The 70,855-nt window shown below is 52.0% G+C and overlaps 1 long non-coding RNA gene across 1 annotated transcript; it reads right to left on the minus strand.

Annotated features, from left to right (window-relative positions):
- Positions 1–24,249: 24,249 nt before the first annotated feature.
- On the minus strand, positions 24,250–42,528 carry LOC133246767 (uncharacterized). Its single transcript, XR_009736167.1, has 3 exons — positions 42,263–42,528; positions 28,897–29,029; positions 24,250–24,270 (listed from the first exon to the last, which is right to left on the minus strand). It is a non-coding gene; the product is annotated as an uncharacterized LOC133246767 (long non-coding RNA).
- Positions 42,529–70,855: the final 28,327 nt, after the last annotated feature.

Here is a 70,855-nt window from a genome sequence, read left to right on the forward strand (position 1 = left end):
GGGGCACTGACACCCCCGTGCATCGTCCAGAAAAACCCATAGGTTCCAAATACAGCTCAACAAGTGGGCTGTCACCCCGTGAACACCTCGAGTGGCAAGCGGGGTTCCATGCCTCAACACAAGCCCAGACCTGCCTCTCTGTCTCAACTCTGCAGGGACCCTGCGATCACAGTCAGAAATGGAGAGGAACCCTGAGGTTCCTGCCTCAACTCGGGACAAGGCCTTTTTCCATTGCACCAAACACCGTGGAGTCCCGAGAGGCCCCTCCCAACTCCGCAGTATCCCTGACTTCACAGAGGCACCCTGAGAAGCTCCCTGAGGTCACAGGCACAAGTCGAGGGAACCCAGGGTTTCCAACCGCAACCCGAGAAAGACCTCGAGAGTCCTTCTTCAATGCATCTTGAGGCCCGATGCCCCTACCATGACTCGAGAGCAATGATGCACTCCCCCTCGCCAATCGCATGGGAGCCCTGACTTCCCTGGCGCCACAGGAGAGGCTCCTTGAGCTCCCCGTTGTACCTCGTGGGAAACCCAACATTGGGGCCGCAGCTCGAGGAAAACCGCGAGGAGCCCCTGTCATCGGGAGATGAGGGCCTTTGTTTCCTGCATGGGCTGGAGAGCCATCCCAAGTCTTCTCTCCAAAATCCACAGGAGGCTTGGCTCCCTTTCGGCCACTCCGTGGGTTCCAAGAGATACCCATCGCGACTCGAGACCAGAGCGGAGTTCTTTGCTTCCACTCGAGAGGAAGCCTGACTCCCCGGGTGAGTCTGGAATGCAACCCCGAGATCCCAGTCTCCCCTGGAGAGGAATATTAGTTTCTGGGCACAAGCCTAGATGAGGTCTATTTGCCCTGCAGTGACTCGGGAGCAATTCCCAGCTCTTCCTCGAAACTCCAATGGAAGATTGGACTTCCCTGGGCCAACACAAGAGGCATCCCCAATTCCCCGTCATAACTCGAGAATCCTACCGCAACTCGAGAAAAACCACGTGGTTCCCCCGCCATCGCAAGATGATGGGCTTTCCCGCGACGGCATCTCAAGTGAAGTCCCAGGTTCCGTCTTGAAGTTCAAAACGGTACTTGGCAGCCTTGATGCGACCCACAAAGTTCCCTGACATACCGGTCTCCCTCGAGAGGAACACCGAGGTTTCCCATCACCACTTCCTCTGAGCCCCTCTCCCCTCCTGATCTCGACAGGAGGGTCGATTCCCCTTATTTGTCTGGAAGGGGTTCCCGACTTTCCCGTCACCCCTTAGGATGAGTCCGGTCTCACGAAGAAATTCGAGACGTGGCCTCGTGGGTGGTGCCACATTCTGAAGGACCCCGATTTCCCGGTCCACTCTTGATAAGAACCCGATGCCGGGACACCTCTTCGAATGCAACCCTGTCGATGAAGTCGCAACACGAAGGGGCTCTGATACCCCCGTGCATCGTCTGGAAAAACCCACAGGTTCCAAATACAGCTCAACAAGTGGCCTGTCACCCCGTGAACAACTCGAGTGGCAAGCGGAGTTCCATCCCTCAACACAAGACGAGGCCTGCCTCTCCTGTCCAAACTCTGCAGGGACCCTGTGATCAGAGTCAGAAATGGAGAGGAAACCTGAGGTTCCTGCCTCAACTTGGGATGAGGCCCTCTTCCAATGCACCAATCCCAGTGGAGTCCCGAGAGGCCCCTCCCAACTCCACAGTAACAGTTACTTCTCAGAGGCACCCTTAGAAGCTCCCTGAGGTCACCAACACAAGTCGAGGGAACCCAGGGTTTCCTGCCACAACCTAAGAGTCCAATCTTTCATTGGAGTTGCGAGGGAGACCTGGGGGTTGCTCTCGAGTCACTGCAGGGCAAATAGACCTCATCTAGCCTTGTGTCCAGAAACTAATGTTCCTCTCCAGGGGCGACAGGGATCTTGGGTTTGCAATACAGACTCACCCGGGTAGTCAGGCCTCATCTCGAGTGAAAGCAAAGAACTCCGCTCTCCTCTCGAGTCGAGACGGGTATCTCTTGGAGCCCACTGAGTGGCCGAAAGGGAGTCAAGCCTCCTGTGGAGTTTGGAGAGAAGATTCGGGATGGCTCTCCAGGCCATGAAGGAAAGGAAGGCCCTCATTTCACGATGACGGGGGCGTCTCGTGGTTTTCCTCGAGCTGCGGCACCAGTGTGGGGTTTCCCACGAAGTACGATGGGGAGCTCAAGGAGCCTCTCGTGTGGCGCAAAGATAGTCAGGTCTCCCATGCGAGTGGTTAGGGGGAACGAGTCATTGCTCTGGAGTCACGGTAGGGGCATCGGCCATCAAGACGGGTTGAAGAAAGACTCTCGAGGTCTTTCTCGGGTTGCGGCAGGAAACTCTGGGTTCCCTCGACTCGACCGTGACCTCAGGGAGCTTCTCAGGGTGCCTCTGAGAAGTCAGCGATACTGCGGAGTTGGGAGGGGCCTCTTGGGACTCCACTGGGTTTGTTGCAATGGATGAGGGCCTGGTCCCGAGTTGAGGCAGGAACCTAGGGTTTCCTCTCCATTTCTGACTCGGATTGCAGGGTCCCTGCATGGAAATCCGCTTACCACTCGAGTTGTTAACTGGGTGACAGGCCATTTGCCGAGCTGTATTTGGAACCTGCGGGTTTTTCCAGACGATGCACGGAAGTGTCAGTGCCCCTCTGTTTGCGACTTCATCCACAGGGTTGCATTCGAAAAGGTGTCCGGGAATGGGGTTCTTATCAAGAGCAGACTGGGAAATCGGTGTCCTTTGGAATGTGGCACCACCCACGAGGCCAGGTCTCGAATTTCGTCGTGAGACCGGCCTCATCCAGAGGGGCGACGGGAAGTTCGGGAACCCCTTTCAGACAAAGCAGGGGAATCGACCCTCCTGTCGAGATCAGGAGGGTAGAAGGGGCTCAGAGGAAGTGGTGCTGGAAACCTCGGTGTTCCTGTCGAGGGAGACCTGTATGTCGGGGAACTTTTTAGGTCGCATCAAGGCTGCCAAGTACTGTTTCCAACTTTAAGACGGCAGGTGAGACTTTTCTTGAGACGTCCTTGCCGGAAAGGGCTTCATCTTGCGATGACGGGGGAACCACGTGGTTTTTCTCGAGTTGCGGCGGGATTCTCGAGTTATGACGGGGAATTAAGGATGCCTCTTGTGTTAGCCCAGGGAAGTCCAATCTTCCATTCGAGTTGCGAGGGAGAGCTGGGGATTGCTCTTGAGTCACAGCAGGGTAAATAGTCCTCCTCTAGGCTTGTGTCCAGAAACTAATATTCCTCTACAGGGGCGACAGGTATCTCGGGGTAGCATTCCAGACTCACTCGGGGAGTCAGGCCTCATCTCGAGTGGAAGCAAAGAACTCCAGTCTCCTCTCCAGTAGCGACGGGTATTTCTTGGAGCCCACAGAGTGGCCTAAAGGGAGACACTCCTCCTGTGGAGTTTGGAGAGAGGATGCGGGATTGCTCTCTAGGCAATGCAGGAAACGAAGGCCCTAATCTCCCTCTGAGGTGGGACTCTCGGGGTTTTTCTTGAGCGGCTGCGCCTGTGTAGGGTTTCTCACGAGGTACGACGGCAAGCTCAGGGAGCCTCTCGTGCGGCGCCAGGGAAGTCGGGTCTCCATGCGAGGGGCGAGGGGGAGCGCATCATTGCTCTCGAGTCATGGTAAGTGAATCGGGCCAAAAGACGCATTGAAGAAGTACTCTCGAGGTCTTTCTCGGGTTGCAGCAGGAAACCCTGCATTCCCTCCACTTGTGCCGGTGACCTCATGGAGCGTCTCAGGGTGCCTTTGAAATGTCAGGGATACTGTGGAGTTGGGAGTGGCCTCTCGGGACTCCACTGGATTTGGTGTAATGGAAGTAGGCCTCATCTCCAGTTGAGGCAGGAACCTCAGGGTTCCGCTCCATTTCTGACTCCGATCTCAGTGTCCTTCCAGAGTTGGGACAGGAGAGGCAGGCCTCGGCTTTTGTTGAGGAATGGAACTCTGCTTGCCTCTGGAGTTGTTCACGGGGTGACAGGCCACTGGTCGAGCTGTATTTGGAACCTGCGCTTTCTTGCAGATGATGCATGGGGGTGTCATTGCCCCTTCGTGTTGTGACTTCATTCACAGGGTTGCATTCAAAGAAGGGTCGGGACCTCGGGTTCTTCTCAAGAGCGGACTGGGAAATCAGGGTCTTTTGGAATGTGGCACAACCCACGAGGCTACGTCTGGAATTCCCTCTTGAGACCGGCCTCATCCTGAGGTGCGAAGGGAAGGTCGGGTACCCATTGCAGACAAAGCAGGGAAATCGATACTCCTGTCTAGATCAGGAGGAGAGAATGGGATCAGATGAAATGGTGCCGGGAACCTTGGGGTTCCTCTCCAGTGAGACCGGTATGTTGGGGAACTTTTTTGGGTCGCATCAATGGTGCCAAGTACCATTACGACCTTCAAGACGGAACGTGGGACGTCTCTTGAGACTCTTTAGTGGGAAAGGGCTTCGTCGTGCGATGACGGGGGAACCACGTGGTTTTTCTCGAATTTCAGTGGGATTCTCGATCTACGACAGGGAATTCAGGACGCCTCTTGTGTTGGCCCAGGGAAGTCCAATCTTCCATTTGAGTTGCCCAAGAAAGCTGGGGATTACTCTCGAGTCACTGCCGGGCAAATATACCTCATCTAGGCTTGTGTCCAGAAGCTAATGTTCCTCTCCAGGGGCGACAGGGATCTCGGGGTTGCATTCCTGACTCACCCGGGGAGTCAAGCCTCGTCTGCAGTGGAAGAAAAGAGCTCTGCTCTCCTCACGACTAGCGATGGGTATCTCTTGGATTCCACTGAGTGGCCTAAAGGGAGTCACGCCTACTGTGGAGTTTGGAGAGAGGACTCGGAATTTCTCTCTAGGTCACGCAGGAAATGAAGGCTCTCATCTCGCGATGACGGGGGAGTCTCGGGGTTTTTCTCGAGTGGCGGCACCAGTGTGGGGTTTCTCACGAGGTATGATGGGGAGCTCAGGGAGCCTCTCGAGTGGCGCCAGGAAGTCAGGTCTCCCATGAGAGTGGCGAGGGGGAGCGCGTCATTGCTCTCGAGTCACGGTAGGGGCATCTGGCCTCAAGACGGGTTGAAGAAGGACTCTCGAGGTCTTTCTCAGGTTGCAGCAGGAAACCCTGGGTTCCCTCAACTTGTGCCGGTGACTTCAGGGAACTTCTCCGGGTTCCTCAGAGAACTCAGGGATGCTGTGGATTTTGAGGGGCCTTTCGGGACTCCACTGGGTTTGGTGCAATGGAAGAAGGCCTCATCTCCAGTTGAGGCAGGAACCTCAGGGTTCCTCTCCATTTCAGACTCGATCCCAGGGTCCCTGCAGAGTTGGGCCCGGAGAGTCAGGCCTCGTCTTGGGTTGAGTCATGGAACTCCACTTGCCTCTCGAGGTGTTCACGGGGTGACAGGCCACTTGTCGAGCTGTATTTGGAACCTGGAGGTTTTTCCGGACGATGAACCGGGGTGTCAGTGCCCCTTCGTGTTTCGACTTCATCCACAGGGTTGCGTTCAAAGAGGTGTCCGGGCATCGGGTTCTTGTCAAGAGCATACTGGGAAATCGGGGTCTTTCAGAAGGTGGCACCCCCCACGAGGCTATGTCTCGAATTCCCTCGTGAGAAAGGCCTCATCTTGACGTGTGACGGGAAGTTCTTGAAACCCTTCCAGACAAAGCAGGGGAATGGACCCTCCTGTCAAGATCAGTAGGGAAGCAGGGGATCACATGAAGTGGTGCCGGGAACCTTGGTGTTCCTCTCGAGGGAGACAGGTATGTCAGGGAACTTTTTGGGTCGCATCAAGAGTGCCAGGTACAGTTCGACCTTCAAGACGGAACGTGGGACTTCTCCTGAGACGGTGTAGGGGTAAAGGGCTTCATCTTTCGATGACCTGGGAACCACGTGGTTTTTCTCGAGTTGCGGCGGGATTCTCGAGTTACGATGGGGAATTTAGGATGCCTCTTGTGTTGGCCCAGGGCAGTCCAATCTTCCATTCGAGTTGCGAGGGAGAGCTGGGATTGCTCTTGAGTCACAGCAGGGTAAATAGTCCCCCTCTAGGCTTGGGTCCAGAAACTAATGTTCCTCTCCAGGGGCGACAGGGATCTCGGGGTTGCGTTCCAGACTCACCCAGGGGGACAGTCATCATCTGGCGTGGAAGCAAAGAACTCCGCTCCCCTGTATATTCGTGTTGTGTATCTCTTGAAGCCCACTGAGTGGCTTAAAGGGAGCCAAGCCTCCTGAGGTGTTTGGAGAGAAGACTCCGGATGGCTCTCTAGGCCATGCAGGAAACGAATGCCCTCATCTCGAGATGACGGGGGAGTCTCAGTGTTTTTCTCGAGCGGTGGCGCCAGTGTGTGGTTTCTCACGAGGTTAGATGGCGAATTCAGGGAGCCTCTGGAGTGGCGCCAATTTAGGCAGGTCTCCCATGCAAGGGGCGAAGGGTTTCGTGTCATTGCTCTCACATCATGGTACGGAATCGGGCATCAAGACGCGTTGAAGGACTCTTGAGGTCTTTCTCGGGTTGCCGCAGGAAACCCTGTGTTCTCTCGAATTGGGCCCGTGACATCAGGCAGCTTCTCAAGCTGCCGCTGAGAAGTCAGGGATACTGTGGAGTTGGGAGGGGCCTCTCGGGACTCCACTGGGTTTGGTGCAATGGAAGAGTGCCTCATCTCCAGTAGAGACAAGAACCTCAGGGTTCCTCTCCATTTCAGACTCCGATCGCAGGGTCCCTGCAGAGTTTGCACAGGGGATTCAGGCCTCGTCTTGAGTTGAGCCATGGAACTCCGATTGCCTGCTGAGGTGTTCACGGTGTGACAGGCCACTTGTTGATCTGTATTTGGAACCGGCGGGTTTTTTCCGGATGAGGCACAGGGGTGTTAGTGCCCCTTCGTGTTGACTTCATTCACACGGTGGCGTTCGAAGAGGTGTCCAGGCATGGGGTTCTTGTCAAGAGCAGACCGGGAAATCGGGGTCTTTCGGAACGTGGCCCAGCCCACGAGGCTCTGTCTCAAATTCCCTCGTGAGACTGGCCTAATGCTGAGGTGCGACGGGAAGGTTGGGAACCCCTTCCAGACAAAGCAGAGGAATCGACCCTCCTGTAGAGATCAGGAGATGAGAAGGGGCTCAGAAGAAGTGGTGCTGGGAAACCTCGGTGTTCTTCTCGAGGGAGACTGGAATGTCGGGGAACTTTCTGTGTCGCATCAAGGCTGCCAAGTACGGTTTCGAACTTAATGATGGCACGTGGGACATCTCTTGAGACGACTTCGGGGGAAAGGGCTTCATCATGCGTTGGCAGTGTAACCACGTGGTTTGTCTGGAGTTGCGGCAGGATTCTCGAGTTACGATGGGGAATTCAGGATGCCTCCAGTGTTGGCCCATCGAAGTCCAATCTTCCATTCGAGTTGCGAAGGAGAGCTGGGCATTGCTCTCCAGTCACTGCAGGGCAAATAGACCTCATCTTGGCTTGTGTCCAGAAAGTAATGTTCCTCTCCAGGGGCGACAGGGATCTCGGGGTGGCATTCCAGACTCACCCGGGGAGTCAGGCATCGTCTCGTGTGGAAGCAAAGAACTCCGCTCTTGTCTCAAATCGCGACTGGTATCTCTTGGAGCCCCCTGAGTGGCCTAAAGGGAGTTAAGCCTCCTTTGGAGTTTGGAGAGAGGACTCGGGATGGCACTCCAGGCAATGCAGGAAATGAAGGCCCTCATCTCGCGATGACAGGGGCGCCTCGTGGTTATCCTCGAGCTGCGACGCCAGTGTGGGGTTTCCAACGAGGTATGATGGGGAGCTGACGAAGCCTCTCATGGGGCACCAGGGACGTCGGGTCTCCATGGGAGGGGTGAAGGGGAGCGCGGCATTGCTCTCGAGTCATGGTAGGGTAATCGGGCCTTGAGATGCATTGAAGAAGGACTCTCGAGGTCTTTCTCAGGTTGCGGCAGGAAACCATGGGTTCCCTGGACTTGTGCCGGTGACCTCAGGGAGTTTCTCAGGGTGCCTTTGAAATGTCAGGGATACTGTGGAGTTGGGAGTGGCCTCTCGGGACTCCACTGGGTTTTGTGCAATGGAAGAGGTCTTCATCTCCAGTTGAGGCAGGAACCTCAGGGTTCCTCTCCATTTCAGACTCTGATCACAGGGTTCCTGCAGAGTTGGGCCAGGAGAGTCAGGCCTCGTCTTGGGTTGAAGCATGGAACTCCGCTTGCCTTTCGAGTTGTTCACGGGGTAACAGTCCACTTGTCGAGCTGTATTTGGAACCTGCGGGCTTTTCCGGACGATGCACGGGGGTGTCAGTGCCCCTTCGTGTTGTGATTGCATCCACAGGGTGGCATTGGAAGAGGTGTCCGGGCATGGATTCTTGTCAAGAGCAGACTGGGCATCTGGGTCTTTCGGAAGCTGACACCGCCCACGAGGCTCCGTCTCGAATTTCCTCGGGAGACCGGCCTCATCCTGAGGTGTGACTGGATGGTTGGGACCCCCTTCGAGACAAAGCAGGGGAATGGACCCTCCTGTCGAGATCAGGAGAGAAACAGAGGCTCAGATGAAGTGGTTCTGGGAACCTCGGTGTTCCTCTGGAGTGAGACCAGGATGTCAGGGAACTTTGTGGGTCACATCAAGGGTGCAAAGTACCATTTCAACCTTCAAGACGGAACGTGGGACTTCTCCTGAGATGCTTAGCGGGAAAGGGCTTCATCTTGCGATGACGGGGGAACCACGTGGTTTTTCTCGAATTTCGGCGGGATTCTCTAGTTACGACGGGGAATTCAGGATGCCTCTTGTGTTGGCCCAGGGAAGTCCAATCTTTCATTCGAGTTGCAAAGGAGAGCTGGAAGTTGCTATCGAGTCACAGCAGGGCACATAGACCTCATCTAGGCTTGTGTTCAGAAGCTAATGTTCCTCCCCAGGGGCGACAGGGATTTCGGGGTTGCATTCCAGACTCACCCGGGGAGTCAGGCCTAGTCTCAAGTGGAAGCAAAGAACTCCGCGCTCCTCTCGAGTAGCAACCGGTATCTCTTGGATTCCACTGCGTGGCCTAAAGGGAGCCAAGCTTCCTATGGAGTTTGGAGAAAGGACTCGGGATTGCTCTCTAGGCCATGCAGGAAACGAAGGCCCTCATCTCGCAATGCCGGGGGAGTCTCAGGGTTGTTCTCGAGGGGTGGCGCCATTGTGGGGTTTCTCATGAGGTACTACGGAGAGCTCAAGGAGCCTCTCATGGGGCGTGAGGGAAGTTGGGTCTCCATGCGAGGGTCAGTGGAGAGCGCGTCATTGCTCTCGAGTCACGATAGGAGAATCGGGCCTCCAGACGCTTTGAAGAAGGACTCTTGAGGTCTTTCTTGGGTTGCGGCAGGAAACCCTGGGTGCCCTGGACTTGTGCCGGTGACTTCAGTGAGCTTCTCTGGGTGCCTCTGAGAAGTCAGGGATACTGTGGAGTTGGGAGGGGCCTCTCGGGACTCCACTGGGTATGGTGCAATGGAAGAGGGCCTCGTACCGAGTTAAGGCAGGAACCTCAGGGTGCCTCTCCATTTCTGACTTCAATCGCAGGCTCCCTGCAGAGTTGGGACAGGAGAGTCAGGCCTGGTCTTGTGTTGAGGCACGGAACTCCGCTTGCCGCTCGAGTTGTTCACGGGGTGGCAGACCACTTGTCGAGCTGTATTTGGAACCTGTGGGTTTTTCTGGACGATGCACGGGGGTGTCAGTACCCCTTGGTGTTGTGACTTCATTCACAGGGTTGCATCCGAAGAGGTGTCCTTGCATGGGGTTCTTATCAAAAGCGGACCGGGACACCAGGGTCCTTTGGAATGTGGCACCAACTACGAGGCCACGTCTCGAATTTCTTCGTGAGACCGGCCTCATCCTGAGGTGCGACGGGAAGGTCAGGAACCCCTTCCAGACAAAGCAGGGGAATTGACCCTCCTGTTGAGATCAGGAGGGGAGAAGGGGCTCAGAGGAAGTCGTGCTGGGAACTTGGGTGTTCCTCTCGAGGGAGACCGGTATGTCGGGGTACTTTGTGGGTCCCATCAAGCCTGCCAAGTTCCGTTTTGAACTTCAAGACGGAATGTGGGACTTCTCTTTAGACGCCGTCGCGGGAAAGGGCTTCATCTTGCGATGGCGGGGAAACCACGTGGTTTTTCTCAAGTTGTGACGCGATTCTCAACTTTCGACAGGGAATTCAGGATGCCTCTTGTGTTGGCCCAGGGAAGTTCAATCTTCCATTCGAGGTGCGAGGGAGAGCTCGGGATTGCTCTCGAGTCACTGCAGGGCAAATAGACCTCATCTAGGCTTGTGTCCAGAAGCTAATGTTCCTCTCCAGGGACGACAGGTATCTAGGGGTTTCATTCCAGACTCACCCGGGGAGTCAGGCCTCATCTCGAGTGGAAGCAAATAACTCCGCTCTCCTCTCGAGTCTTGAAGGGTCTCACTTGAAGCCCACTGAGTGGCCTCAAGGGAGTCAAGCCTCCTGTTGAGTTTGGAGAGAAGACTAGGGATTTCTCTTCAGGGCATACAGGAAACTAAGGCCCTCATCTCACGATGACGGGGCCGCCTCGTGGGTTTCCTCGAGCTGCGGCGCCAGTGTGGGGTTTCCCACGAGGTACGACGGGGAGCTCAGGGAGCCTCGCGTGTGGCGCCAGGGAAGTCAGATCTCCCATGCGAGTGGCGAGGGGGGAGCGGTTAATTGCTCTCGAGTCCCGGTAGGGGCATCGGGCCTCCAGACGCGTTGAAGAAGGACTCTAAAGGTCTTTCTCAGGCTGGGGCAGAGAACCCTGGCTTTCCTCGACTTGTGCCAGTGATCTCAGGGAGGTTCTCAGGGTGCCTCTGAGAAGTCAGGGATACTGTGGAATTGGAAGGGGTCTCTCGGGACTCCACTGGGTTTGGAGCAATGGAAGAGGGCCTCATCCTGAGTTGAGGCAGGAAGCTCAGGGTTCCTCTCCATTTCTGACTCCTATCGCAGGGTCCCTGCAGAGTTGGGACTCCAGAGGCAGACCTCGTCCTGTGTTGAGGCATGGAACTCCGCTTGCTGCTCGAGTTGTTCACGGGGTGACAGGCCACTTGTCCAGCTGTATTTGGAACCTACATGTTTTTCCGGACGATGCACGGGGGTGTCAGTGCCCCTTCGTGTTGTGAATTCATCCACAGGGTTGCATTCAAAGAGGTGTCCAGGCATGGGGTTCCTGTCAAGAGCGGACCCGGAATTCGAGGTCCTTCGGTATGTGGCACCACCCACGAGGCCAGATCTCAAATTTCTTTGGGAGACCAGCCTCATCCTGTGGTGCGACGGGAAGGTCAGGAACCCCTTCCAGACAAAGCTGGGGAATCGACCCTCCAGTCCAGATCAGGAGGGGAGAAGGGGCTCAGAGGAAGTGGTGCCGGGAATTTCGGTGTTCCTCTCGAGGGAAACAGGTATGTCGGGGAACGTTGTGGGTCGCATCAAGGCTGCCAAGTATTGTTTCGACCTTCAAGACGGAACGTAGTTCTTCTCTTGAGACGCCATCGCGGGAAAGGGCTTCATCTTGCGATGGCGGGGGAACCACGTGATTATTCTCGAGTTCCGGCGGGATTCTCAAGTTACGATGGTGAATTCAGGATGCCTCTTGTTTTAGCCCAAGGAAGTCTAATATTCCATTCCAGTAGCAGGGGAGCTAGTAATTACTCTCGAATCACTGCAGGGCAAATAGACTTCATATAGGCTTGTGTCCAGAAGCTAATGTTCCTCTCCAGGAAAGACAGGGATCTCGGGGTTGCATTCCAGACTCACCCGGGGAGTCAGGCCTCATACCGAGTGGAATGAAAGAATTCTGCTTTCCTCTCGAGTCACGACGGGTATCTCTTGGAGCCCCTTGAGTGGCCTAAAGGGAGTCAAGCCTCCTGTGGAGTTTGGAGAATAGACTCGGGATGGCTCTCCTGGCCATGCAGGAAATGAAAGCCCTCATCTGGCGGTGACGGGGTCGCCTCGTGGTTTTTCCCGAGCTGTGGCCCCAGTGTGAGGTTCTCACGATGTACGACAGGGAGCTCAGGGAACCTCTCTTGTGGCACCAGGGAAGTCAGGTCTCCCATGCGAGGCGAGGGGGAGTGCGTCATTGCTCTCGAGTCACGGTAGGGGAATCGGGTCTCAAGACGCTTTGAAGAAGGACCCTCGAGTTTTTCTCGTGTTGTGGCAGGAAACGCTGGGTTCCCTCGACTTGTGCCCGGGAACTCTTTCAGCTTCTCAGCTTGCCTGTGAGAAGTAGGGGTACTGTGGAATTGGGAGGGCGTCTCTGGACTCCACTGGGTTTGGTGCAATGGAAGAGGGCCTCATCCCGACTTGAGGCAGGAACCTCAGGGTTCCTTTCTACTTCTGACCCCGATCGCAGGGTCCCTGCAGAGTTGCGACAGGAGAGGCAGGCCACGTTTTGTGTTGAGGCATGGAACTCCGCTTGCCTCTGGAGCCGTTCACGGGGTGACAGGACACTTGTCCAGCTGTATTTGAAACCTACAGCTTTTTCCAGATGATGCACGGGAGTGTCAGTTCTTTCCGTATTGCTACTTCATCCACAGGGTTGCATTCGAAGAGGTTTCCGAGCATTGGGTTTTTATCAAGAGCGGACCGGGAAATCGGGGTCCTTCGGAATGTGGCACCACCCACGAGGCCACGTCTCAAATTTCTTCTTGAGTCCGGCCTCATTCTAAGGTGCGACGGGAAGGTCGCAAACCCCTTCCAGACAAAGCAGGGGAATCGGCCCTCCTGTCCAGATCAGGAGGGGAGAAGGGGCTCAGAGGATGTGGTGCACGGAAACTTCGGTGTTCCTCTCAAGGGAGACAGGTATGTCAGGGAACTTTGTGGGTCGCCTCATGGCTGCCAGGTACCGTTTCGAACTTCAAGATGGCACGTGGGATTTCTCCTGAGACTCAATCCCGGGAAAGGGCTTCATCTGGTGATGGGGGAGGGGAACCACGTGGTTTTTCTCGAGTTGCGGTGGGATTCTCGATTTATGACGGGGAATTCAGGATGCCTCTGGTGTTGGACCAGGGAAGTCCAATCTTTCATTCGAGGTGGGAGGGAGAGCTGGCGATTGCTCTCGTGTCACTGCAGAGCAAATAGCCCTCATCTAGGCTTGTGTCCAGAAGCTAATGTTCCTCTCCAGAGGCGACAGGGATCTCTGGGTTGCATTCCAGACTCACCCGGGGAGTCAGGCCTCGTCTCGAGTGGAAGCAAAGAACTCCGCTTTCCTCTCGAGTCGGGACGGGTATCTTTTGGAGCACCCTGAGTGGCCTAAAGGGAGTCAAGCCTCCTGTGGAGTTTGCAGAGAAGACTAGGGATGGCTATTCAGGTCATGCAGGAAACAAAGTCCATCATCTCGTGATGACGGGTGTGCCTCATGGTTTTTCTCGAGCTGGAGCGCCAGTGTGGGGTGTCCCACGAGGTACGACGGCGAGCTGAGGGAGCCTCTTGTTGGGCACCAGGGAATTCGGGTCTCCATGCAAGGGGCAAGGGGGTGCGCGCCATTGCTCTCGAGTCATGGGAGGGGAATCGGTCCTGGAGACGCATTGAAGAAGTCTTCTTGAGGTCTTTCTCCTGTTGTGGCAGGAAACCCGGGGTTCCCCTGACTTGTGCCGGTGAGATCAGGGAGCTTCTGAGGGTGCCTCTGAGAAGTCAGGGATACTGTGGATTTGGGAGGGGCCTCTCGGGACTCCACTGGGTTTGGTGCAATGGAGGAGGGACTCGTCTCGAGTTGATGCAGGAACCTCAGGGTTCCTCTCCATTTCTGACTCCGAAGGCAGGGTCCTTGCAGAGTTGGGACAGGAGAGGCAGGCCTCGTTTTGTGTTGAGGCATGGAACTCCGTTTGCCGCTCGATTTGTTCAAGGGGTGACAGGTCACTTGTCGAGCTGTATTTGGAACCTATGGGTTTTTCCAGACGATGCATGGGGGTGTCAGTGGCCCTTCATGTTGCGATTTCAACCACAGGGTTGCATTCTAAGAGGTGTCCGGGCACGTGTTGTTATCAAGGGTGGAGAGGGACATCGGGGTCCTTCGGAATGTGGCACCACCCACGAGGCCACGTCTTGAATTTCCTCATGAGACCGGCCTCATCCTGAGGTGCTACGGAAAGATCGGGAACCCCTTCCAGACAAAGCAGGGGAATCTACCCTCCTGTCGAGATCAGGAGGGTAGAAGGGGCTCTGTTGAATTGGTGCCCGGAAACCTCGGTGTTCCTCTGGAGTGAGACTGGTATGTCGGGAAACTTTGTGGGTCGCATCAAGGCTGCCAAGTACCGTTTCGATCTTCAAGATGGCACATGGGACTTCTCTTGAGACGCCATCGTGGGAAAGGGCTTCATTTTGCGATGGCGGGGGAACCACGTGTTTTTTCTCGAGTTGGGGCGGGATTCTGGAGTTACGACTGGGAATTCAGCATACCTCTTGTTTCCCCCAGGGACGTCCAGTCTTCCATTCGAGTTGCTAGGGAGAGCTGGGATTGTTCTCGAGTAACTGCAGGGCAAATAGACCTCATCTAGGCTTGTGTCCAGAAACTAATGTTCCTCTGCAGGGGCGACAGGAAACTCGGGTTGCATTCCAGTCTCACCCAGGGAGTCAGGCCTCATCTAGAGTGGAAGCAAAGAACTCCGCTCTCCTCTCGAGTCGACAGGTATCTCTTGGAGCCCCCTGAGTGGCCTAAAGTAAGTCAAGCCTTCTGTTGATTTTGCAGAGAAGACTCGGGAAGGTTTTCCAGGCCATGCAGGAAACGAAGGCCCTCATCTTGCTTGACGGGCGAGTCTGGGGGTTTATCTCGAGCTGCAGTGCCAGTGTGGGGTTTCTCACAAGGTACAACGGGCAGCTCAGAATGACTCCCTGGTGGAGCCAGGGAAGTCAGATCTCCATGGGAGTGGCAAGGGGAAGCGTGTCATTGCTCTCGAGTCATGGTAGGGGAATCGGGCCTTAAGACGTGTTAAAGAAGGACTCTCGAGGTCTTTCTTTGGTTGTGGAAGGAAACACTTGGTTCCCCTGACTTGTACCAGACCTCAGGGAACTTTTGAGGGGGCCGCTGATAAGTCAGGGATACTGTGGATTTGGGAGGGGACTCTCAGGACTCCTCTGGGTTTGGTGCAATGGAAGACGGTCTCATCTCGAGTTCAGGCAGGAACTTGAGGGCTCCTCTCCATTTCTTACTTCGATCCAAGGGTCCAAGCATAGTTGGGATTGGAGGGTAAGGCCTCGTTTTGGGTTTATGCATGGAACTCCGCTTACCTCTCGAGTTGTTCACGTTGTGACAGGCCATTTGTCAAGCTGTATTTGGAACCTTCGGGTTTTTCCAGACGATACACGGGGTGTAACTGCCCCTTTGTGTTGCGACTTCATCCACAGTGTGGTGTTCGAGGAGGTTTCCGGGCATGGGGTTCTTGTCAAGAGCGGATCAGGAAATCAGGGTCCTTCGGAATGTGGCACCACCCACTAGGCTACGTCTCGAATTTCTTCGTGAGAACAGCCTCATCCTGAGGTGCGACTCGAGAAAAACCACGTGGTTCCCCCGTCATCGCAAGATGAAGCCCTTTCCCGCTACATCGTCTCAGGAGAAGTCCCACGTTCCGTCTTGAAGGGCAAAACCGTACTTGGCACCCTTGATGTGACCCACAGAGTTCCCAGACATACTGGTCTTCCTCGAGAGGAACAGCGAAGTTCCCGGCACCACTTCCTCTGAGCCCCTTCTCCCCTCCTGATCTCTACAGGAGGGTCGATTCCCCTGCTTTGTCTGGAAGGGGTTCCCGACCTTCCCATCGCACCTCAGGATGAGGCCGGTCTCACAAAGAAATTCGAGACGTTGCCCCGTGGTTATTGCCACATTCCAAAGAACTCCAATATCACGGTCTGCTCTTGATAAGAACCCGGTGCACGGACACCTCTTTGGATGCAACCCTGTAGATGAAGTCACAACACGAAGGGGCCCTGACACCCCCATGAATCGTCCGGAAAAACCCGTAGATTCCAAATACAGCTGGACAAGTGGCCTGTCATCCTCTGAACAACTCGAGCGGCAAGCGGAGTTCCATGCCTCAACACAAGACGAGGCCTGCCTCTCCTGTCCCAACCCTGCAGGGACCCTGCGATCAGAGTCTGAAATGGAAAGGAACCCTCAAGTTCCTGCCTCAACTCCGGATGAGGCCCTCTTTCATTGCACCAAACCCAGTGGAGTCCCGAGAGGCCCCTCCCAATTCCACAGTATTCCAGAATTCTCAGAGGCACCCTGAGAAGCTCCATGAATTCACCGGCACAAGTTGAGGGAACCCAGCGTTTCCTGCCTCAACCCGAGGAAGACCTCGAGAGTCCTCTTCAATGCGTCTTGAGGCCCAATTCCCCTACCGTGACTCAGGAGCAATGACACGCTCCCCCTCGCCACTCGCATGGGAGACCTGACTTGCCTGGAGCCACACGACAGGCTCCTTGAGCTCCCAATTGTACTTCATGAGAAACCCCACACTGGCACCGCAGCTCGAGGAAAATCAGGAGGAGCACCCGTCATCCCGAGGTGAGGGCCTTCGTTTCCTGCATGACTGCAGAACCATCCCTAGTCTTCTCTCCAAACCCCACGGGAGGCTTGACTTGCTTTAGGCCCTCAGGGTTCTCCAAGAGATACCCGTCGCGACTGGAGAGGAGAGCGGAGTTCTTTACTTCCACTCGAGACTAGGCCTGACTCCCCGGGTGCGTCTGGAATGCAACCCCAAGATCCCTGTCGCTCCTGGAGAGTAACATTAGCTTCTGGACACAAGCCTAGATGAGGTCTATTTGCCCTGCAGTGACTCGAGACCAATCCCCAGCTCTCCTTTGCAACTCGAATGGAAGATTGGACTTCCCTGGGCCAACACAAGAGGTATCCAGAATTCCCTGTCGTTACTCGAGAATCCTGCCGCAACTTGAGAAAAACCACGTGGTTCCCCAGTCATCGCAAGATGAAGCTCTTTCCCATACAGCATCTCAGGAGAAGTCCCACGTTCCGTCTTGAAGTTCGAAATGGCACTTGGCACCCTTGATGCGACCCAAAAAGTTCCCCGAAATACCGGACTCACTCGAGAGGAACACTGAGGTTCCCGGCACCACTTCATCTGAACCCCTGCTCCCCTCCTGATCTCGACAGGAAGGTCCATTCTCCTGCTTGTCTGGAAGGCTTCCCGACCTTTCAGTCACACCTCAGGATGAGGCCGGTCTCACTAGGGAATTCGAGACGGAGCCTCGTGCGCAGTGCCACCTTCTGAAAGACCCCGATTTCCCGGTCCGCTCTTGACAAGAACACGATGCCCGGACACCTCTTCAAACGTCACCCTGTGGATGAAGTCGCAACATGTAGGGGCACTGACACCCACGTGAATCGTCTGGAAAAAACCGCAGGTTTCAAATACAGCTCAACAAGTGGCCTGTCACCCCGTGAACAACTCGAGAGGCAAGCGGAGTTCCACGCCTCAACCCAAGACTAGGCCTCACTCTCCTCTCCCAACTCTGCAGGAACCCTGCGATCGGAGTCTGAAATGGAGAGGAAACCTGAGGTTTCTTCCTCAACAGGAGATGAGGCCCTCTTACATTGCAACAAACCCAGTGGAGTCCTGAGAGCCCCCTCCCAATTCCACTGTATCCCTGACTTCTCAGAGGCACCCTGAGAAGCGCCCTACGTCACCTGAACAAAACGAGGGAAGCCAGGGTTTCCTGCCGCAACCTGAGAAACACGCGAGAGCCCTTCTTCAAAGTGTCTCGAGGCCCGATTCCCCTGCCATGACTCGACAGCAATGACGCGCTCCCCCTCGCCCCTCACATGGAGACCCCAATTCCCTGGAGCCCCACGAGAGGCTCCCTGAGCTCCCCTTCATACCTCGTGAGAAAAGCCATACTGCGCCACAGCTCGAGAAAAACCACGAGACTCGCATGTCATCGCGAGATGAGGGCCTTCGTTTCCTTCATGGCCTAGAGAGTAATCCCGAGTCCTCTGTCCAAACTCCACAGGAGGCTGTACTCCCTTTAGGCCACTCATTGGGCTCCAAGAGATACCCGTTGCGACTCGAGAGGGTAGCGGAGTTCTTTGTTTCCACTCAAGACCAGGCCTGACTCCCCGGGTGAGCCTGGAATGCAACCCTGAGATCACTGTCGGCCATGGAGAGGAACATTAGCTTCTGGACACAAGACTAAATGAGGTCTATTTAACCTTCAGTGATGCGAGAGCAATCCCCAGCTCTGCTTTGCAACTCGAATGGAAGATTGGACTTCCCTGGGTCCACACAAGAGGCATCCTGAATTCCCCGTCGTAATTCGAGAGTCCTGCCGCAACTCGAGAAAAACCATGTGGTTCCCCCGTCATCGAAAGATGAAGCCCTTTCTCGATACAGCATCTCAAGAGAAGTCCCACGTTCCATCTTGAAGGTCGAAACAGTACTTGGCACCATTGATGCGCCCATAAAATTTCTCCAAAATACCAGACTCACTCGAGAGGAACACCGAAGTTCCCGGAACCACTTCATCTGAGCCCCATCTCACTTCCTGATCTCGACAGTAGGTTCTATTCCCCTGCTTTTTCTGGAAGGGATTCCCGACCTTCCCGTCGCACCTCAGGATAAGGCCAGTCTCACGAAGAAATTCGAGACATAGCCTCGTGTGTGGTGCCACATTCTGAAAAAGACCCTGATTTCCCGGTCCGCTCTTGAGAAGAATCCGATGCATGGACCCCTCTTCGAATGCAACCCTGTGGATGAAGACACAACATGAAAGGTCACTGACACTCTCTTGCATCTTCCGTAAAAACGTGCAGGTTCCAAATACAGGTCGACAAGTGGCCTGTGACCCCATGAACAATTTGAGAGGTAAGAGGAGTTCCATGCCTCAACCAAAAACGAGGCCTTACTCTCCTGTCCAAACTCTGCAGGGACCCTGCGATCAGAGTCAGAAATGGAGAGGAATCCTGAGGTTCCTGCCTGAAATCGACATGAGGCCCTCTTCCATTGCACCAACCCAGAGGAGTCCCGAGAGGCCACTCCTGACTCCACAGTATCCCTGACTTCTCAGAGGCACTCTGAGAAGCTCCCTAAGGTCACCTGCACAAGTCGAGGGAACCCAGGTTTTCCTGCCACAACCCGAGAAAGACCTCGAGAGTCCTTCTTCAACGCGTCTTGAGGCCCGATCCCCTACCATGACTCGAGAGCAATGACGTGCTCCCCCTCGCCACGAGCATGGGAGACCTGACTTCCCTGCTCCAAAAAGGAGGCTCCCTGAGTACCCCGCCATACCTCGTGAAAAACCCCACACTAGCGCCGCAGCTGGAGAAGTACCACGAGACAACCCCGTCTTCGGGAGATGAGGGCCTTCGTTTCCTGCAAGGCCTGGAGAGCCATCCCGAGTCTTCTCTCCAAACTCCAGAGTAGGCTTCACTCCCTTTAGGCCACTAAGGGGGCTTCAAGAGATACCAGTCGTGACTCTAGAGGAGGGTGGAGTTCTTTGCTTCCACTCGGGATGAGGCCTGACTCCCCGAGAGAGTCTCGAATGCAACCCCGAGATCCCTGTCGCCACTGGTGATGAACATTCGCTTCTGGACACAAGCCTAGATGAGGGCTATTTGCCCTATAGTGACTCCAGAGTAATCCCGAGCTCTCCCTCGCACCTCGAATGGAAGATTGGACTTCCCTGGGCAAACACAAGAGGCATCCTGAATTCCCCATCGTAACTCGAGAATCCTGCCACAAATCGAGAAAAACCACGTGGTTCCCACGCCATTGCAAGATGAAGCCCTATCCCACGACGGCGTCTCAAGAGAAGTCCCACGTTCCATCTTGAAGTTCGAAACGGTACTTGGCAGCCTTGATGCGACCCACAATATTCCCCGACATACCGGTCTCCCTTGAGAGGAACACCGAGGTTCCCAGTACCACTTCCTCTGAGACCCTTCTCCCCTCTTGTTCTCGACAGAAGGGTCCATTCCCCTGCTTTATCTGGAAGCGGTTCCCAACCTTCCGGTCACACCTCAGGATAAGGCCGGTCTCACTAAGAAATTCGAGACGGGGCCTGGTGGGTGGTGCCACATTCCGAAGAACCCAGATGTCCCAGTCCGCTCTTGATAAGGACCCGATGGCCGGACACTTCTTCGAATGCAACCCTGTAGATGAAGTGGAAACACAAAGAGGAACTGACACCCCCGTGCATTGTCTGGAAAAACCCATAGGTTCCAAATACAGCTCGACAAGTGGCCTGTCACCCCATGAACAAATCGAGGGGCAAGTGGAGTTCCATGCCTCAACACAAGACGAGGCCTGTCTCTCCTGTCCCAACTCTGCAGGGACCCTGTGATAGGAATCAGAAATGGAGAGGCACACTGTGGTTCCTGCCTCAGCTCAGCACGAGGTCATCTTCCATTGCACCAAACCCAGTGGATTCCCGAGAGGCCCCTCCCAACTCCACAGTATCCATGATTTCTCAGAGGCACGCTGAGAAGCTCCCTGAGGTCATCGGCACAAGTCGAGGGAACCCAGGGTTTCTAGAGGCAACCTGAGAAAGACCTCGAGAGTCCTTCTTCAACGCGTCTTGGGGCCCGATGCCCCTACCATGACTTGAGAGCAATGACGCCCTCCCCCTGGCCACTCGCATGGGAGACCTGACTTCCCTGGAGCCACACGAGAGGCTCCCTGAGCTTCAGTCGTACCTCGTGGGAAACCCAACAGTGGTGCCGCAGTTCGAAGAAAACCACAAGGCGCCCCCATCATCGCGAAATGAGGGCCTTCGTTTCCAGCATGGCCTGGAGAGCCATCCCGAGTCTTCTCTCCAAAACTCCACAGGAGGCTTGACTCCCTTTAGGCCACTCAGGGGGCTCCAAGAGATACCCGTCACGACTTGAGAGGAGCGCAGAGTTCTTTGCTTCCCTCGAGACGAGGCCTGACTCCCCGGCTGAGTCTGGAATGCAACCCCGAGATCCCTATCGCCCCTGAAGAGGAACATTAGTTTCTGGACACAAGGCTAGATGAGGTCTATTTTCCCTGTAGGGACTCGAGAGCAACCCCCAGGTCTCCCTCGCAACTTCAATGGAAGATTGGACGTCCGTGGGCCACCACAAGAGGCATCCTGAATTCCCCATCGTAACGCGAAGATCCCACCGCACCTCGAGAAAAACCACGTGGTTCCCCCGCCATCGCAAGATGAAGCCCTTTCCCGCGAAGGCGTCTCAAGAGAAGTCCCACGTTCCGTCTTGAAGTTCGAAACGGTACTTGGAAGCCTTGATGCGACCTACAAAGTTCGCCGACATACCAATCTCCCTCGAGAGGAACACCGAGCTTCCCAGCACCACTTCCTCTGAGCCCCTTCTCCCTTCCTTATCTCGACAGGAGGGTGGATTCCCCTGCTTTATCTGGAAGCGGTTCCCAACCTTCCTGTCACCCCTCAGGATGAGGCCGGTCTCATGAAGAAATTTGAGACGGGGCTCGGTGGGTGGTGCCACATTCTGAAGGACCCCGATATCCCGGCCCGCTCTGGACAAGGACCCGATGCCCGGAAACCTCTTCGAATGCAACCCTGTGGATGAAGTCGAAACACGAAGGGGAACTGACACCCCTGTGCATTGTCCGGAAAAACCCGTAGGTTCCAAATACAGCTCGACAAGTGGCCTGTCACCCTGTGAACAACTCGAGCAGCAAGCGGAGTTCCATGCCTCAACACAAGACGAGGCCTGCCTCTCCTGTCCCAACTCTGCAAGGACCCTGCGATTGGAGTCAGAAATGGAAAGGAACCCTGAGGTCCCTGCCTCAACTGGAGATGAGGCCCTCTTCCATTGCACCAAACCCAGAGGAGTCCCAAGAAGCCCGTCCCAACTCCACAGTATCCCTGACTTCTCAGAGGCACCCTGAGAAGCTCCCTGAGGTCCTGCACAATTCGATGGAACCCAGGGTTTCCTGCCACAACCTGAGAAAGAACTCGATAGTCCTTCTTTAAGGTGTCTTGAGGCCCGATTCCCCTACCATGACTCGAGAGCAATGATGCGCTCCCCCTCGCCACTCGCATGGAGACCCGACTTCCCTTGCTCCTCAAGGGAGCCTCCCTGAGCTCCCCATCGTACCTCGTAAGAATCCCACACTGTCGCCCCAGCTTGAGAAAAAAAAACGAGACTCCCCCGTCATGGCGAGATGAGGGCTTCATTACATCCATGGCCTAGAGAGCAAAACGAGTCCTCTCTTCAATCTGCACAGGAGGCTTGACTCCCTTTAGGCCACTCAGTTGGCTCCAAGACATTCCCGTCGCGAATCGAGAGAAGCGCGGAGTTCTTTGCCTCCAATCTAGGCGAGGCCTGACTCCCCGGCTGAGTCTGGAATGCAACCACGAGATCCCTGTCGCCAGTGAGATGAATATTAGCTTCTGGACACAAGCCTAGATGAGGTCTATTTGCCCTGCAGGGACTCGAGAGCAATCCCCAGATCTCCCTGGCAACTTGAATGGAAGATTGGACTTCCCTGGGCCAACACAAAAGGCATCCTGAATTCCCCATCGTAACTCGAAAATCCCACCGCAACTCGAGAAAAACCACGTGGTTCCCCCGTCATTGCAAGATGAAGCCCTTTCTCACTACAGCGTCTCAAGAGAAGTCCCAAGTTCTGTCTTGAAGGTCGAAACGGTATTTGGCATCCTTGATGCGACCCAAAAAGTTCCCTGACATACTGGTCTGACTCGAAAGGAACACAGGTGTTCCCGGCGCCATTTCATCTGAGGCCCTTCTCACCTCTTGTTCTGGACGGGAGGGTTGATTCCCCAGCTTTGTCTGGAAGGGGTTCCCGACCATCCAATCGAACCTCAGGATGAGGCTGGTCTCATGAGGGAATTCGAGACGGAACCTCGTGGATGGTGCCAAATTCTGAAAAAGACCCCGATTTTCCGGTCTGCTATTGAGAAGAACCTGATGCCCGGACCCCTCTTCAAATGCAACCCTGTGGATGAAGGCACAACACAAAGGGGCATGGACACCCCCATGCATCATCCGGAAAAACCCACAGGTTCCAAATACAGCTTGACAAGTGGCCTGTCACCCCGTGAACACCTCGAGAGGCAAGCGGAGTTCCATGCCTCAACCTAAGACGAGGCCTGACTCTCCTGTCCCAACTCTGCAGGGACCCTGCGATCGGAGTCAGAAATGGAGAGAAACCCTGAGGTTCCTGCCTCAAGTCGAGATAAGGCTCTCTTCCATTGCACCAAACCCAGTGAGGCCCGAGAGGCCCCTGCCAACTCCACAGTATCCCTGACTTCTCAGACGCACACGGAGAACCTCCCTGAGGTCACGGGCACAAGTCTAGGGAACTCAGGGTTTCCTGCCACAACCCAAGAAAGACATCAAGAGCCCTTCTTCAATGCATCTTGAGGTCCAATTCCCCTACAGTGACTCGAGAGAAATGACCCGCTCCTTCTCGCAACTCGCTTGGAGACCTGACTTCCCTGGCGCCACACGAGAGGCTCCCTGAGATCCATTCGTACCTCGTGACAAAACCCATTCTGGCGCCGCAGCTCCAGAAAAACCACGAGACTCCCCCGTCATCGCGAGATGAGGCCTTCGTTTCCTGCATGGCCTAGAGAGCAATCCCATGTCCTCTCTCCAAACTCCACAGGAGGCTAGATTCCTTTTAGGCAACTCATCGGGCTCCAAGAGATACCCGTCGTGACTCGAGAGGGGAGCGGAGTTCTTTGTTTCCACTCAAGACGAGGCCTGACTCCCCAGGTGAGCATGGAATGCAAACCCGAGATACCTGTAGCCCCTGGAGAGGAACATTAGATTCTGGACACAAACCTAGATGAGGTCTATTTAACCTTCAGTGACGCTAGAGCAATCCCCATCTCTGCTTTGAAACTCGAATGGAAGATTGGACTTCCCTGGGCCAGCACAAGAGGCATCCTGAATTCCGCGTCGTAACTCGAGATTCCCATCGCAACTTGAAGAAAACCACGTGGTTCCCCCGTCATCGCAAGATGAAGCCCTTTCCTGCTACAGAGTCTCAAGAGAAGGCCCACCTTCCGTCTTGAAGGTTGTAAGGGTACTTGGCACCCTTGATTCGACCCAAAAAGTTCCCCGACATACCAGTCTCACTGGAGAGGAACCCTGAGGTTCCCCCCACCACTTCATCGGAGCCCATTCTTCCCTCCTGATCTTGACAGGAGGGTCGATTCCCCTGCTTTCTCTGGAAGGGGTTCCCGACCTTCCCGTTGCACCTCAGGATGAGGCCTGTCTCACGAAGAAATTCGCGACATAGCCTCGTGGGTTCGTCCACATTCTGAAAGACCCCGATTTCCCCGTCCGCTCTTGACAAGAACCCGATGCCCAGACACCTCTTCGAACGCCACCCTGTGGATGAACTCGCAACTCGAAGGGGCACTGACACCACCGTGAATCTTCCGAAAAAACCCGAAGGTTCCAAATACAGCTCGACAAGTGGCCTGTCACCCCGTGAACACCTCCAGAGGCAAGCGGAGTTCCACGCCTCAAACCAGGACGAGGCCTGACTCTCCTGTCCCAACTCTGCAGGGACCCTGCGATCGGGTCTGAAATGGAGAGGAAACCTGAATTTCCTGCCTCAACTGGAGATGAGGCTCTCTTTCATTGCACCAAACCCAGTGGAGTCCCGAGAGGCCCCTCCCAACTCCACTGTATCCCTGACTTCTCAGAGGCACCCTGAGAAGCTCCCTGAGATCACCGGCACAAGTCGAGGGAACCCAGGGTTTTCTGCTGAAACCCGAGGAACACCTCGAGAGTCCTTCTTCAATGCGTCTCGAGGCCCGATTCCCCTACCATGACTCGAGACCAGTGACGGGCTCCCCCTCGCCCGCACATGAAGACCCGACTTCCCTAGCGCCACACGAGAGGCTCTCTGAGCTCGTCGTCTTACCGCGTGAGAAAACCCACACTGGCGCCGCCGCTCGAGAAAAACACCGAAACTACCCCATCCTTGCGAGATGAGGGCCTTCGTTTCCTGCTTGGCCTGTTTCCTGTCACTCAAGAGGCAAGCGGAGTTCCCTGCCTCAACACAAGACGAGGCCTGCTTCTCCTGTCCCAACTCTGCAGGGACCCTGCAATTCGAGTCAGAAATGGAGAGGAACCCTGAGGTTCCTGCCTCAACAGGTGACCAGGCCCTCCTCCATTGCTCCAAACCCAGTGGAGCCCCGAGAGGACCTTCCCAACTCCACAGTATCCCTGATTCTCAGAGGCACCATGAGAAGCTCCCTAAGGTCCCTGGCACAAGTCGAGGGAACCCAAGGTTTCCTTCCGCATCCTGAGAAAGAACTCTAGCGTCCTTCTTCAACACGTCTCAAGGCCCGATTCCCCTACCATGACTCGAGAGCAATGACGCGCTCCCACTCTCCCCCCGCATGGAGACCCGACTTCCCTGGCGTCCCAGGAGAGGCTCCCTGAGCTCCCATTCGTACCTGGTGACAAACCCCACACTGGCGCCACAGCTCCAGATAAACCACGAGTCTCCCCCGTCATCGCGAGATGAAGGCCTTCATTTCCTGCATGGCCTCAACAGCAGTCCTGTGTCATCTCTCCAAACTCCACAGGAGGCTTGACTCCTTTTAGGCCACTCAGTGGGCTCCAAGAGATACCCGTCGTGACTCAAGAGGAGCACGGAGTTCTTTGCTTCCCATCGAGATGAGGCCTGACTCCCCTGGTGAGTCTGAAATGCAACCCTGAGATCCCTGTCGCCCCTGCAGAGGAACATTAGCTTCTGGCCACAAGCCTAGATGAGGTCTATTTGCCCTGCAGTGATTCGAGAGCAATCCCCAGCTCTCCCTTGCACCTCAAATGGAAGATTGGACTTCTCTGGGACAACACAAGAGACATCCTGTATTTCCCATCGTAACTCAAGAATCCCGCCGCAACTCGAGAAAAACCACGTGGTTCCCCTGCCATCGCAAGATGAAGCCCTTTCCCTCGTCGGCGTCTCAAGAGAAGCCCCACGTTTCGTCTTGAAGTTCGAAACGGTGCTTGGCAGCCTTGATGCGACCCACAAAGTTCCCCGACTTACCGGTCTCCCTCGAGAGGAACACCGAGGTTCCCGGCACCACTTCCTCTGAGCCCCTCCTCCCCTCCTCATCTCTACAGGAAGGTCCATTCTCCTATTTTGTCCGAAAGGAGTTCCCGACATTCCCGTTGGAACTCAGGATGAGTCCGGTCTCACAAACATATTCGAGTCGTGACCTCGTGGTTAGTGTCACATTCCGAAGGTCCCCGATGTCCTGGTCTGCTCTTGATAAGAACCTGATGCCCGGACACCTCTTCGAATGCAACCCTGTGTATAAAGTTGCAACACAAAGGGGCACTGACACACCCGTGCATCGTCTGGAAAATCCCGAAAGTTCCATATACTGCTCGACTAGCGTCCTGTCACCCCTTGAACAACTCGAGCGGAAGTGGAGTTCCATACCTGACACAAGAGGAGGCTTGCCTCTCCTGTCCCAACTCTGCAGGGAGCCTGCGATCAGAGTCACAAATGGAGAGGAACCCTGAGGTTTCTGCCTCAACTCCGGAAGAGGCCCTCTTCCATTACACCAAACCCAGTGGAGTGCCGAGAGGCCCCTCCCAACTCCACAGTATTTTTGACTTTTCAGAGGCACCCTGTGAAGCTCCCTGAGGTCACCAGCAGAAGTCCAGGGAACCCAGGGTTTCCTGCCTCAACCCGAGAAAGACCTCGAGAGTCCTTCTTCAACGCGTCTTGAGGAACGATGCCCCTACCGTGACTCCAGAGCAATGACCCACTACCCCTCGCCACTCGCATGCAAGACCTGAGTTCCCTGGCGCCACACGAGAGGCTCCCTGAGCTCCCCGGCGTATATCGTTGGAAACCCCACACTGGTGCCCCAGCTCGAGGAAACCCACGAGTTGCCCGAGTCATCTCGTGATGAGGGCCTTCGTTTCCTGCATGGCCTGGAGAGCAATCCCGAGTCTTCTCTCCAAACTCCACAGGAGGCTTGACTCCCTTTAGGCCACTCAGGGGGCTCCAAGAGATACCCGTCGTGACTCGAGAGGAGAGTGGAATTCTTTGCCTCCACTCGAGATGAGGCCTGAGTCCCCGGGTGCGTTTGGAATGCAACCCCGAGATGCCTGTCGCCCCTGGAGAGGAACATTAGTTTCTGGACACAAGCCTAGATCAGGTCTTATTTGCCCTGTGGTGACTCGAGAGCAATCTCCAGCTCTCCTTATCAACTCGAATGGAAGATTAGACTTCCCTGGGCCAACACAAGAGGCATCCTGAATTGCCCGTCGTAACTCGAGAATCCCGCCCCAACTTGAGAAAAACCAAGTGGTTCCTCCGCCATCACAAGATGAAGCCCTTTCCCGAGACGGCGTCTCAAGAGAACTCCCACGTGCCGTCTTGAAGTTCGAAATGGTACTTGGCAGCCTTGATGCGACCCACAAAATTCCCCGACATACCGGTCTCCCTCGAGAGGAACACCGAGATTTCCCGGCAGCACTTCCTCTGAGCCCCTTCTCCACTCCTGATCTCAACAGGAGGGGCGATTCCCCTGCTTTGTCTCAAAAGGGTTCCCGACCTCCCCGTTGCCCCTCAGGTTGAGGCCTGTCACACGAAGAAATTCGAGACGCAGCCTTGTGGGGGATGCCACATTCCTAAAGACCCTGATTTCCCAGTCCGCTCTTGAGAAGAACCCGATGCCCAGACCGCTCTTCGAATGCAACGCTGTGGATGAAGTCACAACAGGAAGTGTCAAAGACACCCCCGTGTATCGTCTGCAAAAACCCGCAGGTTCCAAATACAGCTCGACAAGTGGCCTGTCACCCCGTGAACACTTCGAGAGGGAAGCGGAGTTCCATGCCTCAACCCAAGATGAGGCCTCAACTCCTGTCCCAACTCTGCAGGGACCCTTCGATCGGAGTCAGAAATGGAGAGGAACCCTGAGGTTCCTGCCTCAACTGGAGATGAGGCCCTCTTCCATTTCACCAAACCCAGTGGAGTCCCGAGAGGCCCCTCCCAACACCACAGTATCCCTGATTTCTCAGAGGCACCCTGCGAAGCTCCCTGAGGTCACTGGCACATGTTGAGGGAACCCAGGGTTTCCTGCCACAACCCAAAAAAGACCTCGAGAATCCTTCTTCAACGCGTCTTGAGGCCCGATTCCCCTACCATGACTCGAGAGAAATGACGTGCTCCCTCTCCCAACTTGCATGGAGACCTGACTTCCCAGCGCCCCACGAGAGGCTCCCTGAGCTCCCCTTCGTACCTCGTGAGAAAAGCCATACTGGCGCCATAACTCGAGAAAAACCACGAGACTCCCCTGTCATCGCGAGATGAGGGCCTTCGTTTCCTGCATGGCCTAGAGAGCAATCCCGAGTCCTGTCTCCAAACTCCACAGGAGGCAGGACTACCTATAGGCCACTCATTGGGCTCCAAGAGATACCCGTTGCGACTCAAGAGGGTAGCGGAGTTCTTTGTTTCCACTCAAGACCAGGCCTGACTCCCCGGGTGAGCCTGGAATGCAACTCCGAGATCACTGTCGCCCATGGAGAGGAACATTAGCTTCTGGACACAAGCCTATATGAGGTCTATTTAATCTTCAGTGACGCGAGAGCAATCCCCAGCTCTGCTTCGCAACTCGAATGGAAGATTGGACTTCCCTGGGTCCACACAAGAGGCATCCTGAATTCCCCGTCGTAATTCGAGAATCCCGCCTCAACTCGAGAAAAACCACGTGGTCCCCCCCCCCCCACATTGCAAGATGAAGCCCTTTCCAGCGACAGCGTCTCAAGAGAAGTCCCACCTGCAGTCTTAAAGTTCGAAACAGTACTTGGCAGCCTTGATGCGACCCACAAAGTACCCCAACCTACAGGTCTCCATCGAGAGGAACCCCGAGGTTTCCCGGGACCATTTCATCTGAGCCCCTTCTCCCCTCCTGATCTCGACAGGAGGATTGATTCCCCTGCTTTGTCTGGAAGGGGTTCCTGACCTTCTCGTCCCACCTCAGGATGAGGCCGGTCTCATGAAGAAATTTGAGACGGCGCCTCGTGGATGGTGCCACATTCCGAAGGACCCCGATTTCCCGGTCTGCTCTTGATAAGAACCCGATGCCCGGACACCTCTTCGAATGCAACCCTGTGGATGAAATCCCAACATGACGCGGCACTGACCCCTCCAAGCATCGTCCAGAAAAAACCATAGGTTCCAAATACAGCTTGACAAGTGGCCTGTCACCCCGTGAACACCTTAAGAGTCAAGCGGAGTTCCATGCCTCAACACAGGACGAGGCCTGACTCTCCTATCCCAACTCTGCAGGGACCTTGCCATCGGAGTCTGAAATGGAGAGGAACCCTGAGGTTCCTGCCTCAACTGGAGATGAGGCCCTATTCCATTGCACCAAACCCTGTGGAGTCCCAAGAGGCCCCTCCCAAATCCACAGTATCCCTGACTTCTCAGAGGCACCCTGAGTAGCTCCCTGAGGTCACCGGCACAAGTCGAGGGAACCCAGGGTTTCCTGCCGCAACCCAAGAAAGACCTCGAGAGTCCTTATTCAATGCATCTCGAGCGCCGATTCCCCTCCCATGATTCGAGAGCAATGACGCGCTCCCCCTCGCCACTGGCATGGGAGACTTGACTTCCCTCGAGCCACACGAGAGGCTCCCTGTTCTCCCCATCGTACCTCGGGAGAAACCCCACACTGGCGCTGCCACTCGAGAAAAACACTGAGACTCTCCCGTCATCGCGAGATGAGGGCCTTCGTTTCCTGCATGGCCTAGAGAGCAATCCCGAGTCCTCTGTCCAACACCAAAGGAGGCTTGACTCCCTTTAGGTCACTCAGTGTGCTCCAAGAGATACCCGTCGCTACTCGAGAGGAGAGTGGAGATCTTTGCTTCCACGCGAGACGAGGCCTGACTCCCCGGGTGAGTTTGGAATGCAACCCCGAGATCCCTGTCGCCCCTGGAGAGGAACATTAGCTTCTGGACACAAGCCAGGATGAGGTCTATTTTCCCTGCTGTGACTCGAGAGCAATCCCCAGCTGTCCTTTGCAACTCGAATGGAGATTAGACTTCCCTGGATCAACACAAGAGGCATCCTGAATTCCCCGTCATAAGTCCAGAATCCCGCCTCATCCAGAAAAACCACGTGGTTCCCCCGTCATCGCAAGACGAAGCCTTATCCAGCTACAGCATCTCAGGAGAAGCACGTTCTATCTTGAAGGTCGAAACGGTACTTGGCACCCATGATGGGACACAAAAATTTCCCCGACATAATGGTCTCACTCAAGAGGAACACCGAGGTTCCCGGCACCACTTCATCTGAGCCCCTGCTCCCCTCCTGATCTCGACAGGAGGGTCCATTCCCCTGCTTTGTCTAGAAGGGGTTCCCGACCTTCCCGTCGCACCTCAGGATGAGGCTTCTCTCACGAGGGAAATCGAGACGGAGTCTCGTGGGTGGTGCCACCTTCCAAAAGCCCCGGATTCCCCGGTCTGCTCTTGATAAGAACCTGATGCACGGACAGCTCTTCAAATGCAACCCTGTGGATGAAGTCAAAACACGAAGTGGCACTGACACCCCCATGCATCGTCCGGAAAAACGGGTAGATTCCAAATACAGCTCAACTAGTGGCCTGTGACCCCGTGAACAACTCGAGCAGCAAGCGGAGTTCCATGCCTCAACACAAGATGAGGCCTCCCTCTAATGTCCCAACTCTGCAGGGACCCTGCGATAGGAGTCAGAAATCGAGCGGAACCCTGAGGTTCCTGCCTCAACTCGGGACGAGGCCCTCTTCCATTGTACAAAACCTAGTGGAGTGCCGAGAGGCCCCTCCCAACTCCACAGTATCCCTGACTTCTCAGAGGCACCCTGAGAAGCTCCCTGAAGTCACCAGCACAAGTGGAGGGAACCCAGGGTTTCCTGCTGCAACCTGAGTAAGACCTTGTGAGTCCTTTTTCAATGCGTCTCGAGGCCGGATTGCCCTACCATGACTCGAGAGCAATGACGTGCTCCCCTTCGCCCCTCACATTGAGACCGGACTTCCCTGGAGCCCCACGAGAGGCTCCCTGAGGTCGCCGTCGTACCTGGTTAGAAACCCCACACTGGCGACGCCGCTCGAGAAAAACCCCGAGACTCCCCCGTCATCGCGAGATGAGGGCCTTCGTTTCCTGCACCGCCTGGAGAGCAATCCCGAGTCCTCTATCCAAACGCCACAGGAGGCTTGACTCTCTTCAGGCCACTCAGTGTGCTCCAGCACGTACCCGTCTCGACTCGAAAGGAGACTGGAGTTCTTTGCTTCCACTCGAGATGAGGCCTGACTCCCCAGGTGAGTCTGAAATGCAACCCCGGGATCCCTGTCTCCCCTGGAGAGGAATATTAGTTTCTGGACACAAGCCTAGATGAGGTCCATGTGCCCTGCAGTGACTCGAGAGAAATCCCCAGCTCTCCCTCGCAACTCGAATGGAAGATTGGACTTCCCTGGGCCAACACCAGAGGCATCCTGAATTCCCCGTCGTAACTCGAGAATCCCACCGCAACTCGAGAAAAACCACGTGGTTCCCCCGCCATCACAAGAGGAATCCCTTTCCCAAGACAGCATCTCAAGAGAAGTCCAACGTTCCGTCTTGAAGTTGGAAATGGTACTTGGCAGCCTTGATGCGACCCACAAAGTTCCCCGACATACCAGTCTCCCTCGAGAGGAACACCAAGCTTCCCGGCAGCACTTCCTCTGAGCCCCTTCTCCCCTCCTGATCTCGACAGGAGGGTCGATTTCCCTGCTTTTTTTTTTTATATATATATACATGTTATTTTACATGTTTCAATGCCGTTCTCCCAAATCTTCTCACCCTCTCCCTCTACCACAGAGTTCATAAGACTGTTTTATACATCAGTGTCTCTTTTGCTGTCTCATACACAGGGTTATTGTTACCATCGTTTTAAATTCCATATATATGCGTTAGTATACTGTATTGGTGTTTTTCTTTCTGGCTTCACTCTGTATAATAGGCTCCAGTTTCATCCACCTCATTAGAACTGATTCAAATGTATAATTTTTAATGGCTGAGTAATACTCCATTGTGTATATGTACCACAGCTTTCTTATCCATTCATCTGCTGATGGACATCTAGGTTGCTTCCATGTCCTGGCTATTATAAACAGTGCTGCGATGAACATTGGGGTACACATGTCTCTTTCCCTTCTGGTTTCCTCAGTGTGTATGCCCAGCAGTGGGATTGCTGGATCATAAGGCAGTTCTATTTCCAGTTTTTTAAGGAATCTCCACACTGTTCTCCATAGTGGCTGTACTAGTTTGCATTCCCACCAACTTTGTAAGAGGGTTCCCTTTTCTCCACACCCTCTCCAGCATTTATTGCTTGTAGACTTTTGGATCACAGCCATTCTTACTGGTGTGAAATGGTACCTCATAGTGGTTTTGATTTGCATTTCTCTGATAATGAGTGATGTTGAGCATCTTTTCATGTGTTTGTTAGCCATCTGTATGTCTTCTTTGGAGAAATGTCTATTTAGTTCTTTGGCCGATTTTTTTATTGGGTCGTTTATTTTTCTGGAGTTGAGCTGTAGGAGTTGCTTGTATATTTTTGAGATTAGTTGTTTGTCAGTTGCTTCATTTGCTATTATTTTCTCCCATTCTGAAGGCTGTCTTTTCACCTTGCTAATAGTTTCCTTTGATGTGCAGAAGCTTTTAAGGTTAATTAGGTCCCACTTGTTTATTTTTGCTTTTATTTCCAATATTCTGGGAGGTGGGTCATAGAGGATCCTGCTGTGATGTATGTCAGAGAGTGTTTTGCCTATGTTCTCCTCTAGGAGTTTTATAGTTTCTGGTCTTATGTTTAGATCTTTAATCCATTTTGAGTTTATTTTTGTGTATGGTGTTAGAAAGTGGTCTAGTTTCATTCTTTTGCAAGTGGTTGACCAGATTTCCCAGCACCACTTGTTAAAGAGATTGTCTTTAATCCATTGTATATTCTTGCCTCCTTTGTCAAAGATAAGGTGTCCATATGTGCGTGGATTTATCTCTGGGTTTTCTATTTTGTTCCATTGATCTATATTTCTGTCTTTGTGCCAGTACCATACTGTCTTGATAACTGTGGCTTTGTAGTAGAGCCTATAGTCAGGTAGGGTGATTCCTCCAGTTCCATTCTTCTTTTTCAAGATCGCTTTGGCTATTCGAGGTTTTTTGTATTTCCATACAAATTGTGAAATTATTTGTTCTAGCTCTGTGAAGAATACCGTTGGTAGCTTGATAGGGATTGCATTGAATCTATAAATTGCTTTGAGTAGTATACTCATTTTCACTATATTGATTCTTCCAATCCATGAACATGGTATATTTCTCCATCTATTAGTGTCCTCTTTGATTTCTTTCACCAGTGTTTTATAGTTTTCTATATATAGGTCTTTAGTTTCTTTAGGTAGATATATTCCTAAGTATTTTACTCTTTCCGTTGCAATGGTGAATGGAACTGTTTCCTTAATTTCTCTTTCTGTTTTCTCATTATTAGTGTATAGGAATGCAAGGGATTTCTGTGTGTTGATTTTATATCCTGCAACTTTACTATAGTCATTGATTAGTTCTAGTAATTTTCTGGTGGAGTCTTTAGGGTTTTCTATGTAGAGGATCATGTCATCTGCAAATAGTGAGAGTTTTACTTTTTCTTTTCCAACTTAGATTCCTTTTATTTCTTTTTCTGATCTGATTGCTGTGGCCAAAACTTCCAAAACTATGTTGAATAGTAATGGTGAAAGTGGGCTCCCTTGTCTTGTTCCTGGCTTTAGAGGACATGCTTTCAATTTTTCACCATTGAGGATAATGTTTGCTGTGAGTTTGTCATATATAGCTAATAAAAGCTATATATAATAGGAGGTATGTTCCTTCTATTCCTGCTTTCTGGAGAGTTTTTATCATAAATGGATGTTGAATTTTGTCAAAGGCTTTCTCTGCATCTATTGAGATAATCATATGGTTTTTATTTTTCAATTTGTTAATGTGGTGTATTACATTGATTGATTTGCGGATATTGAAGAATCCTTGCATCCCTGGGATAAAGCCCACTTGATCATGGTGTATGATCTTTAATGCTATAATTTTGTTAAGGATTTTTGTATCTATGTTCATCAGTGATATTGGCCTGTAGTTTTCTTTTTTTGTGGGATCTTTGTCAGGTTTTGGTGTTAGGGTGAAGGTGGCTTCATAGAATGAGTTTCGAAGTTTACCTTCCTCTGCAATTTTCTGGAAGAGTTTGAGTAGGATAGGTGTTAGCTCTTCTCTAAATTTTTGGTAGAATTCAGCTGTGAAGCCATCTGGACCTGGGCTTTTGTTTGCTGGAAGATTTTTGATTACAGTTTCAGTTTCCGTGCTTGTGATGGGTCTGTTAAGATTTTCTATTTCTTCCTGGCCCAGTTTTGGAAAGTTGTACTTTTCTAAGAATTTGTCCATTTCTTCCACGTTGTCCATTTTATTGGCATATAATTGTTGATAGTAGTCTCTTATGATCCTTTGTATTTCTGTGTTGTCTGTTGTGATCTCTCCAGTTTCATTTCTAATTTTATTGATTTGATTTTTCTCCCTTTGTTTCTTGATGAGTCTGGCTAATGGTTTGTCAATTTTATTTATCCTTTCAAAGAACCAGCTTTTGGCTTTGTTGATTTTTGCTATGGTCTCTTTTGTTTCTTTTGCATTTATTTCTGTCCTAATTTTTAAGATTTCTTTCCTTCTACTAACCCTGGGGTTCTTCATTTCTTCCTTTTCTAGTTTCTTTGGGTGTAGAGCTAGTTTATTTATTTGACTTTTTTCTTGTTTCTTGAGGTGTGCCTGTATTGCTATGAACTTTCCCCTTAGGACTGCTTTTACCATGTCCCACAGGTTTTGGGTTGTTGTGTTTTCATTTTCATTGTTTCTATGCAAATTTTGATTTCTTTTTTGATTTCTTCTGTGATTTGTTGGTTATTCAGCAGCGTGTTGTTCAGCCTCCATATGTTGGAATTTTTAATAGTTTTTCTCCTGTAATTGAGATCTAATCTTACTGCATTGTGGCCAGGAAAGATGCTTGGAATGACTTCTATTTTTTTTTAATTTACCAAGGCTAGCTTTATGGCCCAGGATGTGATCTATCCTGGAGAAGGTTCCATGTGCGCTTGAGAAAAAGGTGAAATTCATTGTTTTGGGATGAAATGCCCTATAGATATCAATTAGGTCTAACTGGTCTATTGTATCGTTTAAAGTTTGTGTTTCCTTGTTAATTTTCTGTTTAGTTGATCTATCCATAGGTGTGAGTGGGGTATTAAAGTCTCCCACTATTATTGTGTTATTGTTAATTTCTCCTTTCATACTTGTTAGCATTTGTCTTACATACTGCGGTGCTCTCGTGTTGGGTGCATATATATTTATAATTGTTATATCTTCTTCTTGGATTGATCCTTTGATCATTATGTAGTGACCTTCTTTGTCTCTTTTCACAGCCTTTGTTTTAAAGTCTATTTTATCTGATATAAGTATTGCTACTCCTGCTTTCTTTTGGTCCCTATTTGCATGGAAAATCTTTTTCCAGCCCTTCACTTTCAGTCTGTATGTGTCCCCTGTTTTGAGGTGGGTCTCCTGTAGACAACATATGTAGGGGTCTTGTTTTTGTATCCATTCAGCCAGTCTTTGTCTTTTGGTTGGGGCGTTCAACCCATTTATGTTTAAGGTAATTACTGATAAGTATGATCCCATTGCCATTTACTTTATTGTTTTGGGATCGAATTTATACACCATTTTTGTGTTTCCCATCTAGAGAATATCCTTTAGTATTTGTTGGAGAGCTGGTTTGGTGGTGCTGAATTCTCTCAGCTTTTTCTTGTCTGAAAAGCTTTTGATTTCTCCTTCATTGTTGAATGAGATCCTTGCTGGGTACAATAATCTGGGCTGTAGGTTATTTTCTTTCATCATTTTAAGTATGTCTTGCCATTCCCTCCTGGCTTGAAGAGTTTCTATTGAAAGATCAGCTGTTATCCTTATGGGAATTCCCTTGTGTGTTATTTGTTGTTTTTCCCTTCCTGCTTTTAATATTTGTTCTTTGTGTTTTATCTTTGTTAATTTGATTAATATGTGTCTTGGGGTGTTTCGCCTTGGGTTTATCCTGTTTGGGACTCTCTGGGTTTCTTGGACTTGGGTGATTATTTCCTTCCCCATTTTAGGGAAGTTTTCAACTATTATCTCCTCAAGTATTTTCTCATGGTCTTTCTTTTTGTCTTCTTCTTCTGGGACCCCTATGATTCGAATGTTGTAGCGTTTAATATTGTCCTGGAGGTCTCTGAGATTGTCCTCATTTCTTTTAATTCGTTTTTCTTTTATCCTCTCTGATTCATTTATTTCTACCATTCTATCTTCTAATTCACTAATCCTATCTTCTGCCTCTGTTATTCTACTATTTGTTGCCTCCAGAGTGTTTTTAATTTCATTTATTGCATTATTCATTATATATTGACTCTTTTATTTCTTCTAGGTCCTTGTTAAACCTTTCTTGCATCTTCTCAATCCTTGTCTCCAGGCCATTTATCTGTGATTCCATTTTAATTTCAAGATTTTGGATCAATTTCACTATCATTATTTGGAATTCTTTATCAGGTAGATTCCCTATCTCTTCCTCTTTGGTTTGGTTTGGTGGACATTTATCCTGTTCCTTTATCTGCTGGGTATTCCTCTGTCTCTTCATCTTATTTAAATTGCTGAGTTTGGGGTGTCCTTTCTGTATTCTGGCAGTTTGTGGAGTTCTCTTTATTGTGGCGTTTCCTCGCTGTGTGTGGGTTTGTACAGGTGGCTTGTCAAGGTTTCCTGGTTAGGGAAGCTTGTGTCGGTGTTCTGGTGGGTGGAGCTGTATTTCTTCTCTCTGGAGTGCAATGAGATGTCCAGTAATGAGTTATGAGATGTCTATGGTTTTGGGGTGACTTTGGACAGCCTGTATCTTGAAGCTCAGGGCTGTGTTCCTTTGTTGCTGGAGAATTTGCTTGGTATGTCTTGCCCTGGAACTTGTTGGCCCTTGTGTGGTGCTTGGTTTCAGTGTCAGTATGGAGGCGTTTAATGAGCTCCTGTCAATTAATGTTCCTTGGAGTCAGGAGTTCCCTGGAGTCGGGGTTTTGACTTAAGCCTCCTGCTTCCAGTTATTGGTCTTATTTTTACAGTAGTTTCAAAACTTCTCCTTCTATACTGCACCATTGATAAAACATCTACATTAAAGATGAAAAGTTTCTCTACCGTGAGGGTCACTCAGAGAGGTTCACAGCGTTACATGGAGAAGAGAAGAGGGAGGAGGGAGTTAGAGATGACCCAAATGAGATGAGGTGGAATCAATAGTGGAGAGAGTGGGCTAGCCAGTAGTCACTTCCTTATGTGCACTCCACAACTGGACCGCTCAAAGATGTTCACGGAGTTATACAGAGAAGAGAAGAAGGAGGAAGGAGACAGAGGTGGCCAGAAGGATAAAAGGGGGAATGAAAAGGAGGGAGACAGATCCAGCCAGTAATCAGTTCCCTAAGTGTTCTCCACCGTCTGGAACACACAGACATACACAGAGTTGGGTAGAGTAGAGAGGGGTTAGGGAGGAGACACAGGCAACCTGGTGGAGAAAAAGGAGAGTCCAAAGGGAGGGAGAGCAGTCAAGCCAGTAATCTCGCTCCCTAGTGAAAAATGGGTACTGAAGATTGGGTTCTTAAAGGTATAAAATTGGTAACAAATACACAAAAGCAAAAATTAAAAATCTAGAGTAGAGTTTGGAATTTCAAAAATACGATGTTAAAGAAAAGAAGAAGGAAAAGAAAGAGAGAAAAAATGAACAAACACCCAATCAAAAAGTGGGCCAAAGAACTAAATAGACATTTCTCCAAAGAAGACATACAGATGGCTAACAAACACATGAAAAGATGCTCAACATCACTCATTATCAGAGAAATGCAAATCAAAACCACTATGAGGTACCATTTCACACCAGTAAGAATGGCTGCAATCCAAAAGTCTACAAATAATAAATGCCGGAGAGGGTGTGGAGAAAAAGGAACCCTCTTACACTGTTGGTGGGAATGCAAACTAGTACAGCCACTATGGAGAACAGTGTGGAGATTCCTTAAAAAACTGAAAATAGAACTGCCTTATGATCCAGCAATCCCACTGCTGGGCATACACACTGAGGAAACCAGAAGGGAAAGAGACACGTGTACCCCAATGTTCATTGCAGCACTGTTTATAATAGCCAGGACATGGAAGCAACCTAGATGTCCATCAGCAGATGAATGGATAAGAAAGCTGTGGTACGTATACACAATGGAGTATTACTCAGCCATTAAAAAGGATACATTTGAATCAGTTCTAATGAGGTGGATGAAACTGGAGCCTATTATACAGAGTGAAGTAAGCCAGAAGGAAAAACATAAATACAGTATACTAACACATATATATGGAATTTAGAAAAATGGTAACAATAACCCGGTGTACGAGACAGCAAAAGAGACACTGATGTATAGAACAGTCTTATGGACTCCGTGGGAGAGGGAGAGAGTGGGAAGATTTGGGAGAATGGTATTGAAACATGTAAAATATCATGTAAGAAACGAGTTGCCAGTCCAGGTTCGATGCACGATACTGGATGCTTGGGGCTAGTGCACTGGGACGACCCAGAGGGATGGTATGGGGAGGGAGGAGGGAGGAGGGTTCAGGATGGGGAACACATGTATACCTGTGGTGGATTCATTTTGATATTTGGCAAAACTAATACAGTTATGTAAAGTTTAAAAATAAAATAAAATTTAAAAAAAATAAAATAATTCTTAAATACAGGAAAAAAAAAAACGAACAAACAAAAACAAACAAGGTCGTGAAAATTATAAAGAAAATATAGGTACAAAATTGATAACTAATACCAAAAAGCAAAAGTTAAAAATCTAGAGTAGAGTTTGGAATTTCAAAAATACAATGTTAAAAAAAAGAAGAAGAAAAATAAAGACAGAAAACAAACTAACAAACAAAAACAAACAATGTTGCAAAAATTATAAAGAAAATACAGGTACAAAATTGATATCAAATACCAAAAAGCATAAATTAAAAATCTAGAGTAGAGTTTGGAATTTCAGATATACAATGTTATATAAAAGAAGAAGAGAAATAAACAGAGAAAAAAAAAGTCACAGAAATTATAAAAAAACTATAGATACAAAATTGATAACATATACCAAAAAGCTAAAATTAAAAATCTAGAGTAGAGTTTGGAATTTCAAAAATACAATGTTAAAGAAAAGAAGGAAAAAAAAGGACAAAAAAATATAAAAATATATATATATGAAGTTTGCTGAAGAAGAAAAAAATAGGGTCTTTTTTTTTTTTTTTTTTTGCAAAGTAATAGGTTATAAAAGTGAAATTTAGAGGAACAATAGAGGACTTAAATTTTTTTTAAAAAAAATTTAAAAAAAGAGAAAGAATGATCGTAAAAATAGTAAAAATATATCTAGGACTTTCTCTGGTTTTGTTGTGAGTATTGTGAGTTCAGTTCATTTTTGGCTAGTTCCTTGGTCCGACTTACATTTCTCAAGATCTATAGGCCCCTTTCTATGTAGTCCTTAGTAACCACAGGTTTTTAATCTATTGCCTGTAGCTTCCAAGGCATTTCCCTCTGTTATAGCTTCTTCTGTTTGCTGGTCTCTTCAGTGTCTGGTTTCGGCCCTGACACAAAGGGGACGGTGGAGGACACTTTTTTTTTTTTTTTTTTTTTTAGGCTCACTTGTTCAGTCACACTGTGGGGAGGGAGGGAGGGAGGGAGGTTGCAAACAAATAACACTGGCGTGCGCTCGCAGTGCCTCAGCCACACTGGGTCTGCCCCCGCTCACGGAGCGTGTAGCCTCCCTGCCCACACTGCTGGGGCTCTAGGTTGTTCTGCCGGGAAACATCCGAGGCCGGCTCTGGGCTGCCTTCACTTCCAGGTGCAAGCCGCTTAGGTTCAGGCACTCGGGTAGTCCTCAGAGGCACAGACTCGGTTGGGCCTGCGTTTTGTGCTCTTCCCAGGCCTGAGCAGCTCAGGTGATGAGGTGTTCAGCGAGCGCCATTGCTGCAACTTATCACCTCCCTGCCACTTGATTATATGGGTGTACAACCGGCGCACCTTCTCAGGCAGATGTTGACCGTCCAGACCCCCAAGAAGTTTTAGTTAGCAAAGAAGCCTGCTTACAGGTTTATAGATAATGTCTCTCTGGGGCTGCGATTGCCCCCTTCCAGCTCTGGCTGCCTGTCACTGGAGGGGGAAGGTCTGCAGCCGGCTATCTCTGTTCAGTCCTTTGTTCCGTGCTCACGCCTGGCGGTGTCTTAGGTTAGGGCCAGCTTTTCGCGTGGTAGATATCCCACAGTCTGGTTTGCTAGCCCAAATTATTTCTCTCAGATAGCGCTCGGGGTATTCAGGCCAGGTTCTTACTCTGAGCGATGCAGCCTGCGCCGCCTCCCTGCCCAGTCCCCACTTGCTAATGGCGTGTGCAGGCGTCTGCACTGCTTCTCCACTGGGAGAGTTACCGTAGGGTTTGAAATCGGCGAGTTTTAATTGTTTATTTATTTTTTCTCCCTGTAATGTTGCCCTCTGTGCTTCCAAATCTCGGCACACATTCGGCAGTGAGAAGGTTTCCTGGTGTTTGGAAACTTCTCTCTTTCTAAGACTCCCTTCCCAGGACGGAACTTCATCCCTCCCTCTTTTGTCTCTTTTTTTGTCTTTTATATTTTTTCCTACCTCCTTTTGAAGACTTGGGTTGCTTTTCTGGGTGCCTGATGTCCTCTGTCGGCATTCAGAAGTTGTTTTGTGGAATTTACTCGATGTTTATATGCTTTCTGATGAATTTGTGGGGGATAGAGTGTTCTCCCTGGCCTACTCCTCGCCATCTTGGATCCTCCCCTATTCCCCTGCATAGTCTGGAAGGGCTTCCCGACTTTCCCGTCGCAATTCAGGATGAGGCCGGTCTCACGAAGAAATTCGAGACGTAGCCTCGTGGGTGGTGCCACATTCGGAAGGACCCTGATTTCCCGGTCTACTCTTGATAAGAACCCGATGCCCGGACACCTCTTTCGAATGCAACCCTGTGGATGAAGTTGCAACACGAAGGGGCCCTGACACCCCCGAGCATTGTCCAGAAAACCAGTAGGTTTCAAATTCAGCTCGACAAGTGGCCTGTCACACCGTGAACACCTCGACAGGCAAGCGGAGTTTCATGCCTCAACACAAGACGAGGCCTGCCTCTCCTGTCCCAACTCTGCAGGGACCCTGTGATCGGAGTAGAGAAATGGAGAGGAACCCTGAGGTTCCTGCGTCAACTCGGAACAAGGCCCTATTCATTACACCAAAACCAGTGGAGTCCCGAGAGGGCCCTCCCAACCCCACAGTATCCCTGAGTTTTCAGAGGCACCCTGAGAAGCTCCCTGAGGTCACCGGCACAAGTCGAGGGAACCCAGGGTTTCCTGCCACAACCCGAGAAAGACCTCGAGAGTCCTTCTTCAACGCGTCTTGAGTCCCGATTCCCCTAGCATGACTCGAGAGCAATGACCCGCTCCCCCTCGCCACTCGCATGGGAGACCTGACTTCCCTGGCGCCACACGAGAGGCTCCCTGAGCTCCCCGTCGTACCTCGTGGGAAACCCCACACTGACGCCACAGCTCGATAAAAAGCAGGAGGCGCCCCGATCATCGCGAGATGAGGGCCTTCGTTTCCTGCATGGCCTAGAGAGCAATCCCGAGTCCTCTCTCCAAACACCACAAGAGGCTTGACTCCCTTTAGGCCACTCAGTGGGCTCCAAGTGTTACCCGTCAGGACTCGAGAGGAGAGCGGAGTTCTTTGCTTCCATTCGAGAGGAGGCCTGACTCCCCGGGTGAGTCTGGAATGCAACCCCGAGATCCCTGTCGCCCCTGGAGAGGAACATTAGCTTTTGGACACAAGCATAGATAAGGTCTATTTGCCCTGCTGTGACTCCAGAGCAATCCCCCGCTCTCCTGGGCAACTCGAATGCAAGATTGGACTTCCCTTGGCCAACACAAGAGGCATCCTGAATTACCTGTTGTAAATCGAGAATCCCACCGCAACTCGAGAAAAACCACGTGGTTCCCCCACGATCGAAAGATGAAGCCTTTTCCCGCGACGGCGTCTCCAGAGAAGGCCCACGTTCCATCTTGAAAGTCGAAAGGATACTTGGCAGCCTTGATAAGACCCACAAAGTTGCCCGACATACCAGTCTCCCTCGAGAGGAACACCGAGGTTCCCGGCACCACTTCCTCTGAGACCCTTCTCCCCTCCTGATCTCGACAGGCGTGTCGATTCCCCTGCTTCGTCTGGAAGGGGTTCCTGACCTTCCTGTGTCACCTCAGGATGAGGCCGGTCTCATGAAAAAATTCGAAAGGTGGCCTCGTGGGTGGTGCCACATTCCGAAGGACCCCGATGTCCCGGTCCGCTCTTGATAAGAACCCGATGCCCAGACACCTCTTACAATGCAACCCTGTGGATGAAGTCACCAAAGGAAGGGGCCCTGACACCCGCGTTATCGTCCGGAAAAACTAGTAGGTTCCAAATACAGCTCGACAAGTGGCCTGTCACCCTGTGAACACCTCGAGCGGCAAGCGGAGTTCCATGTCTCAACCCAAGATGAGGCCTGCCTCTCCTGTCCCAACTCTGCGGGGAGCCTGCGATTGGAGTACAGAAATGGAGAGGAACCCTGAGGTTCCTGCCTCAACTGGAGATGAGACCCTCTTCCATTGCACCAAACCCAATGGTGTCCCGAGAGGCCCCTCCCAACTCCACAGTATCCCTGACTTCTCAGAGCCACCCTAAGAAGCTACCTGAGGTCACCGGCACAAGTCGAGGGAACCCAGGGTTTCTTGCCGCAACCTGAGAAAGACCTTGAGCGTCCTTCTTCAACGCATCTTGAGGCCCGATTCCCCTACCATGACTCGAGAGCAATGACAGGCAACCCCTCGCCCATTGCATGGGAGACTTGACTTCCCTGGCAGCACATGAGAGGCTCCCTGAACTTGCGGTCATACCTCGTGAGAAACCCGACACTGGCGCCGCCACTGGAGAAAAACTCCGAGACTCCCACGTCATAGGGAGATGAGGGCCTTCGTTTCCTGCATGGCCTGGAGAGCAATCCCGAGTCCTCTCTCCAAACTCCACAGGAGGCTTGACTCCCTTTTGGCTACTCAGTGGGCTCCAAGAGATACCCGTCGCGACTCGAGAGGAGAGCGGAGTTCTTTGCTTTCACTCGAGATGAGGACTGACTCCCCAGGTGAGTCTGGAATGCAACCCCGAGATCCCTGTCGCCCCTGGAGAGGAACATTAGTTTCTGGACACAAGCCTAGATGTGGTCTATTTGCCCTGCAGTGATTCGAGAGCAATCCCGAGCTCTCCCTCACACCTCGAATGGAAGATTGGACTTCCCTGGGCCAAAAAAAGAGGCATCCTGAATTCCCCGTCGTAACTCGAGAATCCCGCCGCAACTCGAGAAAAAACAGGTGGTTCCCCTGCCATCGCAAGATGAAGCCCTTTCCCGAGACAGCATCTCAAGAGAAGTCCCAAGTTCCGTCTTGAAGGTCAAAACGGTACTTGGCACCCTTGATGCGACCCAAAAAGTTCCCCAACATACCGGTCTTCCTCTAGAGGAACTCCGAGGTTCCCGGCACCACTTCCTCTGAGCCCCTGCTCCCCTCCTGATCTCGACAGGAGGGTTCATTCCCCTGCTTTGTCTGGAAGGTGTTCCCGACCTTCCCGTCGCACCTCAGGATGAGACCGGTCTCACGTGGGAATTCGAGACGGAGCCTCGTGGGCGGTGCCACCTTCCGAAAGACCCCAATTTCCCAGTCCGCTCTTGACAAGATCCCGATGCCGGGACACCTCTTTGATCGAAATCCTGTGGATGAAGTCGCAACACAAAGGGGCACTGACACCCTCGTGCAACGTCCGGAAAAACCCGCAGTTTCCAAATACAGCTCGGATGTGGCCTGTCACCCCGTGCACACCTCGAGAGGCAAGCGGAGTTCCATGCCTCAACACAAGACGAGGCCTGCCTCTCCTGTCCCAACTCTGCAGGGACCCTGGGATCGGAGTCAGAAATGGAGAGGAACCCTGAGGTTCTGGCCTCAAGTCGGGACGAGGCCCTCTTCCATTGCACCAAACCCAGTGGAGTCCACAAAGGCTTTTTCTCGAGTGGCTGTGTAAGTGTGGGGTTTCTCACGAGGTCCAACGGGGAGCTCAGGGAGCCTTTCGTGCGGCGACAGGGATGTGAGGTCTCCCATGCAAGTGCCGAGGGGGAGCGCATCATTGCTCTCGAGGCAAGGTAGGGGAATTGGGCCTCAAGATGCTTTGAATAAGGACTCTCGAGGTCCTTCTGAGGTTGCGGCAGGAAACCCTGTGTTCCCTCGACTTGTGCCAGTGACCTCAGGAAGCTTCTCAGTGTGCTTCTGAGAAGTCAGGAATACTGTGGATTTGGGAGGGGCCTCTCGGGACTCCACTGGGTTTGGTGCAATGGAAGAGGGCCTCGTCCCGAATTGAGGCAGGAACCTCAGGGTTCCTCTCCATTTCTGACTCCGATCGCATGGTCCCTGCAGAGTTGGGACAGGAGAGGCAGGCCTCGTCTTGTGTTGAGGCATGGAACTCCGCTTGACACTCGAGGTGTTCACGGGGTGACAGGCCACTTGTCGAGCTGTATTTGGAACCTGCGGGTTTTTCCGGACGATGCACGGGGGTGTCAGTGCCCCTTCGTGTTGTGACTTCATCGACAGGTCTGCATTCGAAGAGGTGTCCGGGCATCGGGTTCTTATCAAGAGCAGACCAGGACATCTTGGTCCTTCGGAATGTGGCACAATCCACGAGGCCACGTCTCCAATTTCTTCGTGAGACCGGCCTCATCCTCAGGTGCGATGGGAAGGTCGGGAACCCCTTCCAGACAAAGCAGGGGAATCGACCCTCCTGTCGACATCAGGAGGGGACAAGGGGCTCAGAGGAAGTGGTGCTAGGAAACCTCGGTGTTCCTCTCTAGGGAGACCGGTACGTCAGGGAACTTTGTGGGTCGCATCAAGGCTTCCAAGTACCGTTTCGAACTTCAAGACGGAACCTGGGACTTCACTTGAGACGCTGTCGCGGGAAAGGGCTTCATTTTGCGATGGCAGGGGAACCACTGGTTTTTTCTCGAGTTGTGGCGTGATTCTCGAGTTACGACGGGGAATTCAGGATGCCTCTTGTGTTGGCCCAGGGAAGTCCAGTCTTCCATTCAAGTTGTGAGGGAGAGCTGGGGATTGCTCTCGATTCCCGGCAGGGCAAATAGACCTCATCTATGCTTGTGTCCAGAAACTAATGTTCCTCTCCAGGGGCGACAGGGATCTCGGGGTTGCATTCCAGACTCACCCCGCGAGTCAGGCCTCATCTCGAGTGTAAGCAAAGACCTGTGCTCTGCTCTCGAGTCACCACTGCTATCTCTTGGAGCCCCCTGAGTAGCCTATAGGGATTCAAGCCTCCTGTGGAGTTTGGAGAGAAGACTCGAGATGGCTCTCCAGAATATGCAGGAAACGAAGGCCCTAATCTCTCGATGACGGGTGGGTCTCGAGCTTTTTCTCGAGCTGGGGCGCCAGTATGAGGTTTCTCACGAGCTACAACAGGGAGCTCAAGGAGCCTCTCGTGTGGTGCCAGGGAAGTCACGTCTCCCATACGAGTGGGAAGGGGTAGCGCGTCATTGCTCTCGAGTCACGGTAGGGGAATCAGGCCCCAAGACCCACTGAAGAAGGATTCTCAAGGTCTTTCTCAGGTTGGAGCAGGAAACTCTGGGTTTCCTCGACTTCTGCCGGTGACCTCAGGGAGCTTCTCAGGGTGCCTCTGAGAAGTCAGGGATACTGTGGAGTTGGGAGGGCCCTCTCGGGACTCCACTGGGTTTGGTGCAATGGAAGAGGGCCTCATCTCCAGTTGAAGCAGGAACCTCAGGCTTCCTCTCCATTAAAGACTCCAAACGCAGGGTCCCTGCACAGTTGGAACAGGAGAGTCAGGCCTCGTCTTGGGTTGAGGCATGGAATGCCGCTTGCCTCTCTAGGTGTTCACGGGGAGACAGGGCACGTGTCGAACTGTATTTGGAACCTGCGGGTTTTTCCAGATGATGCACAGGGATGTCAGTGCCCCTTGGTGTTGGGACTTCATCGACAGGGTTGCGTTCGAAGAGGTGTCTGGGCATCGGGTTCTTGTCAAGAGCGGACTGGGAAATCGGGGCCTTTCGGAAGGTGGCACCGCCCACGAGGCTTCGTCTCGAATTCCCTCGTGATATCGGCCTCATCCTGAGGTGCGTCGGGAAGTTCGGGAACCCCTTCCAGACAAAGCAGGGGAATGGACGCTCCTGTCGAGATCAGGAGGGGAGCAGGGGCTCAGATGAAGTGGTGCCGGGAACCTCGGTGTTCCTCTCGAGGGAGACCAGTATGTCGGGGAACTTTGTGGGTCGCATCAAGGGTGCCAAGTACCGTTTCGACCTTCAAGACGGAACGTGGGACTTCTCCTGAGACGCTGTAGCAGAAAAGGGCTTCATCTGGCGATGGCGGGGGAACCACGTGTTTTTTCTCGAGTTGTGGTGGGATTCTGGAATTACGACGGGGAATACAAGATGTCTCTTGTGTTGGCCCAGGGAAGTCCAATCTTCCATTCGAGTTGCAAAGGAGAGCTGGGGATTGCTCTCGAGTCACTGCAGGGCAAATTGACCTCATCTATGCTTGTGTCCAGAAGCTAATGTTCCTCTCCAGGGGAGACAGGGATCTCAGGGTTGTATTCCAGACTCACCTGGCGAGTCAGGCCTGGTCCGGAGTGGAATCAAAGAACTCCGCTCTCCTCTCGAGTCGCGACAGGTATCTCTTGGAGCCCACTGAGTAGCCTAAAGAGAGCCAAGCCTCCTGTGGAGTTTGGAGAGAGGACTCGGGATTGCTCTCTAGGCCATGCAGGAAACGAAGGCCCTCATTTTGAAATGATGTGGGAGTCTCGGGGTTTATCTCGAGCGGCGGCGCCAGCATGGGGTTTCTCACGAGGTACGCCAGCGAGCTCAGGGGGCCTCTCGTGAGGCACAGGGGAAGTCGGGTCTCCATGCGAGGGGCGAGGTGGAGTGTGTCACTGCTCTCGAGTCATGGTAAGGGAATTGGGCCTCTAGATGCGTTGAAGAAGGACTCTCGAGTTCTTACTTGGGTTGGGGCAGGAAACCCTGGGTTCCCTCAACTTGTGCCGGTGACCTCAAGGAGCTTCTCAGGGTTCCTCTGAGAAGTCAGGGATACTGTGGAGTTCGGAGGGGCCTCTCGGGACTCCACTGGGTTTGGTGCAATGGAAGAGGGCCTCGTCCCGACTTGAGCCAAGAACCTCAGTGTTCCTCTCCATTTCTGACTCCAATCGCAGGGTCCCTGCAGAGTTGGGACAGGAGAGGGAGGCCTCGTCTTGTGTTGAGGCATGGAACTCCGCTTGCCGCTCGAGTTTTTCACGGGGTGACAGGCCACTAGTCGAGCTGTATTTGGAATCTAAGGGTTTTTCCGAACCATGCACGGGGGTGTCAGTGCCACTTCGTGTTGCGACTTCATCCACAGGGTTGCATTCGAAGAGCTGTCCGTGCATCAGGTTCTTATCAAGAGCGAACCAGGACATCGGGGACCTTCGAAATGTGGCACTACTGACGAGGCCACATCTCGAATATTTTTGTGAGACCGGACTCATCCTGCTGGGCAATGGGATTGTCGGGAACCCCTTTTAGACAAGACAGGAGAATCGACCCTCCTGTCGAGATCAGGAGGGGAGCAGGGGCTCAGAGGAAGTGGTGCCGGGAACCTCGGTGTTCCTCTCGAGGGAGACCGGTATGTCGGGGAATTTTGTGGGTTGCATCAAGGCTGCCAAGTACCATTTGGAACTTCAAGATGGAACTTGGGACTTCTCTTGAGACACTGTAGCGGGAAAGGGCTTCATCTTGCGATGACGGGGGAACCACGTGGTTTTTCTCGAGTTGCGGCGGGATTCCTGAGTTATGACGAGGAAATTAGGATGTCTCTTGTGTTGGCCCAGGAAAGTTCAATCTTCCATTCGAGTTCCAAGGGAGAGCTGGGGATTGCTCTCGAGTCACTGCAAGGAAATAGACATCATCTAGGCCTGTGTCCAGAAACTAATGTTCCTCTGCAGGTGCGACAGGGATCTCAGGGTTGCATTCCAGACTCACCCGGGGAGTCAGGCCTCTTCCCGAGTGAAAGCAAAGAACTCCACACTCCTCTCAAGTCGCGACGGGTTTCTCTTGGAGCCCACTGAGTGGCCTAAAGGAAGTCAACCCTCTTGCGGAATTTTAGAGAGAACTCTGGATTGCTCTCCAGGCTATGCAGGCAAAGAAGGCCCTCATCTTGCGGTGACGGGGAGTCTCGTGGTTTTTCTTGAGCTGACGCCCCAGTGTGGGGTTTCTCATGAGGTACAATTGAAAGCTCACGAAGCCTCTCGTGGGGCGCCAGGGAAGTCAGGTCTTCATTCGAGTGGTGAGGGGGAGCGCGGCATTGCTGAGTCATGGTAGGGAAATCAGGCCTCAAGACGCGTTAAAGAAGAATTCTGGAGATCTTTCTCGGGTTGCGGCAGGAAACCCTGGGTTTCCTCGACTTGTGCCAGTGACCTCAGGGAGCTTCTCAGGGTGCCTCGGAGAGGTCAGGCATACTGTACAGTTGGGAGAGGACTCTCGGGACTCCTGTGGGTTTGCTGCAATGGAAGAGGGCCTCATCTCGAGTTCAGGCAGGAACCTCAGGTAACCTCTCCATTTCTGACTTCGATCCAAGGGTCCCTGCAGAGGTGCGACAGGAGAGTCAGGCCTCGTCTTCTGTTGAGGAATGGAACTCCACTTGCCTCTCGAGTTGTTCACGGGGTGACAGGCCACTTGTCGAGCTGGATATGGAACCTGCGGGTTTTTCCAGATGATGCATTGGGTGTCAGTGCTCCTTCGTGTTGTGACTTCATCCACAGGGTTGCATTCGAAGAGGTGTCCGGGCATCGGGTTCTTATCAGGAGCGAAAAGAGAAATCAGGGTCTTCTGGAATATGGCAGCACCCAGGAGGCTACGTCTAGAATTTTTTCGTGAGACCGGCCTCATCCTGAGGTGGGACAGAAAGGTCGGAATACCCTTCCAGAAAAAACAGGGGAATCGATCCTCCTGTCGAGATCAGGAGGGGAGCAGGGGCTCAGAGGAAGTGGTGCCGGGAACCTCAGTGTTCCTCTCGAGTTAGACCGGTATGTCGGAACTTTTTGGGTCTCATCAAGGGTGTCAAGTACCGTTTCGAACTTCAAGATGGAACGTTGGACTTCTCTTGAGATGCTGTAGCGGGAAAGGGCTTCATCTTGCTATGACAGGGGATCCTCGTGGTTTTTCTCGAGTTGCAGCGGGATTCTCGAATTACGACGGGGAACTCAGTATGCCTCTCGTATTGGCCCAGGGAAGTCACATTTTCCATTCGAGTTGTGAGGGAGAGCTGTGAATTGCTCTCGAGTCACTGCAGGGCAAATAGACCTCATCTAGGCTTGTGTCCAGAAACTAATGTTCCTCTCCAGGGGTGACAGGGATCTCGGGGTTGCATTCCAGACTCTCCCGGGGAGTCAGCCCTCATCTTGAGTGGAAGCAAAGAACTCCGGTCTCCTCTCCAGTCACGACGGATATCTGTTTCACCCACTGAGTGGCCTAAAGTGAGTCAAGCCTCCTGTGGCATTTGGAGAGAGGACTCGGGATTGCTCTCTAGGCCCTGCGGGAAAAGAAAAGCCTCATCTCGCGATTATGGGGGAATCTCGTGTTTTTTCTCAAGCTGCGGCGCCAGTGTGGGGTTTCTCACGAGTTACGGCGGGGAAGTCAGGGAGCCTCTCGTGTGGCGTCAGGGAAGTCAGGTCTCCATTCAAGTTGTGAGGGGGAGTGTGGCATTGCTCTCGAGTCATGGTAGGCTAATCGGGCCTCAAGATGCGTTGAAGAAGGACTCTCGAAGTCTTTCTCGGGTTGTGGCAGGAAACCCTGTGTTCCCTCGACTTGTGCCAGTAACCTCAGGAATCTTCTCAGGGTGCCTCTGAAAAGTCAGGGATACTGGGGATTTGGGAGGGGCCTCTGGGGACTCCACTGGGTTTGGTGCAATGGAAGAGTACTGGGGTCCAGCCACGGCTGTCGTTGGTGAGGATCAAGATACAATAGCTTCAATTTGATATTAATTAGAGATATAAAGAATAATAGAATGAGGATAGCTCAGTAGGAAAATTCAGTGGAGAAAAGAGGCTGAGTAGCTTGGTTTACATGGGAGACCAATAAATCTTCAAGACAAGAAGCTTGCACCATTTATATAGGCCGCAGGCTTCCTTCTGTTCTCCCAAATGAGAGGAGACACTGAGGCCTCCCTGGTTGGATCTTAGAAGCCCAGGCATAATTAGTAAGCATGGTGTGTTCTGCGCTCCAGATGGAGACTCAGACAGAATTTGAGAGAGAGAGAGACATGGGGAGACTAGTCTTTTGAGGAACTGATCCCAATTCTTTATTTTCCATGATCTACTTTTATACACTGAGATGTTATGCAAAAGTCATGCAGGGTCAGCAGTCCTGACTTTTATCAAAGTCAGGTGCTTCATACAAATGTATACAGAAATCTTAGGGGTGTTACATCATCTTCTGCCCAGGGGGCCTCCTGACAATTTATGACCCTCTCCTTGTGACAGCGGTCAGTCAACCAGGACACTTATTTCTCCAGGGGTAATTATTCTTAAAACAGACGCCACCCAAATAAAGTTACATTCCTATAGGGTGAGGGTGTAGTGGATTTTAGTTAAGGAAAGAATTTACTTAGCCTAAAGTCTAACATGATTAATATCAAAGGTTAATACTTATTTCTTCTATATATTCATTAATGTGTGTAAGGGCAGGTGATATGGAGACTTAGCAACAAACATTGGCTCAACAAATGAAAAACACTTCACCAATACAATTTTGAATCAGCCCATTATACTTATACTAATAGTTTTTTAACTTTTCTAAGGAACCTGTTTGTAGAAGGTTTAAAGCATCTCGTGCCTCTCATGGTTGGGAGGCTGTGAGCAATCACATGTGGCCGGACAAGCCTGTCAGGCAGGCCAGAGAACCTTCAGAGGAGTTTGTAGGTTAAAAACACTCTTGTCACGCCCAGGAGTTTTTATTCACTGGAGCTCTAAGTTAACTCCTTCTCCGAAAGAGGTGGTGGGGGACAGACCCCCGTAAAGTCTGAGGTGTAGGTAAGAGCACAAAGTAGTAAAGTAGGCAGGGTCTGGTAATGGGGGTAGATGCTCGAGGACTTCCAGGCGGACTCCTGAGGCTCGATCCCGCCTTTGCATATGTCGAGCCTCCTTCCTAATGTCCTTTGCCATGGGCGGAATGCCTCACTTTGGCCCCCAACAGAAGAGGGCCTCATCTCGAGTTGAGGCAGGAACCTCAGGGTTCCTCTCCATTTCTGACTTTGATCGCATGGTCCCTGCAGAGTTGGAACAGGAGAGTCAGGCCTCGTCTTGTGTTGAGGAATGGAACTCCGCTTGCCTCTCGAGTTGTTCACAGGGTAACAGGCCACTTGTCGAGCTGTATTTGGAACCTGAGAGTTTTTCCGGTCAGTGCACTGGGGTGTCAGTGCCCCTTCGTGTTGTGACTTCATGCAAAGTGTTGCATTTGAAGAGGTGTCTGGGAATCGGGTTCTTATCAAGAGCAGACCAGGAAATAGGGGTCTTTCGGAAGGTGGCACCACCCACGAGGCTATGTCTTGAATTTCTTTGTGAGACCGGCCTCATCCTGAGGTGCGACGGGAAGGTCAGGAACCCCTTCCAGACAAAGCAGGAGAATCGACCCTCCTGTTGAGATCAGGAGGGGAGAAGGGGCTCAGATGAAGTGGTGCCAGGAACCTCGGTTTTCCTCTCAAGTGAGACCAGTATGTCAGGAAACATTTTGGGTCGCATCAAGGGTGTCAAGTAACGTTTCAACCTTCCAGATGGAACGTGGGACTTCTCTTGAGACACTGTAGAGGGAAAGGGCTTCATCTTGCAATGACGGGGGAATCTCGTGGTTTTTCTTGACTTGTGGCGGGATTCTCGAGTTAAGACAGGGAACTAGGATACCTCTCATGTTGGCCCAGGGAAGTCCAATCTTCCATTCGAGTTGCGAGGGAGAGCTGGGGATTGCACTCGAGTCACTGCAGAGCAAATAGACTTCATCCAGGCTTGTGTCCAGAAACTAATGTTCCTCTCCACGGGTGACAGGGATCTTGGGGTGGCATTCCAGACTCACCCGGGGAGTCAGGCCTCGTTTCGAGTGGAAGCACAGAACTCCGCTCTCCTCTTGAGTCGCGATGGGTATCTCTTAAAGCCCACTGAGTGGCCTAAAAGGAATCAAGCCTCTTGTGGAGTTTTGAGAGAGGACTTGCGATTGCTCTCTAGGCCCTGTGGGAAAAGAAGGGCCTCATCTCGCGATGACGGGGGAGGTTCGTGGTTTTTCTCGAGCTGCAGCGCCAGTGTGGGGTTTCTCACGAGGTATGACAGGGATCTCAGGGAGCCTCTCGCGTGGTGCCAGGGAAATCAGGCCTCCATTCCATTTGTGTGGGGTAGTGCGTCATTGCTCTCGAGTAATGGTAGGGGAATCGAGCCTTAAGATGAGTTGAAGAAGGAATCTGGAGGTCTTTCTCAAGTTTCGGCAGAAAACCCTGGGATCCCTTGACTTGTGCCGGTGACATCAGGGAGCTTCTCAGGGTGCCTCTGAGAAGTCAGGGATACTGTGAAGTTGGGAGGGGCCTCTCGGGACTCCACTGGGTTTGGTGTAATGGAAGAGGACCCCATCTCTAGTTGAGGCAGGAACCTCAGGGTTCCTCTCCATTTCTGACTTCGATCGCATGGAGTTGGAACAGGAGAGTCAGGCCTCGTCTTGTGTTCAGGCATGGAACTCCGCCTGCCTCTCGAGTTGTTCATGGGTTGACAGGCCACTTGTCGAGTTGTATTTGGAACCTGCGCGTTTTTCTGGACGATGCACTGGGGTGTCAGTGCCCCTTCGTGTTGTGACTTCATCCACAGGGTTATATTTGAAAAGGTGTTTGGGCATTGGGTTCTTGTCAAGAGTGGACTGGGGTCTTTCGGAATGTGGCACCACCCACGAGGCTATGTCTCGAATTTCTTCATGAGACTGGCCTCATCCTGAGGTGCGACGGGAAGGTCGGGATCCCCTTCCAGACAAAGCAGGGGAATCGATCCTCCTGTCGAGATCAGGAGGGGAGAAGGGGCTCAGATGATGTGATGCCGTGATCCTCTGTGTTTCTCTCGAGTGAGACCGGTATATCGAGGAACTTTTTGGGTTGCATCAAGGGTGTCAAGTACCGTTTCGAACTTCAAGACGGAACGTGGGGTTTCTCTTGAGACGCTGTAACGGGAAAGGGCTTCATCTTGCGATGATGCGGGAACCTCGTGGTTTTCTTGAGTAGCAGTGGAATTCTTGAGTTACGACGGGGAACTCAGGATGCCTCTCCTGTTGGCCCAGGGAAGTCCAATCTCCATTTGAGTTACGAGGGAGAGCTGGGGATTGCTCTTGAGTCACTGCAGGGCAAATAGACCTCATCCAGGCTTCTGTCCAGGAACTAATGTTCCTCTCCAGGGGCGACAGAGATCTCGGGGCTGCATTCAAGACTCAACCGGGGAGTCAGGCCTTGTGTCGTGTGGAAGCAAAGGACTCCGCTCTTCTCTCCAGTTGGGAGGGGTATCTCTTGTAGCCAATAGAGTGGCCTCAAGGGAGTCAAGCCTCCTGTGGAGTTTTGAGAGAGGCCTCGGGATTGCTTTCTAGGCCCTGCAGGAAAAGAAGAGCCTCATCTCGCAATTATGGGGTAATCTCGTCATTTTTTTTTTTTTTTTTTGAGCTGCGGCGGGACGTGTGTTGTTTCTCTCGAGTAACGATGGGGAACTCAGGGAGCCTCTTGTGTGGCCCCAGGGAAGTCCAGTCTCCATTCGAGTTGTGAGGGGGAGCACGGCATTGCTCTCGAGTCACAGCAGGGGAATCGGGCCTCATGATGCCTTGAAGGGGGAATCGTGAGTTCTTTCTCAAGGTGCAGCAGGAAACCCTCTTTTCCCTCGACTTGTGTCGGTTACCTCTGGGAGCTTCTCAAGGTGCCTATGGAAAGTCAGTAATATTGTGGAATTGGGAGGGGCCTCTCGGGACTCCACTGGGTTTTGTGCAATGGAAGAGGGCCTAATCTCGAGTTGAGGTGGGAACCTCAGGGTTCCTCTCTTGTTCTGACGTGGGTCTAGGGCTGTGTATGCAATTTCAAACAAGGAGTCATGTCTCAATGTGTGTGGAGGCATGGAACCTTGCTTTCCTTTCGAGTTGTCAAAGGGGTTTCAGGCTTCTTACTGAGTTGCATTTGGGACCTGGGGCTCTTTTCGAATTAGCAACCAGGGCATCAGAACTCCCTTCATGTTGTGAGTTGATTCCTTGCTGACATTCGAATATGTGCAAGGGAATCAGGCCTGATCGCGAGTAGATGGGGAAATACGTGGCTTTCAAATTGTGAAGGGCCCCCGGGTTCCCCTCTATTGTCAAGTAGATACCAGCCTCCACTCGAGGTGCAAAGGGGATCTCAGCATTCCTTTCCAGGCGAAGCAGGGCAATCGACCCTCATCTCGACTTGAGGCAGGGAAAACAGGGTCATTCTTGACTTGTGGCGGGAAACTCAGCGTTCAGCTTGAGTGGGGACGGGTATCTCGGGAAACTTCTGGAGTTTCCTAAAGTGAGTCAAGGGCCGTTTCCAGTTCCAAGGGAAACGTGAGTTGTCTTTGGAAACGTTGTAGAGTAAAAGGTCCTCCTCAAGCATGCAGGGTAGAATATTGCAGTTTGCGTGGAATTGTGGCGGGAAGCTTAGGGTTCCTCTTGAGTTACGTGTCGTCCTGTGTGACCGCTCATGTCTCCTCGGGGAAGTCAGATGCACTTTGAAATTGCGATGGGCATCTTGGGATTCCTCATACATCACTGCAGGGATGAATATGGCCGCATTTCAAGTTGAGGCTGGAACCTCAGGGTTCCTCTCCATTTCTGACTTTGATTGCAGGGTCTCTGCCGACTTGGAACAGGAAAGTCAGGCCTCATCTTGTGTTGAGGAATTGAACTCCGCTTGCCTTTTAAGTAGTTCATGGGGTGACAGACTACTTGTCGAGTATATTTGGAACCTGCGTCTTTTTCCAGAAGATGCAACTGGGGTGTCAGTGCCCCTTTGTGTTGTGACTTCATCCTCAGGGTTACATTCGAAGAGGTGCCAGGGCATCACGTCTTATCTTGAGTGGATGGGGAAATCGATCTTTCAGAATGTGGCACAAGCCACGAGTCTTCCGTTTGAGTTTCAATGTGAGGCTGGCCTCTTCCTGAGGTGTGACGGGAAGGTCGGGATCCCATTCCAGACAAAGCAGGGGAATTGACCCTCATGTCGAGATCAGGAGGGAAGAAGGGGCTCGGATTAAGATGTGCTGGGAAACTCGGTGTTCCTTTCAAGTGAGAAAGGTATGTCGGGGAACTTTTTGAGTTGCATTAAGGGTGTCAAGTACTATTTCGAATTTGAAGAGGGAACATGGGATTTCTCTTGAGATGGTGCAGCAGGAAATTGCCTCATCTCGCAATGGCGGGGGAACCTTGTGATTTTTCTTGAGTTTCGGCGGGATTCTCGAGTTACAACGGGGAACTCAGGGAACCTCTCGTTTCCTCAAGGAAGTCCAATCTCCATTCGAGTTGCGATGGGGAGCTGGGGATTGCTCTTGAGTCACTACAAGGCAAATACACCTTATGAAGACTTCTGTCCAGAAACTCCGCGTTCCTCTCCAGTGGCGACAGGGATCTCAATGTTGCATCCAAACTTCAGCCAGGGAGTCAGGCCTTGTTTCAAGTGGAAGCAAAGAACTCCGCTCTCCTCTCGAGTTGTAACGGGTATCTTTGGAGACCATTGAGTGGCCTAAAGGGAGTCAAACCTCCTGTGGAGTTTTGAGAGACAACTCGGGATTGCTCTCTAGGGCCTGCAGGAAAAGAAGGGCCTCATCTCGCGATGACGGGGGAATCTCGTTTTTTTTTTTTTTTTTTTTTTTTTTTTTTGAGCTGCAGCACGATGTGTAGGTTTTTATCGAGTTATGACGGGGGACTTGGGGAGCCTTTCGTGTGGCTCCAGGGAAGTCCAATGTCCATTCGAGTTGCAAGCAGAGCACAGCATTGCTCTCGAATAACGGCAGGGGAATTGGGCCTCAAGATGCATTGAAGGGGGATACTCGAGGTCTTTCTCGAGTTGTGGCAGGAAACCCCGGGTTCCCTCGACTTGTGACAATGACCTCAGGGAGCTTCTCAGGGTCCCTATGGGAAATCAGGAATACTGTGGAGTTGGGATGGGCCTCTCGGGACTCCACTGGGTTCGGTGCAATGGAAGAGGGCCTCATTTTGAATTGAGGTGGGAACCTCAGGGTTCTTCTCTTGTTCTGACGTGGGTCTCGGGCTGTGTATGCCATTTCAAACAGTGAGTCAGGTCTGGACGTGTGTGGAGGCATGGACTCTGCTTTCCTCTAGAGTTGTCAAAAGGGTTTCAGGCCTCCAGCCAAGTTGAATTTGGGACCTGGGGCTCTTCTCGGATTAGCAACCAGAGCATCAGAACTCCCTTTGTGTTGTTAGTTGATTCTCGGCTGACATTCGAATCGGTGCAAGGCAATCAGGCCTGATCTCGAGTGGATGGGGAAATATGTGGATTTCAAATTGGGACAAGGCCCCCTTGTTCCCCTCCAGTGTCAAGTAGGTACCAGCCTCCTCTCGACGTGTGACAGAGATGACAGCATTCCTTTCCAGGCGAGCAGGGCAATCAACACCAACCTCGACTTGAGGCTGGGAAAACGGGGCTCTTCTTCACTTGTGGCGGGAAATTCAGTGTTCCTCTCGAGTGGGGACGGGTATCTCGGGAAACTTCTGGAGTTTCGTAAATCGTGTCGAGGACCCTTTCAAGTTCCAAGGGAAACGTGGGCTTTCTTTGGAAACGCTACAGCCTAATAGGGCCACCTCAAGCGGGCAGGGGCGAATTTCGTAGTTTGCGTGGAGTTGTGGTGGGAAGCTTAGGGTTCGTCTTGAGTTGTGTGTCGACCAGGGGGACTGCTAGTGTCTCCTCAGGGAAGTCAGATCTCCTTTGGCATTGCGAAGGGCTCCTCGGGATTCCTTGCACATCGTTGCAGGGATGAATAGGTCCTCATCTAGAGTTCACGCGGGAAACTGAGGGTTCCTCTCCGTTTATGACTTCGATCACAGGGTCTCTGCAGAGTTGGAACAGGACAGTCAGGCCTTTTCTTGTGTTGACGAATGAAACTCCGCTTGCCTCTCACGTTGTTTTTGGGGTGACAGGCCCCTTGTTGAGTTGCATATGGAACCTTCGGCTTTTCCGGACTATGCAACAGGGTTTACAGTGCCCCTTCATGTTGTGACTTCATCTGCAGGGTTACATACAAAGTGCCCGGGCATCGGGGCTTATCTTGAGTGGAAGGGAAACCGGTGTCTTTCAGAATGTGACCCGACCCACGAGGCTTCCTCTCGAGTTCAGTGTGAGATCGGATCCTCCTAAGGTGCGACAGGAAGGTCAGGATCCCTTTCTAGACAAATCAGGGGAATCGACCCTCATGTCGAGATCAGGAGTAGAGAAGGGGCTCAGATTAAGTTGTGCCAGGAAACTCGGTGTTCCTCTCGAGTGAGACCAGTATGTCGGGGAACTTTCTGAGTTGCATCAAGGGTGTCATGTACCGTTTCGAATTTCAGGAGGCAACATGGGATTTCTCTCGAGACGCTGCAAGGAGAAAGGGCCTCATCTTGCAATGACAGGGGAACCTCGTGGTTTTTCTCGAGTTGTGGCGGGATTCTCAAGTTATGACGGGGAACTCAGGAAACCTCTCGTGTTGGCCCAGGGAAGTCCAATCTCCTTCGAGTTGTGAGGTGAACTGGAGAATGCTCCCCAGTCAATGTAGGGCAAAAAGACCTCATCTAGGCTTGTGTCCAGAAACTCCGATTCCCCTCCAGTGGTGACAGGGATCTCGGGGTTGCATTCAAGGTTCAACCGGGGAGTCAGGCCTCATCTCGAGTGGCAGCAAAGTACCCTGCTCTCCTTTCCAGTTGCAACGGGTATCTCTTAGAGCCCATTGTGTGACCTAAAGGGAGTCAAGCCTCCTGTGGAGTTTTGAGAGAGGACTAGGGATGGCTCTCTAGGCCCTGCAGGAAAAGAAGGGCCTCATCTCGCGATGAAGGGGGAATCTCGTGATTTTTTTCGAGCTGTGGTGGACGTGTGGGTTTTCTATCGAGTTATGACGGGGAACTCAGGGAGCCTCTTCTGTGGCTCCAGGGAAGTCCAGTCTGAATTCGAGTTCTGAAGGGGAGCGCAGCATTGCTCTCGAGTCGCGGCAGTAGAATGGGGCCTCAAGACACGTTGAAGGGGGAATCTCAAGGTCTTTCTCGAGTTCCGGCAGGAAACCGTGGGTTCCCATGACGGTGACCTCAGGGAGCTTCTCTGGGTGCCTATTGTAAGTCAGGAATACTGTGGACTTGGGAGGAGCCTCTCGGGACTCCACTGGGTTTGGTGCAATGGAAGAGGGCCTCATCTCGAGTTGAGGCTGGAACCTTAGGGTTCCTCCCCTGTTCTGACGTGAGTTTTGGGCTGTGTATGCCGCTTCAAACAGGGAGTCAGGTCTCGACCTGTGTGGAGGCATGGAACTCTGCTTTCCTCTCGAGTTGTCAAAGGAATTTCAGGCCACCAGCTAGTTGAATTTGGACCTGGGCCTTTTTCGGAGTAGCAACTGGGGCATCAGAACTCCCTTCATGTTGTGAGTTGATTCTCAGCTGACATTCAAATTGGTGCAAGGAAATCAGGTCTGATCTCGAGTGGATGGGGCAATCAGTGGCTTTCGAATTGTGACAAGGCCCCCGGGTTCCCATCCAGTGTCAAGAAGATAGCAGCCTCCTCTCGAGGTGCGACAGGGACGTTGGCATTCCTTTCCATGCAAAGCAAGGTAATCGACCCTCATCTCGACTTGAGGTGTGGAAAACGGGGCTCTTCTTGACTTGTCGTGGGAAACTCAGCATTCCTCTCGAGTGGGGACGGGTATCTCAGGAAAATTCTGGAGTTTCCTAAAGCATGTCGAGGACCATTTCAAGTTCCAAGGGAAACGTGGGCTTTCTGTGGAAACTCTGCAGCGTAAAAAGCACCTCCTCAAGCGTGCAGGGGAGAATTCCGTAGTTTACGTGGAGTTGTGGCGGGAAGCTTAAGGTTCCTCTAGAACTGCATGTCGACCTGGGGGATGGTCCTGTCTCCTCAGCGAAGTCAGATCTTTGGCATTGCTAAGTGCACATCGGGATTCCTCACGCATCGCTGCAGGGATGAATAGGGCCTCATCTCAAGTGGAAATCTCAGGCTTCTTCTCCATTTCTGACTTGGATCGCAGGGTCTCTGCAGAGTTGGAAAAGGAGAGTAAGCCTCGTCTTGTGTTGAGGAATGGAACTCCGCTTGCCTCTCCAGTTGTTCATGGAGAGACAGGGCACTTGTTGAGTTGTATTTGGAATCTGCAGCTTTTTCCGGACGATGCAACAGGGGTGTCAGTGCCCCTTCGTATTGTGACTTCATCCACAGGGTTACATTCGAAGAGGTACCCAGGCATCGGGAATTTTCTTGAGTGGACAGGGCAATCAGTGTCTTTTGAAATGTGGCACGGGCCACGAGGCTTCCTCTGGAGTTTCAGTGTGAAACCGGCCTTCACCTGAGGTGCGACAGGAAGGTCGGGATCCCTTTCCAGACAAAGCAGGGGAATCAACCCTCATGGCGAGATCAGGAGGGGAGAAAGGGCTCATATTAAGTTGAGCCGGGAATCTCAGTGTTCCTCTCGAGTGAGAACGGTATGTCGGGGAACTTTTTGTGTTCCATCAAGGGTTTCAAGTACCGATTCAAATTTCAAGAGGGAACGTGGGATTTCTCTTGAGACACTGCAGCGGGAAGGGGCCTCATCTCATGATTACGGGTGAACCTCGTGGTATTTCTCGAGATGTGGTGGGATTCTCGAGTTATGATGGGGAACTCAGGGAGCCTCTCGTGTTGCCCCAGGGAAGTCCAATCTCCATTAGAGTTGCGAGGGGGAGCTGGGGATTGCTCTAGAGTCACTGCAGGGAAAATATACCTCATTTAGGCTTTTGTTCCTCTCTAATGGCAACAGGGATCTCGGTGTTACATTCAAGGTTCACTCGGGCAGTCAGGCCTCGTCTCGAGTGGAAGCAAAGAATTCCGCTCTCCTCTCCAGTTGCGACGGGTATCTCTTGGAGCCAATAGAGTGGACTAAAGGGAGTCAAGCCTCCTGTGGAGTTTTGAGAGAGGACTCGGGATTGCTCTCTAGGCCCTGCAGGAAAAGAAGGGCCTCATCTCACAATGACAGGCGAATCTCATGGTTTCTTTTGAGCTGTGGCCCAACATGTGGGGTTTTCCTCGAGTTATGACGGGGAACTCAGGGAGACTCTCGTGTGGCCCCAGGCAAGTCCAGTCTCCATTTGAGTTGTGAGGGGGAGCGTGGCATTGCTCTCGATTCACTGCAGGGGAATCCGGCCTCAAGACGCGTTGAAGAGGGAATCTTGAGGTCTTTCTCGAGTTGCGGCAGGAAACCCTGGGTTTCCTCGACTTGTGACGGTGACCTCAGGGAGCTTCTCATTGTGCCTATTGGAAGTCAGGAATACTGTGGACTTGGGAGGGGCCTCTCGGACTCCATTGGGTTTGGTGCAATGGAAGAGCGCCTCATCTCGAGTTGAGGTGGGAACCTCAGGTTTCCTCTCCTGTTTTGACATGGTCTCGGGCTGTGTATGCCGTTTCAAACAAGGAGGTAGGTCTCGACATGATTGAAGGCATGGAACTCTGCTTTCCTCTCGAGTTGTCAAAGGGGTTTCAGGCCTCCAGCCGATTTGAATTTGGGACCTGGGGCTCTTTTTGGATTAACAAACACGGTATCAGAACTCCTTAGTTTTGTGAGTTTATTCTCGGCTGACATTTGAATTGGTGCAAGGAAATCAGGCCTGATCTCGAGTGGATGTTGAAATCAGTGGCTTTCAAATTATGACAAGGCCCCCGGGTTCCCCTCCAGTGTCAAGTAGATACCAGCCTCCTCGCGAGGTGTGATGGGGATGTCAGCATTCCTTTCCAGGCGAAGCAGGGCAATCAAACTTCATCTAGACTTGAGGCGGGGACAAGGGGGCTGTTCTTGACGTGTGGCGGGAATTTAAGCGTTCCTCTCGAGTGAGTACGGGTATCTGGGGAATCTTCTGGAGTTTTGTAAAGCGTGTCAAGGACCCTTTCGAGTTCCAAGGGAAAAGTGGGCTTTCCCTGGAAACGCTGCAGTGTAAAAGGGCCTCCTCAAGAGTGCAGGTGAGAATTTCGTCGTTTGCATGGAATTGTGGCGGGAAGCTAGGCTTCCTCTCAAGTTGCCTGTCAACCTGGGAGACTGCTTGTGTTTCCACAGGGAAGGCAGATCTCCTTTGGCGTTTTGAGGGCCCCCTCGGGATTCCTCGTGCATCGCTGCAGGGATGAATAGGGCCTCATCTCGACATGAGATGGGAACCTCAGTGTTCCTCTCCATTTCTGACTTCGATCGCAGGGTCTCTGCAGAGTTGGAACAGGAGAGTAAGGTCTTGTCTTGTGATTAGGTTGGAACTCCGCTGGCCTCTCGAGTTGTTCATGGGGTGACGGGCCACTTGTTGAGTTGTATTTGGAACCTGCGGCTGTTTCTGGATGATGCAACTGGGATGTCCGTGCCCCTTCATGTTATGACTTCATCCTCAGTGTTACATTTGAAGAGGTGCCCGGGAATTGGGACCTTTCTTGAGTGGACGGGGAAATCTGTGTCTTTAGGGATGCGGCACGACACACGAGGCTTCCTCTCGAATTTCAGTGTGAGACTGGCCTCCTCCTGCGGTGGGACGTGTAGGTCGGGATCCCCTTCCAGACAAAGCAGGGGAATCGACCCTCATGTCCAGATCAGGAGGGGAGAAGGAGCTCAGATTAAGTGGTGCCGGGAAACTCGGTGTTCCTCTCCAGTGAGACCGGTATGTCGGGGAACTTTTTGAGTTGCATCAAGGGTGTCAAGTACCGTTTCAAATTTCAAGAGTGAACGTGGGATTTCTCTTGAGACGTGGCAGCGGGAAAGGGCTTCATCTCGCGATGACGGGGGAACCTAGTGGTTTTCGCGAGTTTCGGCGGGATTCTCGAGTTATGACGGGGAACTCAGGGAGCCTCTTGTGTTGCCCCAGGGATGTTCAATCTCCATTCGGTTGCGAGGGAGAGCTGGAGATTGCTCTCGTGTCACAGCAGGGCCAATAGACCTCATCTAGGCTTGTGTCCAGAAACTACGTGTTCCTCTCCAGTGGCGACAGGGATCTCGGGGTTGCATTCATAATTCACCCAGGGAGTCAGGCCTCGTCTCGAGTGGCAGCAAAGTACTCCGCTTTCCTCTCGAGTAGCGACGGGTATCTCTTAGAGCCCATTCAGGGGCCTAAAGGGAGTCAAGCCTCCTGTGGAGTTTTGAGAGAGGACTTGGGATTGCTCTCTAGGCCCTGCAGGAAAAGAAGGACCTCATCTCGCGATGATGGGGGAATCTCGTGGGTTTTTTTGAGCTGTGGCGGAAGTGTGGTTTCTCACGAGTTACGATGGGGAACTCAGGGAGCCTCTTATGTGGCACAAGGAAATCCAGTCTCCATTTGAGTTGCAAGGGGGATTGCGGCATTGCTCTCGAGTCATGGTAGGGGAATCGGGTCTCAAGACGCGTTGAAGAAGGAATCTTGAGGTCTTTCTCAGTTGCGGCAGGAAACCCTGGGTTCCCTCGACTTATGCCGGTGACCTCAGGGAGCTTCTCAGGGTGCCTATGAGAAGCCAGGGATACTGTGGAGTTGGGAGGGGCCTCTCGAGACTTCACTGGGTTTGGTGCAATGCAAGAGGTCCTCATCTCGAGTTGAGGTGGGAACCTGAGGGTTCCTATCCATTTCTGACTTCGATTGCAGGGTCTTTGCAGAGTTGGAACAGGAGAGTCAGGCCTCATCTCGTGTTGAGGAATGGAACTCAACTTGCCTCTCGAGTTGTTCATGGCATGACAGGCCACTTGTTGAGTTGTATTTGGAACCTGCAGCTTTTTCCGGATGATGCAAGTGGGGTGTCAGTGCCCCTTCGTGTTGTGACTTCATCCTCATGGTTACATTGGAAGAAGTGCCCAGGCATCGGGACTTATCTTAGGTCGACAGGAAAATCAGTATCTTTTGGAATGTGTATCAACCACGAGGCTTCCTCTCGAGTTTCAATATGAGAGCGGCCTCCCTCTGAGGTGCGACTGGAAGGTCGGGATCCCTTTCAAGACAAAGCAGGGAAATAGACCCTCATCTTCAGATCAGGAAGGGAGAAAGTACTCAGATTAAGTTGTGCCTGAAATCTCGCTGTTCCTCTCGAGTGAGACTGTTGTGTCGGGGAACATTTTGAGCTGCATCAAGGTTGTCAAGTAATGTTTCGAAGTTCAAGAGGGAAAGTGGGAATTCTCTTGAGATGCTGCAGCGCGAAAGGGTCTCATCTCATGATGACGGGGGAACCTCGTGGTTTTTCTCGAGTTGACTGGGATTCTCGAGTTATGACAGGGACCTCAGGGAGCCTCTCGTGTTGCCCCAGGGAAGTCCAATCTCCATTCGAGTTGCAAGGGGGAGCTGGGGATTGCTCTCACATCACTGCAGGGCAAATAGACCTCATCTAGGCTTGTGTCCAGAAACTCCGTGTTCCTCTCCATGGCGACAGGGATCTCGGGGTTGCATTCAAGTTTCACCCGTGAGTCAGGCCTCGTCAACACAGCTGTCCTCTCGAGTTGTGACGGGTATCTCTTAGAGCCCAATGAGTGGCCTAAAGGGAGTCAAGCCTCCTGTGGAGTTTTGAGAGAGGACTCGGGATTGCTGTCTAGGCCCTGCAGGAATAGAAGGGCCTCATCTCGCGATGACGGTGGAATCTCGTGGTTTTTTTTCGAGCTGCCACGCGATGTGTGTGGTTTCTCTCAAGTTACGACTTTGATCTCAGGGAGCCTCTCGTGTGGCCTCAGGGAAATCCAGTCTCCATTCGAGTTGCGAGGGAGAAAGCCGCATTGCTCTCGAGTCACGGCAGGGGAATCAGTCCTCAAGCTGAGTTGAACAGGGAATCTCAAGGTGTTTCTCGAGTTGTGACAGGAAACCCTGGGTTCCCTCGACTTGTGACGGTCACCTCAGGGAGCTTCTCAGGGTGCCTATTAGAAGTCAGGAATACTGTGGGGTTTGGAGGAGCTGTCGGGATTCCACTGTGTTTGGTTGAAGGAAGAGTGCCTCATCTCGAGTTGAGGCAGGAACCACAGGGTTCCTCTCCTGTTCTGACGTGGGTCTTGGCCTGTGTATGCCATTTCAAACAGGGAGTCAGGTTCGACGTGTGTGGAGGCATTGAACTCTGCTTTCCTCTCGAGTTGTCAACAGGGTTTCAGGCCTCCAGCAGAGTTGAATTTTGGACCTGGGGCTCTCTTTTGATTAGCAACCGGAGCATCAGAACTCCCTCCGTGTTTTCAGTGGATTCTCGGCTGACATTGGAGTCAGTGCAAGGAAATCAAGCCTGATCTCGAGTGGATGGGGAAATACGTGGCTTTCAGATTGTGACAAGGCCCCCAGGTTCCCCTCCAGTGTCATGTAGATACCATCCTGCTCTCAAGGTGCGACGGGGACGTCGGCATTCCTTTCCAGGCGAAACAGGACAATCGACCCTCATCTTGACTTGTGGCGGGAAAAACGGGGCTCTTCTTGACTTGTGGCGGGAAACTCAGCGTTCCTCTCGAGTGGGGACGGGTATCTCGGGAAACTTCAGGAGTTTCGTAAAGCGAAAGGGTTAAGGACCCTTTCGAGTTCCAAGGGAAACGTGGGATTTCTTTGGAAACGCTGCAGCGTAATAGGGCCTCCTCAAGCAGGCAGGCCTGAATTTCGTCGTTTGCATGGAGTTGTGGTGGGAAGCTTAGGGTTCCTTTCGAGTTTCCTGTCGACCTGGGGGACTGCTCGTGTTTCCTCAGGGAATTCAGATCTCCTTTGGCGTTGTGAGGGCCACCTTGGGATTCCTCGCGCATCGCTGCAGGGATGAATAAGGCCTCATCTAGAGATAAGGCGGGAACCTCAGTGTTCCTTTCCATTTCTGACTTTGATCGCAGGGTTTCTGCAGAGTTGGATCAGGAGAGTCAGGCTTCATTTTGTGATGAGGTTGGAACTTCCCTGGCATCACTAGTTGTTCACAGGGAGACAGGCCACTTGTTGAGTTGTATTTGGAACATGCAGCTGTTTCCGGATTATGCAACTGAGGTGTCAGTGACCCTTCGTGTTGTGACTTCATCCACAGGGTTACATTTGAAGAGGTGCCCAGGCATCGGGGCCTTTCTTGAGTGGACAGGGAAATCTGTGTCTTTCGGAATGTGGCAGGGCACACGAGGCTTCCTTTCGAGTTTCAGTGTGCGACCGTCCTCCTTCTGAGGTGGGACGTGAAGGTCGGGATCCCCTTCCAGACAAAGCAGGGGAATCGACCCTCATGTCGAGACAAGTAAGGGAGAAGGGGCTCAGATTAAGTGGTGCCGGGAAACTCGGTGTTCCTCACCAGTGAGACCAGTATGTCGGGGAACTTTTGGAGGTGCATCAAGGGTATCAAGTACCTTTTAAAATTTCAAGATGGAACATGGGATTTCACTTGAGACATGGCAGCGGGAAAGGGCTTCATCTCGCGATGACGGGGGAACCTAGTGGTTTTTCTCAAGTTTCGGCGGGATTCTCGAGTTATGACGGGGAACTCAGGGAGCCTTTCAATTTGGCGCAGGGAAGTCCAATCTCCATTCGAGTTACGAGTGGGAGACGGGGATTGCTCTTGTGTCACAGCAGGGCAAATAGACCTCATCTAGGCATGTGTCCACAAATTCCGTGTTCCTTTCCAGTGGCGACAGGGATCTTGGGTTTGCATTCAAGGTTCACCCGGGGTGTCAGGCCTCGCTGGAGTGGAAGCAAAGAACTCTGCTCTCCTCTCGAGTTGAGACGAGTATCTCTTGGAGCCCACTGAGTGGCCTAAAGGGAGTCAAGCCTCCTGTGGAGTTATGAGAGAGGACTTGGGATTGCTCTCTAGGCCCTGCAGGAAAAGAAGGGCCTCATCTCGCGATGACGGGGGAATATCGTGTTTTTTGGTTTTTTGAGCTGCAGCAGGACGTGTGGGGTTTCTCTCGAGTAACTACGGGGAACTCAGGGAGCCTCTCAGGTGGCCCCAGGGAAGTTCAGTCTCCATTCGAGTTGCGAGGGGGAGCACGGCATTGCTCTGGAGTCGCGCAGGGGAATCGGGCCTCAAGATGCATTGAAGGGGGAATATCGAGGTCTTTCTGGAGTTGCAGCAGGAAACCCTGGCTTCCCTCAACATGTGACAGTGACCTCAGGGAGCTTCTCATGGTGTTTATGGGAAGTCAGGAATATTGTGCAGTTGGAGGGGCCTCTCGGGACTCCACTGGGGTCCGTGCAAAGGAAGAGGGCCTCATCTCGAGTTGAGGCAGGGAAAACAGGGCTCTTCTTGACTTGTGGTGGGAAACTCAGCATTTCTCTCGAGTTGGGACGGGTATCTCTTGAAACTTCTGGAGTTTCATAAAGCATATCGAGGATCCTTTCGAGTTCCAAGGGAAAGGTGGGCTTTCTTTGGAAATGCTGCAGCGTAAAAGGGCCTCCTCAAGTGTGCAGGGGAGAATTTCATAGTTTGCCTTGAGTTGTGGCAGGAAGTTCCTCTCGAGTTGCGTTTCGACCTGGGGGACCGCTCATGTCTCCTCAGGGAAGTCAGATCTCCTTTGTCGTTGCGAGGGGCACCTCGGGATTCCTCGTGCATCGCTGCAGGGATGAATAGGGCCTCATCTCGATTTGAGGCTGGAATCTCAGGCTTCCTCTCCATTTCTGACTTTGATCCCAGGGTCTCTGCAGATTGGAACACGAGAGTCAGGCCTCATATTGTGTAGAGGAATGGAACTCCCCTTGCCTCTGGAGTTCTTCACCGGGTGACAGGCCACTTGTCGAGTTGCATTTGGAACCTGTACCTTTTTCCTGACAATGCAATGGAGGTGTCATTCCCCTTGGTATTGTGACTTCATCCTCAGGGTTACATCCGAAGAGGTTCCCGGGCATCGAGACTTATCTTGAGTGGACAGGGAAATCGTTGTCTTTCTTAAAGTGGCACGACCCACGAGGCTTCCTCTCGAATTTCAATATGAGACCCGCCTCTTCCTGAGGTGCGACGGTAAGGTCTGGATCCCTTTGTAGACATAGAAGGCGAGTTGAGCCTCGTATCGAGATCAGGAGGGGAGAAGGGGCTCAGATTAAGTTGTGCCGGGAACCTCGGTGTTCCTCTTGAATGAGAACGGTATATCGGGGAGCTTTTTGAGTTGCATCAAGGGTTTCACGTACCGTTTCGAATTTACGAGGGAACGTGGGATTTCTCTTGAGATGCTGCAGTGGGAAAGGGCCTTATCTCGCGATAACGGGGAAACCTCGTGGTTTTTCTCTAGTTAAGGCGGGATTCTCGAGTTACAATGGGGAATTCACAGAGCATTTCGATTTGGCCCAGGAAAGTCTAATCTTCATTCAAGCTATGAGTGGGAGCAGGGGATTGCTCTTGAATCACTGCAGGGCAAATAGACCTCATCTAGGCATGTGTCCACAAATTCCGTGTTCCTCTCCACTGGCGACAGGGATCTCAGGGCTGCATTCAAAGTTCACCCGGGGCATCAGGCCTCGCTTGAGTGGAAGTAAAGAACTCCGCTCTCCTCTCGAGTTTCGACGGGTATCTCTTGGAGCCAATTGAGTGGCCTAAAGGGAATCAAGCCTCCTGTGGAGTTATGAGAGAGGACTCGGGATTGCTCTCTAGGCCCTGCAGGAAAAGAAGGGCCTCATCTCGCGATGACGGGGGAATATTGTGGGTTTTTTTTTTTTTTTTTTTTGAGCTGCAGCAGGACATGTGGAGTTTCTCTCGAGTAACGCCGGGGAACCCAGGAAGCCTCTCATGTGGCCCCAGGGAAGTTCAGTCTCCATTCGAGTTGCAAGGGGGAGCACGGCACTGCTCTGGAGTTGTGGCAGGGGAATCGGGCCTCAAGATGCATCGAAGGGGGAATATCGAGGTCTTTCTGGAGTTGCAGCAGGAAACCCTGGCTTCCCTCGACATGTGACAGTGACCTCAGGGAGCTTCTCAGGGTGTTTATTGGAAGTCAGGAATATTGTGGAGTTGGAGGGGCCTCTTGGGACCCACTGGGGTAGGTGCAAAGAAGAGGGCCTCATCTCGTGTTGGGGTGGGGAAAACGGGGCTGTTCTTGACTTGTGGTGGGAAACTCAGTGTTCCTCTCGAGTTGGGACGGTATCTCTTGAAACTTCTGGAGTTTTGTAAAGCATGTTGAGGACCCTTTCGAGTTCCAAGGGAAAGGTGGGCTTTCTTTGGAAATGCTGCAGCATAAAAGGGCCTCCTCAAGCATGCAGGGGAGAATTTCATAGTTTGCCTTGAGTTGTGGTGGGAACTGTAGGGTTCCTCTCGAGTTGCATATCGACCTGAGGGACCGCTCATGTCTCCTCAGGGAAGTCAGATCTCCCTTGTCATTGCAAGGCGTACCTCAGGATTCCTCACGCATCGCTGCAGGGATGAATAGGCCTCATCTCGATAGTCATGTATGGATTTGAGAGTTGGACTATAATGAAAGCTGAGCACCAAAGCACTGATGCTTTGAACTGTAGTGTTGGAAAAGACTCTTGAGTGTCTCTAGGACTGCATCAAATCCCACCAGTCAGTCCTAAAGGAAATCAGTCCTGAGTGTTCATTAGAAGGACTGATGCTGAGGCTGAAATTCTAATACTTTGGGCACATGATGTGAAGAACTGACTCATTGGAAAGGACTCTGATGCTGGGAAATATTGAGGGCAAGAGGAGAGGAGATGACAGGATGAGATGATTGGATGGCACCACTGACTTGATGGTCATGTGTTTGGGAGTTGGTGATGGACAGGGAGGCCTGGTGTGCTGAGGTCCATGGGGCCGCAAAGAGTCGGACATGACTGAGTGACTGAACTGAATTGAACTCGCAAATAGGTCCACCAGCATCTTGGGGCCAATGGCTGTGGAATAGCAGAGGTCAGAGAAGGAGAGATGACTGAGGAAAAAGTACAAGGTTATATTCAGCTAGGGATCCATCCTAATTAAAATAATCATTCTAAGATTTGCCAGAATGTTAACGAGATAAACAACAAAAAACATGATAAATAGGGTCACTTTAATGCCAGATTTATCAGTAATTCCCCTAAATATGAATTCAGTTAAGGATGAGCAATTTTCTATTTCCATTCTTTGGTGTTCTTGTCTACAGTTTTGAAGTAACACAAGATGAGACTCTCACAACTAGAGTAGAGCCATGAAATCTAGTGAGGAGACTCAAATGTCACAAATAGAGAGAACATCCTCCCCACAGAGAACCTCCAGAAGAGGCAAGACAGCAACTAGAAAGGAGCCACGAGTCCCCTCCTGAACTTGAAAGGAGGCTTATGCCACAACTCAAGAGAAGCCCATGGCCACAACGAGAAAGGAGCCCACCTGACAATACTGGAGAGTGATCCACCACCACAACTGGAGAGGAGATCCTGGACATTGCACCTCAAGAGGGTCCCCTCTACCCCAAATGGAGATGCACCACCTGTGCCAGTTGAGTAGACCCCCCCTAACATCATCAGAGAAGAGTAACTTTGGCACAAGTAGAGAGCAGCCCCCTGAACATCACCACTTGAGAGGAGGATTCCCATACAATGCAATTGCACAGAAGCCTCCTTCCTCAACTAGAGAGGAGGCTTCCATGCCACAACTAGAGAGGAGGGGCTGTGCCAAAATTAGAGAGTAGGCTCGCCAATATCGCACCTGGAAAAAGTGCCTGTGCACATCGCTACCAGAGAAGAAATCCCCTCCACAATTTGAGAGGAACACTCCACTGCAACTCTAGAGGTTCCAGTCACACACCTTAACTAGAAAAGAGCCCCCTAAAAAACTCAAGAGGATTCTGCACACCACAACTATAGAGGAGCTCATCCAACACAAGTAAGAGTTGACCCCCCACAGCAACTAGAGAGGAGCACCATGCCACAGGTTGTTTAGCCACCCATGCATCACAACTAAACAGAAGCCACCCTGAACATTGCTACTAGAGAGGAGCCACACCATCACACTACCACAACTAAAAGGAGCCCGCCTACCACAACTAGACAGGAGTCTGCAAACGACAATTAGAGAACAGCCATCCCACCACAAATAAAAAGTGGACCCTCACTGCAACTAGAGTGGAGCCTTATGCCACAACTAGAGAGTAGCCTCTGGCACATTGCAACTAGACAGGGGTCAGCCTGCACATCACTACTAGAAAGGATCTGCCCCACTGTAGCTCAAGAGGAGGCTCCACCATAATTCTAAAGGAACCCTGAGTCACCTGCTACTACTCAAGAGGAAATTTGACAGAAGACCAAGGCTGTAAGAATAAAAGGTGCCTCTGGCCAATGTGACAGGGGGACTCCCTGGTCAAAACTGAAGAGGATTCCCCTAGATAAACTAGAGTGGTGTCCCCCAGGATATCACACCTAGACCTTCTGCCTCCAATGGAGATGAACTCCATGAAGTAAGTTGAGTGTAGTCCCTCACACATAGAGCAGCAATCCCATTAATATTGTACCAAAAGTAGAGGGGATCTCCCCCATGGAGATGGCCACACCCCAACCACAGAGGACATAGCCCTGCACCTGGAGAGGAGCCCACCACAACTCGAGAGAAGCCTGCTGACATGACACATAGATAGGAGCCCCTCTGCTGCTGAAAGAGATGAACCTCACACCAGAAGTAG

The sequence above is a fragment of the Bos javanicus genome, chromosome 4, assembly GCF_032452875.1.
Source record: "Bos javanicus breed banteng chromosome 4, ARS-OSU_banteng_1.0, whole genome shotgun sequence".
Taxonomy (NCBI): domain Eukaryota; kingdom Metazoa; phylum Chordata; class Mammalia; order Artiodactyla; family Bovidae; genus Bos; species Bos javanicus.